The sequence below is a fragment of the Aethalodelphis obliquidens genome, unplaced genomic scaffold (assembly GCF_003676395.1).
Source record: "Aethalodelphis obliquidens isolate GAN/ISIS:26980383/991018 unplaced genomic scaffold, ASM367639v1 scaffold6, whole genome shotgun sequence".
NCBI lineage: Eukaryota > Metazoa > Chordata > Mammalia > Artiodactyla > Delphinidae > Aethalodelphis > Aethalodelphis obliquidens.
In genome coordinates, this window is record NW_020837950.1 from 75,443,069 (window position 1) to 75,511,773 (window position 68,705).

Genomic DNA, 68,705 nt, shown 5'->3' on the forward strand with positions numbered 1-68,705 from the left:
AGGAGCCGACCCTGCGTCCCACCCTCCCAGATGGGGTCCAGTTTCTAGTAAGGGGGAGGGGCAGGTGTGTCTGGAATCTGGCCGGGGGGCTTCCGGCCAGAACCTCGTCCCTGCCACGCCCCCGGCCACGAACCGAGCCCCTGGCTCACCTGGTGGGGGAGGGGTGCAGACCCTTGTGGCTCCCGAGAGACAGGTGGGTGAGTAGAGGGCAGGAGCCCCTGAGACTCGTCCAGTCAGCACAGGGCGGGGGGGCCAGGCTGGTGGCACTGCACCCACCGGACGCGTGGGACGTGGCCTGCGTGCCACCCCCAGGGTCCACGCCTGTTGGCCACGGACCTTGCCCTCTCTAGCCATCCTTCACTCCCTCTTTAAACGGGGGGCTGTTCCCCCGGAGGGCAGAAGGCCTCCTGTAGTTCCTGTGCAGGGTGTTTGGGGCAGCGGTGGCTGTAGGAGGTGGCTTGGTGGCCCTGAGGTCCCTGGGGCTACCTGCTGGCCTGCTCTGGGCTTAACCGTGACCCTCCCCTCCCCTGGCCTGAGCTTGTCCACCCTCCGGCGCACCCCCTGCTGCCCTGTGCGTCCAGGGGCTCTCCCGTCGGTGTCTTGAGCAATGAAGTCACTTACGGGGCCTCTGTTTGGCTTATTTGTAGAAACGAGGTGCAGCTTAGCGTTTTCACCCATGAGCGTCCCCAGCACGAGCCCAGAAGCTTCTTGCGACTATGGTCTTGCTGTTATTTCAAGCACAATTGGACGGTTGGATCCCTGTGTCTCAGCCACTGCTGGACGCTGCCGTCCTGCCCACAGGGCACTGGGGCCGGGGAGGGGAGAGCCAGACTCACCCTGTCTGTCTGCAGTGCCCACCAGAGGTCGCCTCCTGCCTGCACGTTGGGCCTGAGACCTGCCCAGGGCCCTGCGTCTGTGCAGGCTGGCCTCTGAGACCCGCCAGCTGCTCCGGGCAGGCACCCACCACCCCCATGGGGAAGCAGGGATGCATCTGACTCCTTCTAGCTGCTCAGCAGTGCCAAAGCAGAGCTTCCTTTTGAGACCATTTTCACAGAAGGATTGGTGGGCGGTGGACATGGGAGAGCCCAGGGGTCCAGGTTGTTTCACCAGGGCTGGGAAGACGCAGTGCTGGGCCGCACTTGAGGCCTGTGAGCCCCGGGCCCTCGGGGGACAGGGAACCGTCTTGGCCGTTGGCATGTAGCGGGCGTGTAGGGGCGCTGCTGGCTGGTGGGAGCGCGAGTGAGCCAGGGAAGGCCCGGCTGGGCACTGTCCTGCTTCCCAGTGCAGCTGGCCCTGGTTCCTTCAGGGTTTAGGGAGGGGACTGAAGAAGTCCTTGTGACCAGACGGCCGGCTGTGACTTCTCTGGGGTTTCCATCACCTGCACACACTGTCTCCCGTGTGGTTCCCGGGGACCCTCGGGTAGGAGGGCAAGGCGCCTAGGTCGGCCTGACTCGGCTGTGCGGGGCTGACTGCCGCGGTGCTTTGCCCGGTGCTGCCCCTGCAGTTTAGAGTGAGTTTGGGGCCGACTTTGGAAGAGACGATGGGATCAGTGGGGCCTGGGCTGCAGGTGTTTGAGGTCCTGGAGCTCGCTCTCCTGCCTCTGCAGCGGGGGTGCCCACTCGCAGTCGGCAGCACCCACCCCGGCTGCGGTGTGGTCGGTCAGCGGGAGCGAGGCTGGGGCCCCAGAGCCAGCGAGACCGCAAGCGAGGCCAGCGTCCTTGCCGCCCGGCCCGGCACCCCACCCCCGTCGCCGTTCCCGATCCCCTCCTGTGAGAATCAGGGTAGGAAGGTGAGGAGGGCCTGAGGACTGGCACGGAGGGTCCCTGAGGTGCTGGGGGTGTCGTCCTTTCCTGGGGCCGTGTCTGGGGTGTGGGGTGACACCTGCTGCCTTACGGCTCGCTGAGTACGGTTTCTACCGGAGGAAGTTAGATCAAAGGAGCCTCTGCTGTTTGCAAGTGGAAGCGTTACGATTCCTCGTGTTTGGTGATTCCGGAGAGGAGCGTGGCTGCATGGGGGTGGGGGGGGGCCCGGCGTGAGTTGCGGGAGCTCTGGTAGCGCGACCCCTTGGGCACGAGTCCCTTCGCGGCGGGGCTGCTGTCCACGCTGCGTGGCCCGGGAAGCAGAGCGGGTGCGGCGGGACGGGGACCTGGGCCGGGGCGTCGTGACCCCCGCCTGTGGGAGCGCGGGGGGCCTTGGCGCACGGGGCCGCACGGGGCTGAGAGGGGCCGAGGCCGCCTGGGAGCCGGTGGTGAGGTCCGTTCGGGTGCTAGACACCCACTGGGTGGCAGGCACTGAGGGCCACCGCTGGCCCGTGGCTGCAGGCTGCCCCCTAGCCCTGCCGCCCGTGTCCTGGGGTCGTGGGCTGTGTCTGGCTGGCCGGCTGGAGCTTTTCAGGAGCGGCTGGCCAGTCCCCGCAGCTGAGCCGGATCAGGGAGGGCTCGGGTGCGCCCGAGGTGTGGGTCACGACCAGGTCGTCCTGCCCGCCGGGAAGGGCTGGGCAGCTCTCTGGGGAGGACTGCACCTGAATCTGGCCCCGGTCCCGGGACCCCGCCTGGGGGGTCGGGGGTGCGGTACAGGAAGCGTCCAGGTCAGGGTCTGTGTCCCGGAGCCCTTTCCCCCAGCGGCCTGTGCCCCGTCACGGACCCAGGAAGCGATGGGCCCCGTGAGATAGGAGCTTGCGGAACTGGCCACAGACCCGCTTTCTGGGCCGTCCTGTCCCCAGGCCTCCCAGCTAGTGCACATGGTGGCATCCGGGCGGGCTCCCGGGTACGTGGCGGCGACCTTCGGGGTGAGCCTCTTGCCTCTGCGTCCAAGCCTTGGCCCCGCCGGTCACTCCCACGCAGGGCCGGGCCTGGTTCCAGGTAGGTCCCAGCCCGGCAGCCACGGGCTTGGGGTCAAGGTGCAGGGAAGCCCCTCCTCCATGGACCTGAGGTTCGTGAGTCTAGTTGACCCTCAGTGGTGTTTAACGTGTCTCTTGTGTTTAATTTTTAGTCAGACTTTGACCCGGCGTGGGCTTCAGTGGTCGCCGTGGACGGGAGCCTAGGAGCTTTGGTTCGAGACAATTAAAGACGTGGGATGAGGATCCAGTGACAGGACGCGGTTCTGCAGGGGGCTTCTGAAGATAGACGCTTTGAACAGTCGAATTCATGGTCGTGGAAGCCGAGCCCATATTAAGAGATGTCAGGTTGGTCGGGGCTCGGGAGAGTGAGGCCGCCGAGGCCGGTGTCCCCGCGGCCGTGGAGGAGGCGCTGCTCTGGGGCCCCCTGCGTGTGCTGGGGTTAGGACAGGGGCGTCCCGAGTGGGCGAGTCGCCCGGGCCAGCGAGGCCTCGGTCGGGCCTCACGTTTGCCGTGGGGTTTGCTTCTGTCGAGGGTGTCAAGGGAGGGGCGCCCGGCCAGGCTGCAGGTCGGCGCGGAGTTTCTCGGGGCGTTCCCGTGGACACGCTGCGGTTGGCAGCCCTCCCGGTCGCAGTGCCCTCCGTTGGGGCTTCCCGTCCTCTCTGACCGCTGGGCGCTTCAGACGAGGCTCTGCAGGCGCCTTTCAGCTAAGACACCTTCGCAGACCCGGAGGGCTCGGTTTCTTGCGGTCGCGTGGATCGATATTGGGCAAAGTTCCAGCTGAGTGAGGCTGGGAGCGAGTGTTTGTCAGGCGCTAAAATGAGTAACATCTTTAAGTGAGACGTCGCTGTTCTCCCAGTGGAGCTGGAGAGACCAGGGCACCGTCTGCACAGGACTCCCGCCGTCGCACCACAGACAGAGGGGGCCTGGACGCTCTGCTCGTGACGCGGGGGGAGGTGACCAGGGAGGTCCTGGCCTTTGGACCCCATGCCAGGAGCCCTCCCGGCGGTCTTGGCGCCTTTGCCGCCGGTCCTGACGGCCGTGCGCTCTCGTGGGTGGTGGGCGCTGGCGGGCCGCCGCGGAACCCGCACCCGGTTCTCGTCCTGCACCGCACGCGCCGGCTGCCACGTCCCAGGGCGAGCCTTGCGGGGCCATGGTGAGGGGGCGGGCTGGTGCGGCCCCCACTGTCTCGCGTGTCACCTGTGAAGCCCTACCGTCTCCACCTGGGCCTCGTGTGGAGGGAGTGAGTGTTTAATCATTCTTCGCTGTCTCATTTTGGGGAGGTGAGGGGTTCTGGCCTTCTTCCCGTGTCCTGACCCTGTTCTACCCTTACGCTGTTTCTTGCTCCTCAAACCTACAAGCAGAGGCGATGCTGGTGCTGGGTGGGTCCCTGCCGGGTTTTTGGGTGGCAACACCACAGCATCGAGTGCAAGAGAAACGTCGGGTGCGTCCCCGAGCCCATCGTTCCAACCTGCGTGTCTGGACGCCAGCTGGAGCGCGGGGCTGCCAGGGCCTCTGCATCCCTGAGGCCCTGATCCGTGGAGGGGGGCAGTCACCACCGTCGGTGTCCACTCAGGTGGCACTGAGCTGTGGCAAACATCAGTGTGTTTTCCTTCCTGGTTTTTAACTTATTTTTGACAAAGATCCTGGTGGCTGGACATGTAGAATTGGAAGTCCTTGGGGTGGGCTGAGGTTTCAGCGGGGGCTGTGCTGCCGCGGGAAGCTGAGCGTCCGGCCCTGTCGTTGCAGGCGTCCGACCTCCGATCATGAACGGGCCCCTGCACCCCCGGCCCCTGGTGGCACTGCTGGACGGCCGGGACTGCACGGTGGAGATGCCCATCCTGAAGGACGTGGCCACAGTGGCCTTCTGTGACGCACAGTCCACACAGGAGATCCACGAGAAGGTACCACGGGCGGGGGCGGGGAGGTGGGGAGCCGTGGCCTCGCCAGCGCTGAGGCAGGTGTCCCAGGGTTCCTGTCGGAGTGGGCAGGTGTGGCGCTGCCCTCACCACCTGGCCTGTCGGGAGGCGGGGGTGGGATGTCTCCATTATAACCAGTTCTTTCCCAGAAAGTGGCATCTGGGGACGTGGCTGCGGTGGACGGTGCTGGGGGCGGGCATGCTGCACCACCGTCACCTGACGACTCAGGCCGCGGCAGTCGCCGGGACGCCCTGAGCCTGTGCCACGCGGTTTGCAGCTCTCAGCTTCCCTGGGACAGGAAGTATGTTAACCTGGTTTCTGTTTGTAGTCACAGCCAACCGGGTACTTCAGAAGCACCTTTCCCCTGAGTCAGTGAGGAAGCTGGACCGAGGTTTATAAAACCAAGGTGCTTCGGAGACCAACAGGGTCAGGAGAGGCCCCGATGCCGCAGGGGTGGACAGGTCGTGCCCGCCGGGCCGGGGCGTCAGCTGTGCCGGAAGAGGCAGCTGAGAGGCCAGGGCGGCTCTGGCAGCCTCATGGGCTGGTGAGGTTGGAGCCCCGCTGGACCCTGGCTCTGGGCTGGACCCTTGGAGAAAGGACGAGCTGGAGCCAGATGCACCCTCACATGTCCCCCCACCGGCCCCGCACATCCACATCAAGCCTTGAACTTGGATCACAGGCGCCCCTGTGTCCTCCGCTCAGGTGGCTGGCAGAGACAAGGGGGAACGGCACTCTTTACGGGAAGAGCCCGTAGGCCTGGGCCCCCAGTTGTCTCTGCAGATCACCTCCTAGCACAATGTTCATCGCACAGTCGAAGATAACAAGATAGTAGGAGAAGAAAGAACTGAGCAAAAACCAGCAGAGACAAAGGACTAGAGGGACCCACGGGGCCGGTGGGGTGTCTGCTGCTACCACCACAGCGTGAAAACCAAGCCTGAGCACTTCAAGGGAGCCGAGAGCAGAAGACGTGATGACGGCAGAGGCTTCGGGGGAGTTTTTAGAAGATCTAGGAGCAGAAACAGCAAAGCTGGAAGTGAGAGCTCACTGGGCAGACTCGACAGCCACCTGGGTCAGCGGCAGGACGGAGGCTTGGGGTGCGGGGCCCGGTGGGGAGCCAGCCTCTGACACAAGTCTCAGGGACCGAGGGGAGGGGATGGGCCGCGGGCAGAATTGGATGAGGAAAAGGCTGACGATGGTCCAGAGCCGAGGGGAGGCAGCAGTAAGCGGGTGAGAAGTGCGGCGGCGTGCACACCCGGGCCGCCCCTCCGGGAACTCAGGCCGGCGGCTGCCCAAAGCTGAGCAGGTGCGGGCCACCTGCCTGGCCGCCCCAGTGCCGGCATTTCCCCCCGAGAAGCGGAGCACACGTCCACTCAAACACCTCCCGCGAGCCCCCCAGCAGCTTCGTTCCTCGGGGCCGGAACCAGAGGGAACCAGGTGGCCTTCCGCCTGGCACGGGTACCGAGGAGCCCCACTGGGCAGAGCAGGAAGGGTGAGCCACGGGCACCGGCGTCGGCCGGGCCAGAGCAGCCAGCTCTTCAGGGTCACGGGCGTCGTCACTCTGGCCAGCCACTGTGACGGGGACGGCAAAGGGGACCGAGGTGCCGGGTTCAGGTGCCGCTAACACGGGGGTGTCTCTGTGGCGACGGCAGTCCTGCTTTCTGTGTCCTGTTGTGAGGCGGCTGCTTGAACAGACCCACGGTGAAGTTCCACAGAACAGCACACAAGCAAGGACAAGACGGCCAAGGGCACCTGGCGCACAGATTACCTCCCGGGCGCAGGCTCGCTGCCCACCACGGGCTGGGCCAGGGGACGCGGGATCCCCCTCGTTGGCAGCCTCTTGTGAACCTTACACCGTTTCAAACTAAAAAGATACTTTTTAAAAAAACAGTAGTGGAATGAAAAAGAGATACACCGAGAGAAAGTTTAAAAACTGTAAGCAGTACTAAAACAAGTTTTGCCAGTAAATTTGAAAACTAAGACAAAACGTGTTTTTTTCAGAACTGTAACTTACCAAAACTATTTCAACAAGTTAATATAAAACCCAGGGCTTCCCTGGTGGCGCAGTGGTTGAGAGTCTGCCTGCCAATGCAGGGGACCCAGGTTCGAGCCCTGGTCCGGGAGGATCCCACATGCTGCGGAGCAACTGGGCCCGTGAGCCACAACTACTGAGCCTGCGCGTCTGGAGCCCGTGCTCCGCAACAAGAGAGGCCGCAACAGTGAGAGGCCCGCGCACCGTGATGAAGAGTGGCCCCCGCTCGCCGCAACTGGAGAAAGCCCTCGCACAGAAACGAAGACTCAACACAGCCATAAATAAATAAATAAAGGAATGAATGAATGTTGACAGACCCCTGGGGAGGGGCATAGGGCCCTCAGAGCCCCCCGCAACGGGCAGGCGGCGTCCCCCGCAAGCCCTACGCCTCCTGACACCCACGGGAAGCCACAGAAAGGCCTTGCCTGCCAGAGAAGAACAGGCAGAAAAAGTGTCCTGGGGACGGAATTTTATGCTCCTGACAGAAGAGACGTTAGGACTGTGTAATTGGGGTCCTTAGGCCTGAGGTAACTCCTGATTGTACACCAGGCAGGACGCAGTGAGAAAGGAACCACAGGAGAACTAGAGGGAGCTCCTGGAAACTAAAATGAGAGCGGAAAGTTTAAACCTCAATAGGAAGCTCACAAGACACAGTCAGGGGAAGCCCAGAGGAAAGATGCAAGCGATGAGGAGCGAGGAGAGATTCGCAGACTCCGCGGGGGTGCCGGGCCCAGCTGGCCAGTGCAGCCGCTCTTAGGAGCTTCCCGTTCCCCATCCCGGGCAAGCACTTCCTTCCCCCTCTTTGCTGCAGGGGTGGCCAGATGACTAAGTGCAGCCAGGGAGAGGACAGCAGCCTTTGTGTGCGGAGCCACCTTCCCTCTTTCTGCTGGCTGGAAACCAGATGTGATGGCTGGAGCCTGGGCAGCCACCCAGACCACAAAAGGAAGCCGTGTGGAGCCAGGGGAGCCTGGGAATGGCGGGGCAGCAAGACAGGAGCCCAGGACCCTGGTGGCTCTGGAGCTGACACGGGGTCCGTGGACCACCTGGCTGCAGGCTTTGGCCTAGAAGGGAAGTATCAGCCTGTCTTACGCGTCACGTCTGATCAGGGGTTTCTACCTCCTCACAGCTGGTTAGACGTCCGTCCGACGTTATTTGAGCGTTAAGGAGGAGAGGCTGACGTTTTCGCCACAACATGAGGAAAACTACCAAAGCTGAACAGAGGCTCCCGGGCTCCTGCCACGAACCCAGCATGAGTGTCGGGGGCCCGAGAGGCCCTGCCATTCAGGATCCAGATTTCACCAGCGCCAGGGGTGGGGGACAAGAACCGGAGCGGCCCCAGCTGGGCGCGTCAAAGCCCCTGAGAGGAGGGTTTTAGCCAGGCTCGCTCGCCCGCCCACACGCGGGGCCGGCGGAGGCGTTTCTCCCCTCCGCCGCTCTCTCCGAAGCTCCTCAGAGATGAGGTGCCCGTGAGGTGGAGGGGGCCGTGGAAAAGGAAGACCTGGGGTCCCGTTGAGGGGCCGGGCCAGGGTGGGAGTGACACGGGGACGCGCCTGGGGTTCCAGGGGCACCAGCGGGGGCCTCGTTGGAGTGAAGCGCCCAGTCCCAGGAGGGAGGCGCCGAGGCCGGGTAAGACGTGAAGTAAAATCCAGGGGAAACGCAGAAACAGGCATCGCAGCCAGCGGGGGTGGCTCCGGTCGGTGGGACCTGAGGGCCCTGGAGGCAGAGAGGGCTGGCCGGCGCCTTCGTGCGCGGCCGCCGTCACCAAGAGTGAGAGGGGCGTCTGAGGGGAGCGTGTTTGCCCCTGGTCAGGACAGGACCAAACGTGGGCAGTTCTGCAGAAAGCACAGCGTGGGAAGGAGGGGCATCCGCGTACAAGGCGGTCACAACAGTCTCCCTGCAAGGGAAATCACACACAACAGGAAGTGAGGGGGCGAAGGAGACGCGTCTGCAGTGCGTGTAACGGGGGGGGGGGAAGAGCTGAACTACTCAGACTCCTCAACCCACAGGAGAAAGATCCCAGTGGGAAGTGGGCACGGGAGGGGGGGTGTGGACAGAGCAGGTGACACTGCCCCCCCGCCCCCCCAGGGGCAGCCAGGCTGTCAGCTTGCAGGTCTGGGTGGCGCTCCAGCATCTTCAGCCCGCTGTCCCTCCACCTGGGCCTCCTGTCATCGGGAAAGCCCTCGAGCCGTCTGCGTGGCCTCTCACAGAACATGTCCATCTGGAAAGATGAGAAGTCGCTGAGGGTGTGTGTGTGTGTGAGTGTGTGTGTGTGAGAGAGAGTGATGCTGGGAGGGGAGACTCGGGCCGAGGAGGCGCCCTGAGTGTGTGTGTGAGTGTGTGAGATGCTGGGAGGGGAGACTCGGGCTGAGGAGGTGCCCTGAGTGTGTGTGTGTGTCTGTGTGTGTATCTGTGTGTGTGATGCTGGGAGGGGAAACTCGGGCCGAGGAGGCGCCCTGACCGGTGGCCTGCCTCTGGTGTGGTGCCCAGTGAGTACCCCTCAGGCCCTCTGCTCTGAGCGCCTGGCCAGGTGGGCTGCGTTTCCTCCTGTGGACCTGAGGACGCCAGGTCATTGACTAGCTGGTGACACAGCAGGTAGAGGCTGGCAGCAGTGGACGCTGGGAGGTCAGTGCCATACCGGGGGTGTCATGGCCACTTTGCAACCAGGAAAGGGGTCAGGAGCCAGCAGGAGCGTGGACCTGGAGTCTGGACGGGGCAGCGTGGTGCCCCTGCAGTGCTCTCTTCCTGTAGCTGGTACAGGGTGGGCGCTGCTCTGAGGGGAGCCCGGGCTCCCCTCTGAGAACACTTCTCCGGGTACCCTGGGATTCGAGAGACGCTCAGTAGAAGGACCAGGCGTGAAAAAAATAATTTACCCAGAAACGTACCTGGGTGACTGAGTCACACCCAGAAATGCAAGTGAAAGCTGAAATAACAGTTGCAGTTGGCGTGCGTCACACGGAGTATTTGGACGTTGGGAATGCCTGGTACTGGGCGGTCGGTGCTGATGGGCAGACTGTGCCCCGGGGGCAGCGGCAGCAAGACTGGAGCCTGAAGAGGGTCTGCAGGGATCCACTCACTTCTCACCTCGAGGAAACAAGCAAACGTGGGGTTTCGCTGCAGCACAGCCAGCGCTGGAAGCCAGTCGCTCCAGCTTTACAGACGTTCAGACCGTCGCGGGCCGCCCCTGCTTAAAAGTGCAGCCCGCGGGCTTCCCTGCTGGCGCAGTGGTTGAGAGTCCGCCTGCCGATGCAGGGGACGTGGGTTCGTGCCCCAGTCCGGGAAGATCCCACATGCCGTGGAGCGGCTGGGCCCGTGAGCCATGGCCGCTGAGCCTGCGCGTCCGGAGCCTGTGCTCCGCAGCGGGAGAGGCCACAACAGTGAGAGGCCCGCGCACCGCCAGAAAAAAAAACAAAAAAGTGCAGCCCAGGACACTTAAGGACCACAGCTGGGTGCAATGCTCAGGAAAAGCTGGCCCTGCACACGCGCCTGAGCCGCGAGGACCACCTGCCCCGCCCCGCCTGCCCACAGCCCATCCGCACGCCCGTTGTAGCCGAGGGCCCCACGGGCGTCCAGCTGATACATCTGCCCCTGTGTCCGGGGCAGCCCCTCCCAGTGCCGGCAGGGACATGTCCGTCTCTCTGGTTCTAGCATCCAGCCGTGCCGGACAACGCAGGCACCAACAGATCTCTGTCTGCATGCAGCCTGCCCCCCAGCTCCTGCCCACCTGCCCCAAGGGGGCCCTCCTCAGCAGCTCTTGTCCACACAGCACAGGGCGGCCAGAGGGGCCTTCGGGGGGAACCGCCAGCCGAGCCCTTCCCTCTCCCCTGCACCTGCCCGTGGCCTTAGCCATGTCCACTGCCCTGTATCTTCCTGCCCACTCTCCCCACGTGCCCCTGCTTAATGTCCTCTGCTGCTGCTCTGCTGTCACACGTCAGGCCTCACCCCGTCCACACCGGGTCCCGTCGAGTCACGGCACCGGAAGTCTGCGCCTGCGTCTGTGGCCCTCCCAGGAGGTCGGGGAAGCTGTCAGGACTCAGGCATGATCCAGCCGGTCCATTCACACGCCCGCTGGCAGCCCCCTGCTCCCGGAGCTGAGCTTCCTAGATCTTCTGAGCTGGGGCCAGAGTGGGGCTGGCAGCGCCCCGTCGCCTCCTTGCAGGGTCAGGGGCCCAGGACCCCCTGCCCTGCTTCCCAGCTGCCCTTACCTTGGTCCTTTCTGTGAGGTCCCCTGTGGCCGTGTCCTCCAGGCCACCGCAGGCAGCAGGAGGGGAACGGAGGCCAGGCCAGCCTCAGAGGAAACTGAGTTCCGGGTGATCACGTGTCCGGCTGGGACCAGGGCTCAGTCATCGTAGAAGGGGCGAGCCGGGGCCGTTAGCAGTCTCGCCGGGGCTGCAGTCCCCTGCCCTGCGTCCCACGCTCAGAGCCCGCTCCACCCCGCTTACTGCGTCAGCCACGGGCCAGCTGCTGCCTCAGCTCACATGTGGCCCCTTGAGGTCCAGCAGCCTCTGTCGCCCCGGGGGACCCAGGGTGAGCACTGGAAGCTCGGTCCAGAGGGGGGCCCGCAGACACATCATCATGGGTTCCCAGCGGACTCTGTTTCACTGAATTTGAGACGTCATTGATTATAACGTCCCGTTAGGGAGGAGTAAACCTCGTTCCCAAGTACGGCAGGATTTGGATTACATGATGCGTTGGAACGGGGTGGGCCTGCTCCGCAGACCCTGCCTTTGGGCCCAGAGATGGCAGACCATGCGTCCCTGGCCTTGGCCAGACTGCGTCCCGCTGCGGACCGGGCTCACGGTCCTGGGCTGTGGCCCCGCTTTCCTCGACCCGCGCTCCCCGCCCCCACCCCCCAGGAGCGAGGTGCGTCACACGTTGGTGGGCGCGGCCCCGGCAGAGCTCATGGACTTAAGCTGGCAGGTGGGTGGGGGGTCTCCTCGAGGGGGGTCGTGGGCGGGGCTCTGCACGGGGCGCGATGGTGGGCGGACGTCGCCCACGGGGAGGTCTGTGCGCTTGGCACCAACCTGCCCGCGTGGGCCTCGCCTGGAACAGACTCACCGAGACACGCGGGCCGCCCCCAGGTGTCCTGGAGCCCCGCACTTCGGGGCGACGGCCCCGGCCACGCTCCGACGGGTGCAGAGACAGAGCTGGCGGGCCCCTCCTGCGGGCTGCAGCTGGCTAGGCCCACCTTAGGCGCAGGCGCGCCCGGAGCGCGTACCCGACCTTGACGCCCCTCCCAGTGGTGGGCGGGGGCTGGGGGGAGGCGGCCCCCCAGGTCCGCGGCGCGGTGGATAGTGCGCAGGGGCTGCGGCTGCTCCCTGCTCCTTTCTGGGGGGTGACCCTCCAACCCTGGGCCGTGCAGGGCGGACCTGGAGGCCGGGCTCTGTGCACGGTGACGGCGGGGTCGGCACATCAGCCCTCTCCCCATTTGAAAGGGGTGCCCTGCTCACTGCGGCGCGTTCACTGTCCCCAGGGACTTATCCGACGCTCCGAGCGCATTGCGGCCTTGCGGCCGCTCCTGTTCTAGGAACGGTGTGTCCAAGTGGCCGCTGGCTTCTCATCCTATCGGCGGGGTCTGGAGGTCTCGGGTGCGCCGGGTCCTCCCAGCGCCAGGTGTTTGTCGTCTGTCGAGCGCCTGGTGCCCAAGGAGAGGGCAGCCCCCGCCCACCCCCCTGCGTCAGGCAGGCAGAGCGCCGTCCCCTGTGTCGACCGGGGCAGGGACCTTCGGTGTGCTTCGCGCGTTTGCTGATCCGTCACATTCGGGTCACTGCAGGCCGCTCACATGGGGATCGGGCACCTTCCCCTGAGAGGGCCTGCCACGCGCACCGGAGGGAAGGCCGCTCGGGTGGGAGCCTGCTGGAGCCCTGGGACTTGCCTAGCGGGGGCCGCGCTTGGGGGGAGTGCCCGCGTGGCTTCTCCCGCAGCGGCACCGGCTCACGTGCCCCCTTCGCTGCAGGTGCTGAACGAGGCCGTTGGGGCGCTGATGTATCACACCATCACGCTGACCAGGGAGGACCTGGAGAAGTTCAAGGCGCTGCGGATAATCGTCCGAATCGGCAGCGGCTTTGACAACATCGACATCAAGTCAGCTGGGGACTTAGGTAGGACGGGCTTGGGTTCTTCTCTTTGCAACTTTGCGCACTGCTCCCTTGGCGTGGCCTCATCACGTTTTGTCTCTTGGTTTTACTGGGAAGAGGAGAGTCCTGTTGCAGCCGACTGCCTGGTTGGAGGTGGCCTGGAGGCCGGCAGCGTGTGGGCCCCACGCCAGCTCCCCTCAGGCAGGGGCAGGGTGGCAGCAGCGTCCCTCAGAAAGCCCCCGGGCGTTGTGGGTGGCGTGTCCGCCGCCCTCCTGCACTGCCTCCTGGGGACCGCGGGGAAGGGACATCAGCCGGGGGGGGGGGGCGGCCAGCACATCTGTGTCAGGGTTTGCGCGGCTCTGTGCACGAGACTTGCTGGGAAAGGAGGTTTGTGTTGTGATTTAGGACACGTGGGAGCGTGTACACACAGGTGTGTGACACACTCACGGAAACATTGCAGTATGCTTCTCTGGGTGCAGTGTTCAGCCTCTTGTGACGTTCTGGTCTAGTCTCTCCTTATCCTCTGTGTTGGTCACGGCTTAAGGGCAGGTCAGGACGCGCCCTGCCACGGCCCGCGGTCACCGACGGCGGCCTCAGACTTGCAGCGTGAAAACGGCTCCCGCTGTCGGCTGCCACACGTCCCAGGGTTCATTCTGCTCTGCCAGCCCAGCTCTCTCACCCCGCTATCACCTGTCCCCAGGAAGGCACCGCAGTGTCAGGCTGCGGTCTGGGCACTTTTCAAGCTGGGCCGCCCTCCGGACCTCGTCCCCGTTCGCGGAGCGGGTCCTCGTTGCCTCGCGATTTCACGGGCTGGGGCTCCGTCCTTCGTCCAGGGACAGTCTGGGGCGTGCTGTGCGGTCATCCCTGCCAGACCTCCGCAGGGCCTGGTCCTCTGTCAGGCGGCAGCCTTGTTCCCGAGTGTGACGGGGTCTCCAGCTCTGTTGTCGCTCGGTCTCCCCTGCATGATCTCTTGACCCTGTCTTAACGTTTTGTCGCAAGCCGAGCTGGCGGGGGGCGTTGGGGGGGGGGGGGGGGGGGGGGGCAGGGCCCGGGGAGGTGTGGCCTGGCCAAGACCCCTTTCCAGAAGGTTCAGTGGCAAGTGGTCCAGGAGGAGCAGAAGCAGGTGTGGGCATCCGCCCAGGTGGCCTCTCTCTCTTCCTGTCCCCCACCCTGTCTGCCCACTGGACCCATGGGTGGCTTTCCCACGCGGCACGGGGCAGGTAACCTGCATCTGTCTCCTAGCATCCTGGGGCAGGGGCGTGAGGCCCAGGACCGTGCTAGTGACTGCCCCGCGTATCTCGTGTCCGCAGGCATCGCCGTCTGCAACGTGCCGGCCGCGTCCGTGGAGGAGACCGCCGACTCCACCCTGTGCCACATCCTGAACCTGTACCGCAGGACCACGTGGCTGCACCAGGCGCTCCGGGAAGGCACGCGGGTCCAGAGCGTCGAGCAGATCCGAGAGGTGGCTTCCGGAGCCGCCAGGATCCGCGGGGAGACCTTGGGCATCATCGGGCTAGGTGCGATGGCTCTCGCCCCCGTGCGCAGGCTCTGTGGACCCTGAGGCTGGGGCTGCGCTGTGCTGCTAATAGCACGTGGTCCCCAGCCAGGGGGCAGCGTGGGCTTGAGGGGTCTCTGCCCCAGAGACTGTGCTGGTCCTTCTCCACCCCGGGAACACCTAGTGGGGCCCACGCACACGACAGATGTTAACTAGGTGCTCTTGGGGTCACACGTGCTCGTGTGGTCACGCACACTCACGCACGCTCGCTCTGCCGTTCCCCTGCCCCGCGACTGAACACACGAGGCCTTCGGGTGGTGGCCGGGCAGGCTGCCCTGCGCCCTGCTCTGGGTGGACGGAGGCTGCTCCCTCCACTCACCCGCTCGATCGCGTGCCCTGCAGGCCGGTGTCCTGGGCCAGCCCTGGGCCCCTTGCGCTCAGACAGCAAACCAAGGAACGGAGACGCGGGCGGGGGTGCAGGCAGGATCCGGGGGGCAGAGGTGCCGGGGTGGGGCGGGCCTTAGGGGTTGGGGAAGCAGGGGAGGGCAGTGTGGCGGGAGGGGCCTGCCCGTCCACCTGGGCCACCCAGCATGGGCGGGACCGTAGCTCCTTGCGGCCCCATCAGCTGTTTCACAGGTTCTCCACGGCAAAGGCGCCGCCTCGTGCAGCTGTGGGGGAACTGCAGGGCAGAGACGCGCCTGCATTAGTGCAGGGGGTCAGGGTCACGGGCGTCCGTGGGGCACAGGGGTGTCCCTCCCCGACACGACTTGCTGTCCTGCTGGATGTGCACACACAGATGCCAGGGCTGGCCAGAGCCCCGTAGCCCTGTGAGTGCCCTGCACCCGGCACCTAGGCCCCCAGCGCCCTCGGCCTGTCTGAGGGCAGGGATGGCCCGGCCCACGCGATGTGATGCAGGCCGGGAGGAAGGAGCCAGGATGGGGAGCTGCTGTGCCTGGCCAGTGGGCTTGGGGCGGCCACCTCCAGGCAGTGTCTGTCAAGACACTCAGTGCGGTGGGGACGCCCCAGAGGCTGCATCTCAACCAGCGCCCGGCGGCCCTGGGGACCACGGCCCCTGGGCACCTGCTCTGGCCCTCCCCACGCCCCTCGGGACTCCGAGAGTCTCTGTTCTGGTTCCCCACCGCCCCAAGCAGAGTGGTCCCCTGAAACCTGTGGCCCGAGTGGCGTAAAGGGAAGAAGCAGCAGCCTTTGGACCCGTGTCGCTCGTGGAGGCCAAGGCCACAGCAGCTCCACACTGAGACACGGAGCGCGGTTCCCGGGGACAGGAGGGGCTCTGTAACGGCACCTGCCAGACACACTGAGCGCAATTTCGCTTTTGCCTTTTCTCATAAAAGTGAAAATCCTTCTCGGGTTTCTCTTGGTTCCTGGAACTGGGGACTGACGTCGTAGGGGAAGTGGCTTCAGGCGAGGCCAGCCGAGCGGGGGCTTCCGTGCCAGCGTCGCCCACCGGGCAGTGTGAGTGACTGCTCCGAGGCGCTGGCACCGTGGCGGGTCGGCAGGACCGCTGGGTGCCCGTCCTCCCCGGGCCCTCTGCGCTGGCGCCTTACCAGCCTCCACGGTGTCCCGTGGTCCCAAGCGCAGGGCCCTGGCGTGCCTGCCCCCCCCACCACCAGCTCCTGGCCTGCGCTGCTCCCCTGCTTTGTCTTCTCGGGAGCCGAGGACAGAGGGCTTCAGCCCCCGGGGCACTGGGGCCTATCCTGACACTGCAGCCCCTGCCTCGCCGCCCCGTGCATCCGCGGGGCCCCCGTCGGCGCTCCCCAGCCCCCCGGAGGCCCGCCCCTTCTCTGCAAAGCCTCGTCCCGCGCACGTCCTGCCGCTGGGCCTCTCGGGGCAGACGCCTCAGGCTCACCCCGGGCAGACGGGGAACCGAGGCGGGGCGGCCAGAGAGGTGCCGCGGTGACACCCTGTCGCCCCCCAGGTCGCGTGGGGCAGGCGGTGGCGCTGCGGGCCAAGGCCTTTGGCTTCAACGTGCTGTTCTACGACCCCTACCTGGCTGACGGCACGGAGCGGGCGCTGGGGCTGCAGCGGGTCAGCACGCTGCAGGACCTGCTCTTCCACAGCGACTGCGTGACCCTGCACTGCGGCCTCAACGAGCACAACCACCACCTCATCAACGACTTCACCGTCAAACAGGTGTGCGGCCCGGGGCCCCCGCCTGCCCGCCACGCCTGCCGGCCACCGGCCACCGCACGGGCCTGCCACGGGGCCTTCTCTTCCCCGAACCGCGGCACAGGGCCTTTCAAGTGCCCGCGTGCGCAGAGACCTGTGTTGCAGGCGTGCACGGTGTATGCACGTGGGGGCGGGTCAGCTTCGACGATGGTGCCCATCCCACGTGTGTGTGTGCACGTGGGCTTGTACACACGTGTGTGTACGTGTATTTAAGTGTGGGGTGGCCACTTACATTGATGTGTGCACGTAGGTGTGCGCGCACACGTGCACGTGTGGTTCCACGCGCGTCCGCGTGTGCACGTGTACGTGTGGGTGGGCGTGCGTGTACATTCAGTGTGCCCGCCTGGGGCCTCACCTGCTGTCCGCCCCAGGCTCCTGAAGCCCTGGAGAGGGTGAGGCCAGGCACCTTCGTTGGTTCTCACCCAGTGGGTCTGGGTCTCTGGGGGACAGGGCGTGGCCGGGGGCTGTGCGGTCCCCGAGGACTCAGTGGGGCCCGGACAGGCACGAGCTGCCCCGAGCTGGTGGACGGCCACCAGAGCCCCACGACGGGGTGGGCTTAGTTGGGGTGAGATAGGGGTCACAAGGAATCCCTCACCGGGGAGCAGGGAAGCCACTTCCTGACCCGGCGGGGGAGTGTCTTCAGGCCGCACTGTCGTGTCTTCCAGATGAGACAAGGGGCCTTCTTGGTGAACACGGCCCGGGGCGGCCTCGTGGACGAGAAGGCGCTGGCCCAGGCCCTGAAGGAGGGGCGGATCCGCGGTGCGGCCCTGGACGTGCACGAGTCAGAGCCATTCAGGTGCCTGCCGGGGGTGCCCTGGGGTCCCCGAGCCGGCGCTCACCCGCTTACGGCCCGCGCTTGCCTGCGTCCGACCCGGCGGCCACAGCGCCGCGAGGGAGTGGGGCCCCGACGCCCACCACAGCCTGCAGGCCCCGGCCTCGGGCACTGAGATCCCACGTGGGGCAGACCTTCCTCCCTGGCCGAGTCTCAGAGCGGGGGGAGGCCACCACTGTAGGCCAGGACGGCCCAGTCCCTTGCACGTGGTGGGAAGGGCTCAGACCAGGCAGCCTGTTGAGTGCCCGGGGGCACGAGGCGGCTGCCCCCACGTGGCCTCGTCAGACGCCTCCCGGCTGAAACGCCCGTCGGGGGCGGCCGGGCAGCTCCAGGCGGGTCTTCACCCTTCCAGGACGGAGCAGTGTCCGGAGGGCCTGGGGTCTGCAGCTCACAGCCACTTGCGGGAGGGGCGGGCAGCATCCCCACCCCCCGTGAAGGCCCCTCCCCACTGCGGTCAGGAGCCCGTGGGCAGGTTTGTCTTTCAGGGAGAGCCACCGAGTCTGGCGGAGGGTGGGGTGTGGCTCCGGGCCGGCGCAGGGCCTCTGACCTCCCGTGTGCCGTGCAGTTTTAGCCAGGGTCCCCTGAAGGACGCGCCCAACCTGATCTGCACCCCACACGCGGCCTGGTACAGCGAGCAGGCCTCCATCGAGATGCGTGAGGAGGCGGCCCGGGAGATCCGGAGAGCCGTCACAGGTGCGCCGGGCGGGGGCCCCGAGGCCGCGGCGTCTTCTGCGGGGTGGGGGGGGGGGGGGCTAGGGAGACGGCCGCCCGGGGCCGGGCGTGGCAGACCCCAAGCACGGAGGGGCCGAGCGCAGCCCAGGCCCTCGCGTCGCGTGTGTGGCGCTCGCTGGCTGTCCTGCTCAGGGTGCCAGCTCGTGGGGTGTTTCCCCCACCTTGTAAAAAGTCACTTACACGTGTAAGCCTTCCGGGCCTGGCCCTGTCAGCTTCTGACTGAAACCCCCGGGCCAAGCAGATGGGGTGGGGGGCACTGCTGAGCTGAGATCGGTTGCTTGGGGTTGGGGGTCCCCGAGCTTTGAGGGCAACACTGCCCAGACAGGACCCGGCTGTGCCTAAGGGGAGCAAGTCTGTGGAGACTGCCCGTGTCCCCGGTGGAGCCCCTGCCTCTGGGGTCCCCTTGGCAGCCGCCTGACGCAGGCGCCGTCCCTCCCGTTCTCCCCGACGTCCCCCAGGCCGGATCCCTGACAGTCTGAAGAACTGCGTGAACAAAGACCACCTGGCAGCCGCCACCCACTGGGCCAGTGTGGACCCGGCCGTGGTGCACCCCGAGCTCAACGGGGCCGCCTACAGGTGAGCGGGGGCGACCTTCAGGGCCCGGTGGACGTGAGACCGTCTGTCTGGGTGGTGGCCACACAGGGAGTGGGACGGCGTCCCCCAGCAGGCGGCCTTCAGGCTCAGCCTGGGGTCCTGCCCCGCTGGCCTCACCTGCCTCCTTCCTCTCCCAGCAGGTACCCCCCAGGCGTCGTGGGCGTGGCCCCCAGCGGCATCCCCGCCGCAGTCGAAGGCATCGTCCCCAGCGCCATGTCCCTGTCCCACGGCCTGCCCCCCGTGTCCCACCCACCCCACGCGCCTTCTCCCGGCCAAACCGTCAAGCCCGAGGCAGATAGAGACCATGCGAGCGACCAGTTGTAGCCCGGGCAGAGCTCCGCAGCCTGGGCACCGGCCAAGCCCTCGGACAGGTGTGTGCAGGGGCGGCGCCGCAGGCGGCCACGGCCTCCGGGACGGTCCGGGCGCCAGGGGTGAGAGGTGACGCCCTCTCCCCGCATCAGCTGTAGTTGTCCCGTCCCGAGGGCCGGCCGCTGCCGTGTCCTTCGCGTCCCCGCTCAGCAGCGGAAGAGTCAGTAGTCATTCTATCATGAGTGTCCCCGTCTGTGCACAGTCTTTAGAACGTCGCAAGGGTTTGTTTGCTTAGCTGTCGGCAGGAGAAGCCCGAGGCAGGGCTCCGCGGGTCTGCTTCAGACGTTCTCCCTTGTGTGTGGATCGCATCCCGAACCAAGCAGTTGGCAAACTTCTCAGGACAATGAATCCTCCCCGTTTTCTTTTTACGCCACTCAGTGCATTGTTTTTTCTACCTGCTTGTCTTATTTTTAGAATAATTTAGAAAAACAAAACAAAGGCTGTCTTTCCTGACTTTGGCATGAACCCCCCCGTTCCAAACGAAGACGGCGTCGCTAGCGGTGCGGAGGAGCGCGCGGGCCTCCGTCCCGGGCGGCGGGGCTGCGGCGCCTGGCCGCGCGGTGCCGTCCTGCTGATGTGGTAGGCTAGCAATATTTTGGTTAAAATCATGTTTGTGACCGTAACCATTTGTATGAATTATTTTAAAGAAATAAAAGTCCCAGAAAGAGCCGGCACGCCTAGCATCTGTTTCATCGGCTGCGTCTCACCGGGACACAGGCGGGGTCAGTCTTCCTCTCCTAGCGCTGGTGGCCTTGGGGCTGGATGGACGGCCCAGTGAGCCCCGCTGTCACCACAGGAGGGGCGCTGCGGCCTGAGTGCTGGCCTCTCCCGCCCTCTGCCCTCGGGCAGCCTTGGACCCGGGCCCCTGGGGGCGGCAGAGACCGCTGGCTCCGGGCTCGCAGGGACGTGCTCAGCGACACCACTTTGCCTCGTCACGCCGCCGCCTCCGGAAGCCCCGCCGCGCCCGTGGGTCCGGCCGCACCGCGTGGCTGGGATGCGTGGCTGCACTTAGACGGGGGCCTGAGGGCGGGGACGGGGCGCGTCCCTCCTGCCACCTGCCGCAGCAGGTCCCGGGCCCGCCAGCTCCGGCCCCTCGGCCTCTCGCCCCTGGACTCCTCCCTGGGTCCTGCGAGGGCAAACACTCGCTTACGGGAAACTTCTGGGAAAGCGCCTCGGTTTTGCCCACGTCCCCGCCTGGGTGTGGGCACGGAGCCCGGGGCGGGAGCCGTGTCGCACTCCACACTCGCCACCTGCCGCGCTCCCCGCGGCCACCGTCCCCACCACTCGCGTCCACGCCGGGTTAGGGTTCATCCCTGCTTCTGGAGCCGCTTACCCTCGAGTTGTTAACTTGACTGTGGAAGGTTCTCAGCTGTTGCGTCTTCAGCGGCCCCCTCGGGAGTCCTGAACAGCAGTGAAAGAACAACTTGCACAAACTGGGCAGCAGCTAACGTACCTGGGAGCGGGCGGAGCAGGGACTTAGAAGAAAAGTGAGAGGCGGTACGAATTTGAGAAAAGAATATAAAGGCTGGAATAAGGACGTATTTATATGTATCTTGGCAACTAGGAAAAACACCGAAAAAATCAACTTTTAAATTATAGATGGATGTACGTGATAAATATAAGATTGGAATTAATCGAATACAACGCAAATATATAGAAGAGTGTCAAGTTCACTGGTTGGTTCTCTAAATTAGTAAAATGACTAAATTCAGATAAAGGAATTTACCACCAGAACAGGACTGAAAAGGAGCCTGTTACAACAGTTGGCGATGTCAATAAATGACAGAGAATGTGATGACAACTTTCTGATGAGAATTTAGAAAGAAAGGAAAACACACTTTTGCTAAAACAGGCAAAGAGTAAAAGATCTGAATTGCTCTATGACTTAAGAAATCGAACTAAAAAAACAACTTCCTGAAAGAAAATTGCAAGTGGCATCAATGGTTAGTTCTAAAAAATATTTAAAGTAGAAAATACACGAGTTACCAACTGATTCCACAGGACAGAAAGAAAGGAGGTGCACCTTCCAGTCATTTTATGAGATTAACTCTGATTCAAATCTCCTAGGAGAAAAAGACACTCCAGCCTCATCTCCAGGAGTGAGTGCAGGTGGGGCGACTCCTACACCGTCAGCCCAGGAGGTGCACGGGGCCGCCTACGGGGACCAGGGCCCCCAGGCGTCCCCCAGGCTGAAGGGTGGCCGTATAGGGACAGGGCCCCCAGGTGTCCCCCAGGCTGAAGGGTGGCCATATAGGGACAGGGCCCCCAGGCGTCCCCCAGGCTGAAGGGTGGCCGTATAGGGACAGGGCCCCCAGGTGTCCCCCATAGAGGACAGTGTCGATGGTTGGCCCAGCCCCGAGCTCCCGTAGAGACACCAGCCCTCTGCCCGGGCATGTCCCCTCCGGGCCTTGTAGGGGCTGCTGAGAGCACTAGGTGTACGTCTGCTGTGTGTGGACACACACCCTTCGTCCCTTCCCTGGGCCCAGTTATCACCCAGTCCCTGCATCTCTACTCTTGGTATGGCCACAGAATTGCGACGTGCAGAGGCTGGGAGACGCGTCCAGGAATCTGACAGTGGCTTCATCACTTCATCACATCATCCGTCAGCCCCGGCCTGGGCAGGTCAGCGTGGGCCTCGCCCAGCGGGTCGGAGCCAGATGTCGGGTGTGCGCACGGAGCTCGGCGGGACAGCTGCTCACAGTGCACGTGTTGGTCGGGGGTCCGGTGACTGGGGGCGGCGAGGCTTCTGTCCTGGAGGCGTCCTCTCTCGGGGCCGCCCTGCCCCCTGGGACGCTTCCTACCAGCTTCTGCTCCCATGGCCTCAGCTCCGGGGATCTGCTCTCAGCTGGGATGCTGTTGTCAGCTGTCCCCCCAGATTTCAGGGTGGCGCTTTGCCCTGTGACCTCGGTTCTGGAATGGGTCCAGGAAACCCTGTTGATTTTTCCTTGTTGTAAGGACAGGGCTGACGCTTCTGAGCTCTTTCCATGTCAGAGCTGAAACTTGATATTTTAATTTGAGCCCTTTTTTGGTCTAACTGCCTTTGCAGAAGTGTGAGCTTCCGGAGGCCGGCCCTTCGTCCGTTTTGTTCTCTGCCCCGTGCCCAGCGTGTGAGGGTGGGAATGAATCAGTGAATCTGGGCCTTTCCTCAGATTGGAGACACAGGTCACCCTCAGAACTCCCCGTGTTGGCGGCCCTATTTCCCGAGCCCACGACTCCCTCTTCTTGGGTTTTCACACTCATTTTGCTGAAGCACATCCTTCAGTAGCTTCCTGACAGTGGGCTCAGGGGAGCTGATTTCGTAAAACCTCACGTGTCTGAGACACCCTCCTGTCACCCGCACGCTGACTGGTGGGGAGGCGGGGGTCAGGCCCAGCGTGCTGCTCCAGGGGCTCCGGGACCCCTCGCCGGGCACCCTTCCCAGCCGGGTGGGGCAGCACCTGGCGGGGAGGAGGCCTTGCAGACACGGCCGCTCTGCGGCAGGGAGGGCAAAGTTCTGGGCCCCAGCCCAACCCCACTGGGCGAGACCCTGGGCCAGTGCCCACCGCAGACCATCTTGCGAGGGTGACAGATAGGATGGCGCTGCCCCTCTGGGCCTGGCCTGCACCTGCTCTGTCCAGTGGCTGGTTCCGGGCCTGGAGGCTTCTCAGCGCTCACCCTGGGGCCTCTGATCACCCCCATCTTTAAGGAGAAACCTCTCCTGCCCCCTCCTGACCTGGTGCCTGGCCTCAGGGGACAGCACCCCACCCGGAGCTCCTGTCCCCAACTCCTTGGAGGTCACTGGCAGGTGTGGCCAGTGCCTGTGGTCTCGAGGCCGACCCCGCAGGTGGCCCCTGTGACACGTCACTGCCTCGTGGAGCAGCCCCCATCGGCTCCAGGGCCTAAGTCAGGAGCCCAAGAGCCGCCAGGACCCATGTCCTCAGGCCCTGCACCGCGTCCTGGGATCCCCTCCCACAGGCCTGCACCTGGAGCGGGGGTCCCTCACCTCATCACCAGCAGCCCCAGGAGCCCGTCCGGCCCTGCCTGGACGCCCAGGCTGCTGAGGGACCCGAGAGCCCGAAGGTGGCTGACCTCGTGGGAAAGGGGGTGGCTTCCAGACGTGCTTGGAGAAAACAGCCGCCGGCCTTGCCGGTTCGGGGTGTGGGCTAGCGAAGGGGGCGGTCCGGGTGACTCCAGGGTCTCGGGCACAGGCTGGAAGGGGCTGGGGGCTGCAGGGAGGGCGGCGGGGAGGCAAGGAGCTTCCCTCTGACCTCGGGCCCCCGTGGGCCCCAGGTGCCCCTCAGCGCCCAGGGCAGCCCCTCCGCACACCCTGTGACCTCAGCGGGTCCCACCCTGGCAGCCAGGGTTTCCCTCTGGGAATGGAGGTCGCAGGGCTGAGGCTGGGAGTCACAGCCACAGCTACGAGGCGGGAGCATGACGGAAGGGGTCGGGCTATGGGAAAGGAAGAGACAAGCCTGCCGACGTGTGCCAATAGGCATCGGCACAGAAATCCTGGCTCCACCAGGACCCGTCAGAAGACGGCAGGGCCGTTTCACACCAAGAGCTCTGCCGGCGGCTCACAAATGGCTTTGATGAACCCACGGAAAGACATGTGAGCAAACGTCCTTCAACACCCTCCCCGATCTTAAGATCCAGTGTGCGACACACTGCGCCGACTCCAGAAGAAAGAAGCTTGACGAGCGATTAGCAAAGGCCACCGGCCTCTGGGGAGGCGCTGACCCATCAGGACGCAACCACCGGTCTCTGTCGGTGGGTGGCGTCAGGGGGGTAGCACTGAAATACACCTTCTCTGCACAGGAGCACTGAGGTTCACTGCAGCCTGGTCAAAACGCCAGCTGTTTATCGTCAGCAGATTCTTATCTCCAAGTGTATACGGACTAACGGGTCTGTGAATTTGGGCTTATAAAACTCGAAGGCACGTTAAAAAGTAGACATAGCAACAGAGACAGAGATGGGGCCAAACGGAAGAGAACCCGGAGAGAGCTGGCTCGGGGTGTGTGTGCTTGTGTGCACTTGTGTATCTGTGCGTGGAACCTTGAGATGCCACGGGGACACGAGTCGATGGGAAAGGACACCCTTCTGTGGACGGCATCTCCCTGTGGCCGGAATCGGGGTGGAACGGCTCCTTAAACATCTGGACTGCAAAAGCGCAGCCCACGAGGGAGAAAACGGCTGGATCTGCGTGTCCCCGTCGTGGGCTCCATCCAAGGAGGGGCCGGGACCACAGGGGGGTCAGGGCACACCCCGCTGGCGGTCCTGCAATCTGCAGAGCAAAGCAGAACCTGGCGCAGGAGTGGGGGCCGAGGTCAGACTGCCCGCCCATCTGCAGGCCCGGCCATCTGGCCTCCCCTCCATCAGGGCTGCCCCCGCCGTGGTCCTTCGAGGAACCCAGTGGTGGCTGCCCTCCGGCCTCTGCCCTGGATCTGGGGCTCAGGGCCATGGGGACCGTGAGTGGGTGCCCATTGCCAGGGTCTGTGAATGCGCCGGGCCCTGGGCCAGAGCTTGGGACAGTTGTCCTGGGGGTGGCCTGAGTAGGACACGGGGCGGGGGGCAGGCTCTGTCCCTGCGCCCGCTGAGTCTCTGCCCGGCTGGCCCCCTCCTGCCCCGCCTCCCCGCTTTGGGCCCAGAAAGGGCCCAGAGGAGGCAGGAAGAGGCACTGGGTCCGCATCTGCCAGAGAACCAGCTGCTCCGCCCCCAGCTGCTCCGGGCCAGGGCCCAGCTGGATTTGCAGAATTGATTTTCCAGCAAAAAACAACATCAGGGAGAAGCATGGAGACGAGGGCCAGCTGCAGGCTTTTCCGGGCTCTCTGCCCCTGGCCGCCAGCGCTCCCCTCGTAAAGAGAACCATCTGGTCCTCTGGGCCGGCGCCCGGCACCCGGAGGAGGACCTCGGGCCCCCGTGACCATCCCTGCTCCCCGGGCTGCCCTGCCGGCCTCTCCTCTGGCGCACGGCATCCAGGCCTGCCCTGGTCATGGCACGGAGCCCAGTCCGCCTCGCCCAGTGGCCCTGGCAGGGACACCCTGCCCCCATCTGTGTTCCTGACCCTCTGGCCTCAGACCTGAAGCACCGGGGCCCAAGCACGAGTCCACCTCTGCTCCAGGCTCCCGGCCCCCGCAGGCTACTCCAACAGAAGCCAGAGGGGCTTCGTCATAGAATCAAGGGATGTCTCTGGCGGGCATCCCAGACGGCCTGGAACCATCTCCGAGAGGCGCAGAGAGACAGAAGGGAGGGGCACATGACCCCCAGCCCGGCAGCCGCCCCCCCCACCGGGGCACCCGTGCTCCCTGCGTCCCTCTCACACGGCCAGGGGTCTGGTGATGTCTGTATGGGACTCCAGCGTGGGGATGAGTCACTGTTTATTCCCCATCCACGTGCCTTCCCCTCTTTTGCTCTTACAAACAGCAGCTCAGCCTGGGGTTGTCCTCGGTCATTGTCCTGGGTGCTTCCTAGGAGTGGAATAGCCTCTGTGTAATCTGGGGAGATATTCCCCAACTGGCCAATTTACACTCCCAACTGCGTCTACGAGAGCTATTTCCCCACAGCCACCCAGACACTGGTTATCAGACTTCCCAATTCACGTCAATGTCACAGTGAGAAACGGCGCTTCTGTGTGTGCCTGTCTGCTGGTACTAGTGAAGTTGCACACTGTCCCGGGACGTGTCTTTGTTCGTTTTCTATTTGGGAAATTATGGCTGGCCTTTTTCTTATATTGTAAGAGCTCTTTATATATTAAGGAATTAGACTTATCTACAACAGGAGCTGTAAATACTTTCCCCGCCTGTTGTTTGTTTGCATACGCGTTTCCTGACTTTCCTTGGGAAGGTCAGCCCCGGGGGGGGGTGTCTTGGCTGCCCCGGCACCATGTCCTCTTCACCTGGAAGCCTGCCCTACCCAGACCTGGCTCAGGGGAGACTCTCCTTGCCCGGTGCCCTGGACTTTGCCAGGGGTGGAGGCCAGGGCAGGGCCCAGATCAAGAGGCTGGTGGGCCCCTCGGGGGTCAGGAGAGAAGTGCACCCCCAGGAGGCCCCCACTCGGGAGGACAGACTCCCTCCTCACTCTGATAAAGGCCTTCGGTCCAGGGCAGCTGGTGTCTGACGGTCCTAACTGGGTCCAGAAACTAAGATGTCCCACGAGGAGAACAGCCCCCAATCGACAGCAGGGTCAGAGCTGGCGTGTGGCGCCCAGAGCACAGAGCCCTCGGGCCTGGGGGGGGGGGGGCGGGGCAGACCCCCTCCTTCCCGTCCTTGAGGAGGAAATGCATGGTTTTCGGCAAATGTCCAGTCTCACAGGACACTGGAGGTCCCCACCTGCCTTGTGTCTCCTGGCTGTCCCAGGGCATTTCCTCCAAACCCACACCCACAGCCCCTGATCGTTCGAGAGCAGCCTGCCCCTGCCCCGCGGCCCTGCTCCAGGAAGTAGCTCTTCCCAGCCACTCTCCCTCGCCTGCCCCTGGCCCACAGCTGACCCCGGTGCGTCCCATCCGGTGTGAGCTGGGCCTGTCCCCTGGGTGTGGAGCTGCAGCTGGGTGGGGGGGCGGGCCCGGAGTTAGTCCTGTCCCCTCCCACCCAGGCACAGGCAGGAGGCCTGGGGCTGGGCGGGCAGAGGGCAGGCAGCGGAGGTCCCTCTGGTGAGGGCCAGGCTGGGCCCTTGGGGACGCGAGGCTGGGGAGAGAGGCCACCTCCGTCCTGCTCTCGGGACACGTGGATTTCCAGGAGCCAGACCCGCCCACGTCCACCCCCGCCTCCCGCGAGTCTCGGTGTCCCCATCTGAGCAGTGGGTGGTCACTGCTGCCTCAGGGCTGTGGCAGGCTGCCCAGTGCACCGTCCCCTGGGGGCCTGGTACCCGGGTGGGGGCAGGGCAGGGGTGGCAGCCCGAGCTCAGGGCTGGGGACCAGCTTTCCAATAAAAGCAGTGAGTGTTTTGACAGATGGAAGGTCCTGGAAGTTGCTGAGGAAAAAAACAGTCCTTGGGCCCATCTGGCTTGGCTGGGACGACCACGGAGGAGTAGCCGCCCTGGGCCCCCTGGACTCACAGGAGAAGAGGGGTGCGCGGGTGGCCGTGGGGAGGACGGGGCTGGCCCTTGCCCCTACCCCAGGCCACGCTGTGGACACTGGTTTTCTTTGGAATGGAACCCCTGGGCCCGGCAAGCTCAGACCCCGGGCGCCCCCAGCTGGAGCCGGGAGTGTGGCTGCTGCAGCCGTCCCCCCGGGGCCCCGTTCAGGGAGCCTGGGGTTAGCAGGTCTGTGCTGCTCCCTCAGCTGTGCCCGACACTCAGGGCCCACCTGCCCTGGGCCAGCAGTGATGACCCTACAGGCCTTCAGGGCCTCCCTCGGGCCCTCCCCCAGCTGACCTTGGCCAACAGTGCCCCTCCCTCCCTCCCCCCACCGCTCTCCACCAGTGGCCCAGCCACCTGCTCTCACCCCCACACGCAGGGCTGGGCGTCAGTTTGCGCACCCCCTGTGCTCCTGGCAGAGCTCCACCCACCCACCTCACGGGCTGCCCCAGCCCTTCTGCCCCATGGCCGAGAGCCCCCCAGGCCAGGCCTGCTCCCCGTCGAGGGACCCTCCCCTGCTCTCCGCAGAGTTAGGCCAAGCACTGGGCCCAGAGGCGGGGCTGCTGGGGGGCTCTTTCTATCCTGAGCTGCCGTGAACGCTGCTGGGGTCTGTCTCTGAAGGAGACCCCTCTTACTCCAGGACCCCTGTCGGCAACAGGTGCCCCCTCCCCCCGGAGGCCAGCGGCCCTGGCATCCTGGCTGAGCCAGTGGCCCTCCGCTGGGCAGACTGGTCCCCACCCGGGTGCAGGGCCAAGGTGCCTGCTGGGGGTCCCAGGCCTCAGGCCTCTCGTCACCTGCGGACCCTCATCGTTGGTCTCTGCCCCTGGGATGCGGTTCCCACCGAGGTCACCCTGGGTGGCAAGTGTGAATGGACGGATGGGGACGCCCAGCAGTCGGAGGGGTGGGTGGTGGCTGTGTGACACACTGGCCAGGGTCACACTCTAGCCAGGTGACCTTGGCTACTGGCCCCTCTGCCCTGGCAGAGCTGTGGCAGCTCCACGTGGGCCCATGGTCGGCCCAGGGGAGCTGGGGCCTGGCGTTGGTGGGCACGCTGCGGTCTGCGGCTGGGCCCTCCACGGGAGAAGCGGGTGGGCAGTGCCAGTCCACCCTGTGCTGGGCCCTTTTAGTTCCAGAGGCTGGGCTGGACCGGCCCTCAGGCAGGCACCCTGAGGGATGGCTGAGGTCGGGAGCTGCCCGCCGGCTGGCGTGGTGGGACACGGTGACACCAGAGAGGGACACCTCCCACTCAGGGCCTTGTGCCGGCCCTGGGCAGAGCAGGGTCGCCCTGGTGGCCCCCGGTCTAGGGACTGGGGCAGGAGGACTCTGGCGGGAGACGCCATCACCCGACGTCAAGACCACACGCTGGGGCCTGGCCGCCCCCCAGGCCGTCCCCCAGGCCGTCCCCACGCTGCGCTGCTCCCAGACCCTCCCTGGCCGGGGCGGACCTTCAAGTCCACCTGGTGCCCCGGGAAAGCTCAAGGTGGGGCCAGGGACCAGGCTGCTTCCTGCTACCCTGCCTCCTGGGGCCTGGGGACCCCACTCCTGCTGGCCGCTGAGCCCCGAGCCTCCCCAGCCTGTGAAAGGCTGCCTGGCTTCAGAGGTGGGAGCTGCCCCGCTGGACCCGTGGTGACAGGGGGAGGGGGCACCTCGAGGGGGCCTGGGTGGTGGGCAGCCTGGGGCTCTTACGGAGGAGGCATCTGGGTGAGTGAGGATCCCCACTGCGGCCACCCCACCCTCTCTGAGGCCACCATCCCTGCAGGTGAGCACCTCAGGCTGCCTGGCCGGGCAGGGTGAACCCGGCAGGTGCCGGCGGGGGCCCTGGGGTGGTGGGTGCTGGGCTGTGTCCTGGCTTCCCCAAGGGAGACTCAAGTTCCTCTTAGTGACCCAAATCCTGACACCCACCCAGTGCCCGCAAGTGCCAGGCACTCTCGGCAACAGCCACAGACAGCACGGACGACGGCACAGACGCAGAGACGCACAGACGCGCAGACAGACGCAGTTCTCCTCAGAACGAGGCCCCAGCCTGGCGGCCCCTCGCCAGTGATGACAGCTCGGGCCCAGGCCTCACCGGGCCTGGCCTCCAGAGCCCACCATGCCCCGTCCGCGTGTCCCCTAGACCACGCGCGCGCGCACGCACACAGGCCCCCCCCTGCAACTTCGTGCCGGCCCTGGAACAAGCAGGAACCACAGAAGCCACAGGTGAGTTCAGGAGGGCGGCTGTGCACAGAACCAGCGCTCAGAAAGCAGGGCAGCTTCCAGTTAGGAGAGATGATAAGGAGCGCACGGCGCTTACGCTGTCGATGGTCTAAGCTCAAACTTCGTGCCCAGTGGTTGAGAGTCCGCCTGCCGTTGCAGGGGACATGGGTTCGTGCCCCGGTCCAGGAGGATCCCACATGCCGCAGAGTGGCTGGGCCCGTGAGCCATGGCCACTGGGCCTGCGCGTCCAGAGCCTGTGCTCCGCAACGGGAGAGGCCACAGCGGTGAGAGGCCCGTGTACCGCAAAAAAAAAAACCATCGCGCCCGGTCTCCGTGGAAAAGCCCCAGAAGGCGGCCGGCCACCCTCCACCCGCACCCACACTGCCCGAGGTGGGGAGTCCCAGCATCCCCGAGATGACATTTCACCCTGAGCTCATCTGAAACGGGACTCGGGCCATTGAGGTCACCAAAGAACTTCTCAGTTGCTGGAAAGCAGAGTGAGATGAGAAGAATCTGGAGGGACCGGGCAGTGGGGACTCTGCCAGATGTTAACGCCCATTCCCGGCCCAGAGAGCAGGTGGACCTGATACACAAGGGACTCGGGCGGCGCGGCAGCTTCTCCACCCGGGGGGGGGGGGGCAGGCGACCCCCTTCCTGGGCTCTAACCCAGTCGACACCCCTAAAACGTGCCCTGCGCCCCCTTCGAGCTGGGCTCAAGAGGTCCTGTGACTATTTCTGGACAGAGGCAATGTTTGTCACCCCAGGGTGAGGCAGTTATAAACCGACGTGCTAACAACCTCCTACAAGTCAACAGTCAAACGATGAACAGCTGAGAGGGAGAGCGGGCGAAACACACATGCGCACGGGTTCCTGCTCATTGATACGAATGCCGACAAGCACGTGAAGAGATACTCAGCGTCTGTGGTCATCGAGGAAAGCAGATCTGCGAGTCAGGGCTTCACGCCCACCTGGAAGCGGCCTCTGGGGGCCCAGGTGGGCCCTTGAGAAGGTTAGACGGTCGCCACCCAGCCCACCAGTTCCACTCCCCGGCACAAACCCGAGAGAGTCTGAACACCTGTCCACACAAGCAGATGTGCACCCTAGTACACAGATGTTCACACGGGTGTTCACAGCAGCTGGAACGGGGAAACAGCCCAGCGGCGTCGATGGATGAAGCGATAAACAAGACATGTTCCATCCACACAGGGAGGACTGTTCAGCCCCCAGAAGGAAGCCAGTCCTCACACGCGTAGGAACAGGGATGAACCTTGAAGACGTGATGTGACGTCAAGGGGCGGCTCCTGAAGGCCACACCTGCAGGTTCCTTGCGTGCAGACGCCCAGCACAGACAGATTCCAAGAGGCAGAGGTGGACTCCGGGGGCAGCTGGAGGGAACGGGTGACTGCTAATGGGCACAGGGTTTCTCTGGGGAGTGGCGGAATGTTCTGGAATTAGAGGTGACGGTTGCACAACCTTGTGAAGAAACTAAAAACCACTGAATTGCACCCTTTAAAAGGGTGAATTTATGTCATGTGAATTATATCTCAGGAAAGGTCTCGTTTTTAGAAAATCCAGCGTGCTTCCTCCATCTGTCTTCGGGGGCAATGGCGGGGCCCGTGATGGGCCGGCAGGAAGCCGCGCTGCGTCCCGAGTGTGGCCCCCCTTCCGTGAGGACGGCGTGGAGGGTGGCTTCCCCCGAGGCTGTGTGAGCCCTCTGCCCTTCTGCCCGTCAGGGCGCCTCCTCTTTTCTTTTAGGGCCTCCGTCCTCCCTTGTGGTTTTGCGAGGTCATCCCATACTCTGCCTGGACTGTGGGGCCCAGGCCTGCTCCCCCCCGTACCTGGGCCCTGTCTGTCCTCCCCACAGGGCTGCCTGGAGCAGGGCAGTGGCGGGAGGGGCGTCCACACCCGGCCCGCAGCCGTGGGGCCCCGTGTTTCCTGCTGGGGGGGCTGTGGGGAGCAGCTGTCAGCCCCGGGCCCAGCAGGAAGCCCACTGCCCCGCAGTTAGCTCGTGGCTACACGTTCTCCGCAGACCAGTGAGATGTCTTGGGAGGGGCGGGTCCCGGGGTGCTGAGGCAGCGCGCCCCCCAGAGCCTCGCCCCCCAGAGCCTCGCCCTCCCAGAGCCTCGCCCTCCCAGAGCCTCGCCCCCCAGAGCCTCGCCCCCCAGAGCCTCGTCCTCCCCAGAGCCTCGTCCCCAGAGCCTCGTCCCCCCAGAGCTTCGTCCCCCCAGAGCCTCACCCCCCCAGAGCCTCGCCCCCCAGAGCCGCGCCCCCCAGAGCCTCGCCCCCCAGAGCCTCGTCCTCCGCGCCGGGGCTGGTTTTTCTGAGGCCACACCTCCTCCGGCGGCCCCTCATCGGGGCCCCTTCAGCACCCCAGCCGAGCCCCAGCCCTGTCACTGCAGGACCGCTCTGGGCTACTTCACCAAGAGGTTCTTTATGACTTGATCAAACCACCGTCTTCTGCACCGCCTGTCTATCCGGTTTTACTCACATATTCCAGAAGCCGATTCCGGGCTCTATTCTGGGCAGCAGACGACTTACTCTGCGTCTCACTAGCGCACGGACGGGGCTTCCGTGGTGGTAGGTATGTTCTGAGTCGTGCAAATACCGCCACCAAGACGAGCTGACCTTCGCCCAGCGCTTGGCAGGCGCCATGTGCTCTCGCGGGTCCCCACACTTCACGCGGAACAGCCCACCGCCACAGCCCCCTCGACAGCCTGGAGCCCGGGCTCTGGAGGCGCAGTGGCCGCCCAAGGTCCCTCGGCTGGATCTGGCCCAGGGCCGCTGCCCCTCGGCCTCCATCCCTCCATGTGTTCCACGTGTGCCCTCCACGGCGACTGTAAGTGTCCATCGCGGGAGAAGCTGGGATCCCACCGGGAGCGTGTGCACCTGCTGCGTGTGGGTTTCAGGGCCTCCGAGAGCCTGGAGCTCTTCCATCTGTTTAGGTCTTGCTTGCTCTGCACTCAGCGGGTGTGCCTCTGCTCCTGCCGTTTTGCTCTCGTGGGGGGACTGCTGCTTGCCACGCTGGGTGCCCCTCCGCGGCATCGTGCCCTCACCACGCACACGGCGAGGCTGCACCCGGGCCCCTGGCAGCCCGGCGAGGCCTGGCCGAGCAGTGACCACGCGAAGCAGACGGGCTGACGTGGACCTCGCAGATGTGGCCTCGGAAGAGGCGGCGGCTGCTTCCTCCCGCAGCCCGGAAGGCAGCCCCGGAGGCCAGTGCGGAGGCACGGCGGAGGGGCCGGTTCCTGGGCCTGCGCGAGCGGAGCGGCCATCGGGGTGAGCGCTGTGAGCGCCTTTGGCCGTTCCCGTCGCCTGTACTCTTGGGGCCGCTTGACCACGGCTGCCGCTTTGAACGGCACCTCTGCTGCCTTGGCTTCCAGGTGCTCGTCGCTCGAGAAGTTACCGGCTTTTGTGCGTTTCTCTGGTGTCGTCCTCTTGCTCATTTTTAATTTTTTAAGCTCGGGGATGCGGGGGGGCGTTGGGCTTATAAACGCGTCATCGCGCTAAACATTTCATCTATTGTTTCTAAGGCTGATGTCATTTATTTTTCTTCTCTTGTTGCATTTGCTAGAACCTCCGAGAAAATGTTGAATTACAACAGACAAGGGGGCACCGCTGCCTCTCCTGCATTTGAGGCAGTTTCGGGTTTTCCACGCAGCGTGGTCTTGCTTCTGTTGTGGGCAAAGCCTTCACTTTCTCCTTCTATTTTTATTAACGTTGTTGCTGCTAATAACTGCTGAATTTTGTCACATTTCAGCACTTATTGATTTGGTTTTATGAGTTTTCTGTGCTAATTTGTCCATTAAATTATTTAGGTGAATCACTGAGCCACCCTTGGAAGCCTGGCCTAGACCAGTCGTAGTACATAGCTCTGCAGACTTCTTACTGGGTTCTCTCTGCTACTCTCTTACTTAGATATTTCCCTCGTCTTCATTTGGAAGTAATATTTGTCTATAGTTTTCTTTTTCTGTACTACATAAGGTTTTTGTATTAAGTTATCCTGGTTTCATGAGGTGAATTACAGAGTTTTCCATCTTTTTATGTGTCTCGGAAAAGTGAAACTAACACTGGAATAACTTTGCTTGTAACCTGAGGTAGAGCTTACTCAGCTGGGAACATCTGTCCCGGGTGCGTCTCCCTGTTTGCTCCTTTTACATCACCTTCCCAGGCTCTTGCACTCGTCTGTTCATGTTTTCCCTATTTTAGGTCATTTTGGTGATTTGCATCCACTCGAAAATTACCAGTTTGCTTCAGGTTTCGGAACAGTTGTCCCAGATTTGAAAGTTGTGGTGTGTGTCATCCTTCCCACCTTTTCTGTCCCTGAGTCTCCTTCCTCGTTCCTAATTATAGGCGGGTTTCTAAATTTCATACGTAAATTCTAAATCGACTGCCATTCCTTCGTCGGGCTTTTGGGCAGGGCCAGGCAGCTCCATTTTATTTTCTTTTAGAGAAAAACACTTTTCTCATTTCTCTTTTTTTCTTATTTGTTGTCTACTCAACTAATTTCTGGTTTTACCTTCATAATTTCCTCGCTCTACTTCCTAAACTGTACCTTACTGCTCTCATTCTCATTTCCTAAGATGGGCGCGAAATCCCCGTTATTCTTTCCTTGGAGCGCCTGAGCTTTCCAGAGAGCCTGCGTGTTCAGATTTGACTTCCCACTTTTATAAGTGTTACCTAGGAATGTCTTTCTTAGTTTCTGAGTGGTCAAGATTGGGGCTATGTGCGTGACACCTTTTAAAATTTATTTTAAATTTTGTTGGATTATAATAAGATCATGTTTGTTAACCTAGTTTTTGCTCATTGAGGTTTCCTTTGTGGGTGAGCCCACGTCACGGCCTCATAGAAAGTACAGCGTTTTCTCTCTGAGGAACATGGAGATCCGTATCTACACCCACATCTGCTTGTTTTCCAGTTGCCACGAGACCTAACTGTGAAGAGGTCCAGGGAGAAGTCCCATGTCTGCATCCACAGTCCTTGTTTTACCTTTCAGTTGGCTTTATGTGTTTAGCTCCTGTGTTATCTGGCGCGTATGTTTACGGCTTCCTAACACCTGCTTGCTCATCGAACGCGTGTGTCAGCGCGTCCAATGCTTACGTCAGCCTCCGTGCCCAACCTGCTTCCTGTGCTCAGCCGCGTCTGGACAGCAGCTTGTACCCTCTATTCTGATCCATGGTCAGTGCTGATCTGTTTCTGGAACTCTCCTTGGGTGGGACGTGTGGATGCCACGCTCACAGCCACTACTTCTGGGCTAGTGTGCCACGCTGCGGGGTGTCCTCCTCCCTCTGAGACCCATGGATGACGTTTCACAGTCCTCCACTTCCAGGGCTGCCGATGAGAACTGCAGCCCTCCTTAGTATTTTCTCTCTTGAAGTAACATGTTCGTTCTGACAGCAGGCACGAAACCTTCCCCGCCTGCGAGGGTCTGGGAGGGTGAGGAGGGCGCCGGGGCTGCTGCGGCCACGATCACAGCAGCAGCTTCTGCGAGCCCCTGCCTGGCGCCCGCTGTGCTGCTGCCACACCCGCCTCCATGCTTTCAGTCGGCGACCCTGTTGGACACCTGCGGGTTTGCCCAGTACAGCGGCAGACGTGAGAGATCAAGACAGAGCCCCGCAGCCCTTCAGTGCCTTGCAGACCCTGTGCTCAGACGGGGAGAGGCAAGGCCCTGAGAGGCACAGAACCTCCCTGGAGGTGCATGGCTGGTGAGTAAAGGCTCCCCACGGCCTCCTGCGGGCGTGGCCCAATAGGGAAGTGGGAGAGGCCGCTCCTTCCCTGGGCACGTCCCCTGGGCTCCCTCTGGTTGCAGCTGCCAGGCCCACTGGGGGTGAAGGGGAAACGTCGGTGGGAGGGCGGGCAGCCTCCAGCCTCCACAAGCCTCCTAAGAGGCCAGGGTGCCAAGAACTCCCCGAATCGGCCCCTCTCACATCAGTCACAGGAGCCCAGCTCAGATCACCACGGCAAAGGGGAAACTTACTGCCTTAAGAGGGGAGTGGTGGACAGCCCCCGCCAGGCCCTGCGGGACCCAGGTGTACCCACTTCCCTGCACTGCGTCCCCCAGGGTGGGCTGCCCCCCAGACAGCTGACGAGGGGCCGAGCCAAAGCCCACACCGCTTGGCACCCTCCCAGGCCCACTGCGGTCAGGACGTCTAGGACATCAGGGGTCTGGTTGCCAGCCCCTCGCCCACAGAAGGCAGGACCCCCAGGACAGGGGGAGCCAGGAGAGCGGAGACAGGACAGGGTCGCTCTGCAGAGGACCTGGGGAAGGTTGGCCAGAGCCACCGTCTCCCCACAAATCCCATCTGCACCCGCAGGGCCTGTGCCTGGCTGGGGGCCTCACCCTAGCAGCTTGGGGCCCAGGTGCCGACCCCTGGGGACTCTCGCCCCGGCCTGAACACAGGGACCTACACATTAGCATCCCGACCTGACCCCTGAGGGGGACGACCGCCCTGCCGCCCCCACGGGACTGCTGCCCAAGCCAGCCTCCGACGCCTGATCACACCCTTCAAACCGCCCAGGACTCACGGGTCCACAGGGCAGCGCAGGGTCCGGGAGGGGGTCCTGCACGGAGGGACGCCAGCAGAAGGCTGCTGCCGTTTGGGCGGGTCTGCGGCTTGGCTAGCGACAGGTGTTAGCGTTAGCGTTCCTGTCCTGACCGCTCTCTGGGGCACTTGAAGCTTTAACGGTGGACGGGACAAGCAACTCGACTGTTCCAGCAACTTTTCTGTAAGCCGAAAGTCAGTTCAGAAACAAACGTTTTCTTCACAAGTGTCTCTGCAGTCGGGGTGGCGCGGGGCAAGGGCTCGTGGTCTGCCTGTGGAAGCCCGGGGAGCACGCTGGCTCAGCAGAGGCTGGACGTTCGTCCCCACCCCCGTCCCGTCACCCGACCGAGGCGGGCTCTGTGCACCCCCAGCCGATGAGCGGCTGCTGGTCTCCCGCCCATTCCTCTCCTTCTCTGTGGCTGGGGGGACAGCTGATGCTTTAAATCACTAAGAACAAGGCCCACTTTCCACATTTGCAAGATGTCCTCTGGGAAGTCCCAGAAGGAGGGGGGCATCGCACAAGGTGCGCGGGGTCCTCTGAGCCCCCCACTGCTCTGCTCTCTGCGGTCTGTAGGGGCCGCAGCAGGTGCCGCGCCAGGGGCGCCCTCCCCAGTTGGGGTGCTCCTCTCCCCGCGAGCAGAGCTCTTTGGAGGATCGGGGCCCTGTGGGCTGCTCAGGGGGGCCGAGCACTCTGGGAGGTGCTGCGGACCCCCTGCAGAGGCGGTAGGGGCACCCACGGGGCAGGCAGGCCCTGTCAGGTGCCCCTGGGGGAGGAGTGGGCCCCAGGGCGGGGTGCAGCACCTTCTTCTGGCAGCGGGCCAGCCTGACCCAGTCTGAGCAGCGGCAGCAGGAATGCACGGGGCAGGGGCCCCGCCGACAGCCAGGGCTGCGCCGCATGTGTTTCCTACCAGTGGCTCTGGCCCCCGGCCACGTGAGCTGACGCTGACCCACATTTCCACCGCGCCCGGCAGAAAGCAGGCCACCGCGAGGCTGGAGCCAGGGCGTCTGGCCGCAAGGCTGTGGGCTCAGAATTTCTAGGCTGGGAAGTGGGTCCCGAGGGGGAGGGAGGCCTCCCCCGGTCCTCGGGGTGCCGGCCTCGCCAGGCTTGTGGGGCGAAGCGGGGAGGCCGCCTGGGCAGGGGGAAAGGGGCAGAGCCCGGTGCTCTCGCACTCCGCCCTGGCGACCCCTCCCCAGCAGGGCTGGTCCGGGGGCCCCCATCCTGGGGCTGGCTCCTCCGGTGATGCCCCCCGTCTGAAGGCGGGCCCTTGACCGGGCTCCCTCTGGTTGAACCTGACACCCTGACTAGGCAGGACAGGTCTGGACGCTGCAACACAGACCCCCGGAGGGGCCGTTCCCCACCTTGAGGGAGGGGTGGATGGAGGCCGGGGGCACGGCTTGGGGAGGGTTCCTTGCCCTCCAGTAGCCCCGCCTGCTGTGCTCAAAGCCCAGGCGGTGTGTCTCCCCCACGATGGGGAGCCCTAGCTGTCGCTTCCCCCCAGGACCCCCCAGCAATGCTGAGGGCCACAGCGAGTGAGGCCACCAAGGGTGTCACAGCCTCACGTGCCGGCCCTGAGGCCAGGGCCGCTGGCACTGCAGGGGCTCTGGGGAGAAGGGCCAGGTCCCTGAGCTGCAGTGTGGTCTCTCCCCACTGGACAGACGGGTGGACCCATCTCAGGACAGCTACCCCAGCAAAGTGACAGGGGCGAGGGGGCGTGGGGCAGGTGCGTCCTCGAAAACAGCTGCAGGGTCAGCCTGGGACGCGGGCTGCGATCACGGGGGCGCAGGGCTGTGCGTGGGGTGTGTACGCGTGTGCCGCCCCGTGCCCCGGCGCGGGTGGAGAGAAGCAGAGCCCGGCAGCCCCTGTCCCGCCAGACACTGAGGCCTGCGGCCCGCGGATTCTTCACCCGCACACCTCGGCCCCCCGCCTCCCTCCCCCGGTGCTGGGCCGGCTCTGCTCCGCAGAAGAGCCCAGCCCGAGGGTTTGCCCGCCGTCTGCAGCCTCAGCCAGCCCCTTCCCCATGGCTCTGTCTCCTTGCTGACAGGATCAGGGGGTGGTGTGGACCAGGTGAGGCTGCGGCACAGGGAGCGCTGAGGCAGATGCCCTGGGGCTGGGGCACCCCGGACAGCGGGACACGCCCAGGCTTTCAGCAGCAACAGGCTGTGCCTCCCCCTCTACGCCCCACCCCTCCCCAGCCTGTAACCGACTGTGAGTCCTGTGAACCGGCAGACGAGGGGGGAGGCGTCGATGCAGGTGCTCTCTGCCCCAGGAGCGAGGCGTCTCCTGGGGCCCCCTGCTTGGCCAGAGAGCACCCCTCTGCTAGGAGCACCCCTCTGCTGGGAGCACCCCTCTGCTAGGAGCACCCCTCTGCTGAGAGCAACCCTCTGCTGGGAGCACCCCTCTGCTGAGAGCACCCCTCTGCTGGGAGCACCCCTCTGCTGAGAGCACCCCTCTGCTGGGAGCGTCCCTCTGTTGGGAGCACACCCTCTGCTGAGAGCACCCCTCTGCTGGGAGCACCCCTCTGCTGGGAGCACCCCTCTGCTGGGAGCACCCCTCTGCTGAGAGCACCCCTCTGCTGGGAGCACCCCTCTGCTGAGAGCACCCCTCTGCCGGGAGCACCCCTCTGCCGGGAGCACCCCTCTGCCGGGAACACCCCTCTGCCGGGAGCACCCCTCTGCTGAGAGCACCCCTCTGCTAGGAGCACCCCTCTGCTGAGAGCACACCCTCTGCTGGGAGCACCCCTCCGCTGGGAGCACCCCTCTGCTGGGAGCACCCCTCTGCTGGGAACACCCCTCTGCTGAGAGCACCCCTCTGCTGGGAGCACCCCTCTGCCGGGAGCACCCCTCTGCTGAGAGCACCCCTCTGCTGGGAGCACCCCTCCGCTGGCTCTCTCCAAAGCTGCCCCTCTCCCCACCACATGTCCTTCCAAGGAAAGATGCTTTTCCTGTGGAGACTCAGCTCCCTGAGCCCATCAGAACTCAGCTTCCAGGTTCAGATATAGCAGATGACTTCACAGCCCCGTGGACAGCAACAGAGGAAAATCCAGGGGAAGGAAGAAAATGTGAAAATTAAAGCGTAAATCCCCAAATTCCAAAACTCCCCAGGATCCACGGCCAGCCTGGCCACCAGGGAGGGCCTCTGACTCAGGGCTTGCACGGAGCTCCATTCCTGCACGGCCGCTGCACTGGCCTGTGGGGTCATGAGGACAGGGGTTGCCTCTGTGGGAAAGCACCGGGAGCCAGAGGGGCTGGAGGGCCATCAGGGAGCTGGTCACACCCCACACTCTGCAGAGACACCGAGGCAACTCTGGCTCGGGGATCCCTCAGCCCAGCTCACCCCCGGGCGCGGAGCGTCTGCCGCCCCGTCAGAGCCCAGAAGCCCAGGGCCACCACCCTGGTGCTGGGCGCCCAGGCCCAGAGGCAGGGGCTGCTGTCCTGGGGGCCTGCCCCCTCCACCTGCCCTGGCCCAAACCCCCTCGGGAGTGTGTGTTGGGGTCCTGCCCGTGGGTTCAGCATCCCCTCTGCACTGTACAGACATTCAAGCACCGTCCCCTGCTGCCCACTCCAGCCAGTGCACCCCTCCCCCGACCCCCAGGCTGTCCCTGCAGATCTCAGAGCCCTTCCCAAGGCCGAGCTCTGCTAGACAGGGTCCCAGAGAGGGTGTAAGAGGCAGCGGAGCACACAGCCCGGGAAGAGGCCATCGGGCCGGGTGTTGGGTGAGAGCAGTGAGGACCCTCCTGCCCCCGCCCCCCGGTCCTTCCCGTGTGCGACCATTCAGCACTGTCTGTCTGCACTCGTGGCCGAGACCCAGAGCAGACGGGGAAGCACAGCCTCAACCCGCCCCATATCCTGCTGGGTGGGAGCTCACACTGGGCACCCTTGTCGTGGGCTTGGGCATGGAGGGAGCATGGCGTGGGGTCCCAGCCCTCGTCTGTATCTCAGCCCCGCCCCCCCGGGTAAACGTCCTACAAGGCTCTCACCTGCTCTCTGAGCGCCCGACCTCTGGCTGCCCTGCAGCCGCTTCCCTGCTCGACGCTGCTCAGCTGGCGACTCAGCGTCACCTCTGGAGCCCACCTCTGATGGGTGGGTTGCATTGGGACCGGGGTCTGCAAGAAACCTGGGGCACTTGATCCTCTTCAGCACGCCACGCTTTGGCCCTTGGGTGCGTGACCCTGTAACTGGTGCGTCCCCGCAGGGACCTGGAAGCTCCCGAGAGCTGCGGCCACAGCAAGACCCAAGGGCAGCTCGTAGCCCCGAATGCCCACAAGCCCTCGGGCCACACGCCTTCTAGAACGGCGCCACTCCCCGTGAGAGGGGGCGTCCGCTGCCTGGCCCGTGACCCGGGGCTGTGGCTCCACGACGCACGAGGGCAGGTCGGGAACGGCCATGCAGCTTCCTCCTGGCTCGTGTGCCCAGGGCACCTGCCCGGGAAGCAGCCACCACGCCTAGAGGAAGCGCGGCGCACGCAGAAGCCACGTGCCGGGGCTCCAGGCCCCGCCAAGGTCCCAGCCCAGCACGAAACCCCTGGCAGTGAGCGCAAGGGCCTCTGGAGGACTTCCAGCCACCCAGTGACACCAAGAGGAGCAGGGACCAGCTGCCCACTGAGCCCTGTCCACGTGCAGGTTTGTGGGCAAAACAGGGCGGTGGTTTCCAGGCACTCGGTCCCCGGCTGGCCGGTTAAGCGCCGGCCGATAACCAGAGCAGACCCCACGCGGGGCCCTGGGTGCTGCCAGCCCTGCTGGCGCGGGGCTCCTTCCAGACCCTTCTGAGGCGCGTGGTCCCTGCAGCGCTGGTGGTCTGAGTGCTCACGGGAGCCCCCAAGGCTTCCTGCCCTGAATCCAAAGCCCCACGGCTGCGTCTTCCAGAACACTCTGCAGGGGCGGTGCAGGCAGTCGGGCCTTCCCCCAGGACTGTTGCTCGTGGGTCTATTGGGTTCCTTCTCCTCGGGGTCCACGTATCCACCAACCCCCCCACCCCTGAGATGTCCAGACTCTCGGTTACTCCCGGCGGTACCACTGTGTGAATCTGCCCGTCCGGAACTTCCTTCGCTGAAGGGGCGTTTTCTTCTACACTAAGTCCCCTACATACCGACCTTCAAGTTGTGAACTTTCAAAGATGCGAACGTGTGTTCCCATGTCCAATCACGCAAGTTAGTCATGTGTCTGCATACATTGTCGTGTGTGCAGTCTCTGCCAGTGGTTGTGTTTTGTGTACTTTACTGTACAGTACTGTACAGAGTACGGTAGTAAAGCATCTTTATTTCAGGGCCAGGATGTCCGGAAGCAAGAGTAAAAGCAGCAGTGATGTAGCTGGTACTGCTGTGCTTTTCAAGGTACTGTACCGTAAGGTTAAAAATGTTTTATTTTTCGTTTGTTTTTATGTATTATATGTGTGAAAAGTATAAACCTATCACAGTGCAGTACTATATAGCCGACTGTGTTAGTTGGGTACCTGGGCTAACTTTGCTGGACGTACGAATAAATTGGACTTATGAACACGCTCTTGGAACAGAACTTGTTCGTACGTAGGGAACTTACTATGCTGTATCTTTGAGACAAATTTCCCTGTGTCTTCTTCTCTCTGGAAATACCAGCAGTTTATTGTGAACCCGTGTGCGTGTCTGGTTTCCTCTCTGTTTTTTCTCCTTTGCATCTCATCTTGAATACCAGGCTCCACTCGGGCTGGCATCTTTGCTCTACCCCTTGACGTATCTGGTGCTGAGGACTGTGCCTGGCACACAGGAGTCACCGATTGTTTTGACTGTCTTTTCTTCTTTTTTTAAAAAAATAAATTTATTTATTTTATGTATTTGTTTTTGGCTACGTTGGGTCTTCGTTGCTGTGCGTGGGCTTTCTCTAGTTGCAGTGAGTGGGGGCTACTCTTCGTTGCCGTGTGCAGGCTTCTCATTGCAGTGGCTTCTCTTGTTGTGCAGCACGGGCTGTAGGCGCACGGGCTTCAGTAGTTGTGGCATGTGGGCTCAGTAGTTGTGGCGCACGGGCTTAGTTGCTCCTCGGCATGTGGGATCTTCCTGGACCAGGGCTCAAACCCGTGTCCCCTGCATTGGCAGGTGGATTCTTAACCACTGTGCCACCAGGGAAGTCCTTGACTGTCTTTTCTTGATGATGGTGTCTTTTGAAGAACAAAGGTTTTTCATTTTGATGAAGCATAATTTATTTTTCCTTTGTTTGTTTGTGCTTCAGGTGTCAAAGCTAAGACATCATTGCTTAAGTCCACGGTCACAAAATTTATACCTAAGATTCCTTTTATAGTTTTATAGTTTTAGTTTTACGTTTGGGTCTTTGATCTGTTTTGACCTAATTTTTGTATACGGTGTGAGGTGGGAACCAAGTTCTCTCTTCTGCATGTGGACGTCCATTTGTCTCGGCACCATCTGTGAAGACACTGTTCTTTCCTCTAGCACGTGGTTTTGGCAACCTTGTCAAACAAAGATCAATTGACCATAAATGTGAGGGTTCATTTCTGAACTATCAATAATGTTCCATTGGCTTCTATGTCTATTCTCATGCCAGTGACACACTGTCTTGATTCCTGTAGCTTTGTAATAATTTTTGAAATTGGTAAGTGTGAGTTCTCCCACTTAGTGCCTCTTTTATAAGGTTATTTTGGTTATCTGGGGCCCTATGCAAATCCATATGCGTTTTAAGATCAGCCTTTCCATTTCTGGAGGGGAAAAAAGAGAGGTTGGAATTTTGATAGGGATCGTAATGAATATGTAGATGAATTTGGGGAATGTTTCCATCTCAACAATACTAACTCTCCCAATCAACGAATGTGAGATGTCTGTACGTCTTCTTTAATTTCTTCCAACAATGTTCTGTAGTTTTCAGTGTACGACTCTTATACTTCTTTGCTTAAATTGATTCCTAAGGTTTTTATCCTTTTTGATGCTGTTGTGAATGGAATTGTTTTCTTCATTTCACTTTCAGGTCATTTCTTGCTAGCGTATAGAAATACAACTGATTTTTGTGTATTGATCTTATATCTGCAACCTTGCTAAGCTCATTTATTAGCTCCAATATTTTTTGTACGGATTTCTTTTGACTTTGTATACAAAATCATGTCATCCGCAAACAGAGATAGTTTTACTTCTACTTTGTCAACTGGTTGCCTTTTGTTTCATTTTCTTGCCTAATTTTCCTGGCTAGAACCTCCAACACAATGTTGAATAGAAGTAACAGGAGGGGGCAACCTTGTCTTGTTCCTAATTTTAGGGGGAAAGCTTTCCTTTTTCTTTTCTTGCAATGGCTTTACCTAGTTTTGGTATCAGGGTAATACTAGCCTTGTAGAATGAGTTGGGAAGTGTTCCCTCTTCTATTTTTTCGGAAGATTTAGAGAAGGATTGGTGTTAATTCTCCTTTAAATATTTTGTGAAACTCACCGGTGAAGCCATATGGTCCTGGACTTTTCTTTATGGTAAGTTATCTTTTATAACTTACCACAATCTCTTTATTATAGATCTATTCAGATTTTCTATTTCTTCTTCCGTCAGCATTGGTAGTTTGTGACTTTCTAGGAATTTATGCATTTCATGTAGGTTATATTCACGTACTTTTGTTCATAGGATTCTCTTATAATTCTTTTTTATGTCAGTAAGGTCATTAATAATGTCTCCTATTTCACTGATGATTTTAGTAATTTGAATCTCCTCTTTTTTTTTCTTGGTCTAGCTGGTCAATTTTCTTGATCGTTTCAAAGAACCATCTTTTGTTTTCATCGATTTCTCTCAATTTTTGAAATTCTCCGTTTCATGCATTTCTGCTCTAATATTTATTACTTCCTTCTCCTTGATTCGGAATTAGTTTGCTCTCCTTTTTCTAGTTTCTTTAGGTGGATGGTTAAGTTACTGCTTTGAGACCTTATTTATTTCCTTCTAAGTACTGCTTTGCTTCATCCCATAAGTTTCCATATATTGTGTTTTCATTTTCATTTATCTCAAAAGTATTTTCTAAATTATAATGTGATTTTTTTCTTTGACCCATTGGTTACTAAGGAGTACAAGGTTTAATTTCAATGTATTTTTTAATTTCCCAAATGTCCTCCTGTTACTGATTTTTAATTTCATTCCGTTGTGGTGAGAGAACATATCTTGCCTGATTTCCATCATTTTACGTTTGCTGAGACGTCTTGTCACGTGGTCTACTCTGGAGATGCTCCGTGCGCTGAAGAGCACGGCTGCTGGGCCGAGTCTACCCTGGGTCTGCAGAGTAGCTCACGTCCTCTGTTTCCTTTTGATCTGCTGTCTTGTTGCTTTATCCGTCATTGAAAACAGGCTGTTGAAAGTTGACAGTCCCCAGTGATTATTGTTGAACTGCCCATTTCACCCTTCATTTGTCTGGTTTGCTTCACGCGCTGTGGGACTCTATTGTGAGACGCATATACTTTATAACGGTTACATCTTCCTGACGGATTCGCCTGCCATCATTATCAAATGCTCTTCTCTGTCTCTTGTAACCGTATTTGTCCTGAAGCCTCTTTTGCCTCCTATGGTAGAGTCACTCTCACTTTTGTTTACCGTTTGGTTCATCTGGTTCATCCTTTTATGGGGGGGCTCCGCACCAAGTCAAATACAGACAGCCTTGCAAGCGGGGGTCTTCCAGGAAACCACCGGACAGGTCAAATAATGACAAGTTTCTGGGGACACTCGGCTCCATTCTGATCCCTCCAGTGGCGCTGGGTTGTTGGTTTTCACCATGAATCTGGGCTGTCAATTTTCAACGCTACTACGGAGCTGGAGGGTGGGGCATGGGCCTAGGGCAAATTAAAACACCTAATAGCTTGGAGAGGATGCCGGGAACCTGGAACCCTTGTGCACTGTTAACAGGAATGTGAAATGGTGCAGCAGCTGTGGAAAACAATGTGGCTGTCCCTCAAAACATTAAAAACGGAGCTACCAACTATACTTCAACAAAAAAAAATTTAAAAAAAGAATTTCCATATGATTCAGCAATTCTACTTCTACCCAAAAGACTTGAAAGCAGGGTCCTGAAGAGATATTTGTGCCAGCTTGTTCGGCAGCTAAGATGTGGAGGTGCCCATCGTCAGATGAATGAATAAGCAAAGTGTGGTACATACGTACAGTGGACTATTATTCAGCCTTGAAAAGGAAGGGAATCCTATGAAGGAAGTCAAACACCAACCGGCCACTATGTGACTATTTGCATCAAGCATAACAAGAGGCAAAAATAACTGATAAAGTTGGAAATTAGGACAGTGCTCACTTTGGGGGTGGTAGTGACTGGAAGGTAACAGAAGAGGGGGCTTCACGTGTTCTTAAATTTCTACTCCTTGATCCAACTACTGATTACATGAATGCCTTCCATTTCTGAGAATCCACTGGGCTACAGTCAAGGAAAAATATAATTTTCTTTATGTCCGTTACACTTTGTAAACATTGACTTACAAGAAAAAAAAATTACGGGGACATCAAAAGACACCTGCTACAACATGGACGAACCCAAGAACATTATGCTGAGTAAATAAGCCAGATAGAAAAGGACACACACTGTATGACTGCACTCAGATCATGTCCCTAGAGTCGTCAAAACGACAGAGACGAAAAGTAGCGTGAGGGTTTCCGGGGCTGAGAGGAGGGGCCGGGGAGCCATTGCTGGAAAGGGACAGAGTTTCAGATTCAGAAGATGCCAAGTTCTGTGGACGGAGGGTGGTGACGGCGGCACAACAATGCGAACGTGCTTAATGCCCCTGAGCCGCCACTGAAAAACGGTTGGGATGGGAAAAAGCAAAAGCCTCACAGCTGCTCTTACCAAGAGTCAGCTAGTTTTCTCGACTGAAAAACAGAAAACAAAAAACTGCTCTCCAAGGACTGCTGCAAGCTGCTGGTTAATTTCCGGAGTACAGAAAAAGTCGGTTCTGACCGCTTTTGCCTATTTTCTCCTTGCTATTACAACGGACAGTGTTTCCAGAGGTCCTCACTCTGCCATTTTTGCTGAGGTCCTGGCATCTTAACTGGGATGGAGACACAGCAAATTCTGCTGCACAGACAGTCCTGTGTTTCTGGAAGCCGGCTGCTGAGCAGAGGAGGGAACGCTCATGTTTACAGCCAGACGGAAGCATATCTCCTCCCAGGCCTGCGGTCAGCGGCCACGGGGGCCTCCTCCGTGCAGGTGAGGCTTGGCGAGAGCCCCGGCTCCCCTGGCCCTTCTGCAAGCCAGGCTTGCTCGCAGGGGTGACACCCACAGAGGCCAAGCCAGCGGCGAGGCCCCCACTGGGCCTCCCTGCACGAGCACGGGGACCCGGGTGCTGTGGGGGGGCTCAGCTCGCCCAGCACCCATCCTGGTGCCTCCCGGACCCAGGGTTCCCTGACCTGACTCAGGCCTCACCAATCGGAAGTGCTAAGAGACCTGAACCCAGGATGGAGTGAGGTGAGAAGGAGGGAGGGAGCGAGGTCTCCGGGCAGGTGGGCAGCTGCTCACAGCTGCCTTCCTCAGACTCTGGGCTGCAGGACTCCCAGGGCAAATCCCTGTCTGCTCGGGCAGACTTACTTCTCTGGAGGAGCCAAGACTGCAAACAAGGCAGGGCCGACCAGGCCTTCCGGGGCCCTGTCAGGAGGGGCTCTCCCTGGGACCTGAGACGGGAAGAGGCCAGCCGGGAAAGAGCTGTCCAGATAGAGGGAGCCGCAGTGCAAAGGCCCTGGGGCACACGGGGAGGAGGTGCTGGGACAGGAGGGTGGGCGGGCAAGGGGCCAGCAGGGTGCTGGGAGGGCTCAGCCTCGGGGATGGGAAGCCCGTGTGCGGGCTGTGGCGTCTGGCAGGAACTTGGCCCTCGGTCAACGTCTGGTGAGGGGACAGACCAGCAACAAGCGCGTGCCTGTCAGCCGGCCCCTGAGGAGCCAGATTGCACGCCAGGTCTGGGTGCTCCCAAGGAGATGGGCGTCCCCACACCCAGGGCCCCACCTGAAAGAGCCCTTGTTACCCCGGCCTCAAGAGCCCCTTGGCCAGGATACAAATGGAAGGTCCCGCCGGAGCCCAATGCCCTTCAGGCCCCTTGGGTCCTGGGCCGTGGCAGGGCCCCAGCCCGGGGCACGGACATGACCACTGCGTCCCCAGCATCCCGTGTGCCTGGCCCAGCCTCAGCGGCTCACACAGGGACTCCTGCTAACTCCACGCCCCACCGGGGCCAGTTGGGGCGGCCCAGACCCCGCCCCAAGTCCACCACAGGCAACAATCAGCTAGACGACACCTTTGAGAACCGCCAGCCCCTGGGAGGACAGTGTCAGCGGCTCGCCCTGCGCTGTGCACTCATTTGAGCTACAGTGGCCCTGGGGGGGGTGGTCTGGGGTCAGGGTGCCCGGTGCAGCCATCGGAGTCGTGGGTGGGCGGGGGATGTAGGCAGGCCTGGGAAGCGGGGCTTGGACAGGGCTCTGCCACTGGGGCAAGTGGGGAGGGGCAGCAGTCAGCGAGTGTGGAGTCTGCAGAGGCCTGGCCACAGCACAGCCCTGAGCCTCGGTCCCCCGAAGCCACCTCGGGGTGACTGACCATAGACTGACTTACGGGAGGGGACCCTGGCCTCAGTGTCGGCCAAAGAACCATGCAGTCACCGAAGAACAGAATTCCACCCACAGATGCACCCAGGTCCCCAGCCCCACAGCCTTGGGGAGCAGGGCTTCTGTCCGTTGGGGTCACTCCCGTGTGCCCGGCGCTGAGACCCGGGAGGTGCCGGACATGCGTTTGCAAAGGGATGACTTTACCCGGCGGGGGGCACCTGTGTGCAGAGGAGCCTGCCGTCAAGTGCTGCTCAGATGCCGCCTCACCTGGTGCCTGTGACGGACGGGGCACCGCATCCTGGCTGGTGGAGGAGCCCGGGGCTCAGAGTGTAAGCTGACCCCGACTGGCCAGGCTGCCCCGCCGGAGACCCAGCCCAGGCCAAGGGGCCACAGGCTGCCGGTTCCCAAGGCTCCGTCTGCATCCCTCTCTGAGCAGGGCACCCCGTGCCCCGCTGCGTCCCAAGGACTCCTCAGGCATGCTCTCAGGGTCACTCCAACACCAAAGCAAGTACCTCCCTGTTCACCCTCCCCCGGGCCCCTCCCAGGGGAGCCCTGAGCAAACAGAAGGGCCAGCCTTCAGTCCGCACTGGCCGCACGTCGAGGTGGGGCCCCGGGAGGGCAGAGCTGTGGGTGTGAGGCGTAGGAGGGGAGCCTCCTGTAAAATGGGGCGAGCCCTGAGGCCCCCGCAGCCACTGGACGGCGGGCCAGGGCTGCGCAAGCACGTCCTCGCTTCCTGGCACGAAACGGCCCAGGCCCACCTCCCACTTTCTCTCCCCAAACCCGGATCAGCCACTTCTCCAAGGACACGGTGTGAGCAAAGACACCCCTGCCTGTTCTGCTGGCGCTCGCGAGGGTGTGGGGACGTCCCCAGAGGCCACGTGGCACATCCACGTGTGACGAGCCTTCCGAGCTCCAGCTGCGTCCCTGCACGGCTGGCCTTTCTGCGCGGATGCCAACTAGCATGACACGCACCTCGGAGCGACTGCGGGGTGGCGGTGACCGTCCCACGTCTCCCAGGAAGCCAGACAGAAAAAGATCTGCACTCCCCGCTCTTTTCACAAAGGTTTTCTTTTTGAAAAAGAGTTGTTTTTCATAAAGCATTGCTATTTATGTTCATGTGCAGTAGGTTTAGTTTTGTTATTTCTAAGTGAATTGATAAGTATTCCAAGCATTTCCATTAGGATCTCAAACACGGTGAGATCGATGGATGTCACCCACACAAACAGAAGCTCCTTGTGGGTCTCAGTGACTGTTCAGAGTGTAAGCGGTCCCGAGATCACAGTGTGTGAGAACCGCTGCGTTGGGCTCTGCCGGGAGCCTGAGGACCCGCAGTCTGGACGCGGTGCTCACGGCCGCTTCCCGGCCGTCGTGTTGTTTACTTGGAATGCGGTTCGCTCACTTGCTTTGTCTGCGTTCTATTCTTGTGGGTTCTGTTTATTTTTCTCTCTTTTTTGGAATGTGTAAAACATTAACGCGGTTTCAAAACTCCGAATGCTTCCTTTTAAGCTTTAAAGCTCCCTGGGCGGTTCTTACAAGCCAGACCACCCCACTGTCCTTGTCCTTCCCGGCTCCCAGGCCCCGTGATGAGGGTTCTGGAAATGTTCTCCTGACAGGGAGCAGAGATAAGAATCCGCTGGCATCTTCTTCCGTATGCCAGGCATCCTTGGAGCTCTTCCCCATGCAGGGAAGTTGGGGGGCCCGGGGTCACCTCCTGGCCCTTGGGGAAGGCGGCCTCATGGCTTGGACTCCCCTCGGGGGGACGGTCCAGATGCCCTGGCCACGGCGTGGACAGCGTGGCTCCCCCATGCAGCTCTGCACGCGGGAAGAAGGCAGCTGTGTCCGCTGAACCCAGGACCCCTGCTTCCCCGCCCGCCCCCAGCACTCGGACAGACGGACAGATGTCAGGCCTGACTGTGGCCCCCACGTCCCAACCTGCCCTGCAGGCAGTGCACGCTGGCGGCCCTGGCCCAGCTCTCTTCCCAGCTGCTGGCTTTGGCACCCCCTCCGGGGAGACACCAGGGAGGGCCTGATGGGAAAGGAGAGAACTGGGGGGAGAGGGGGGGCGGGAGGAAAAGACAAAGGAAGGGGTGCGGCGAGTGGCCGGCGCCCGAGGGAGGAGTGACCTCAGCGCTGAAGCAGCATCTGCTCGCGTCAGAGCAGGCGGGCGGCCAGGCCAGCTCCAGCACTGAGGTCCCTTTCTCTCCCTCTCCCCGCGTCCTATCTGCCGCTCCTCTCCGGCGGCCACGGTGGCGGACCTGGGGCCTCATTGGCCGGCCGGGTGCCGCGTCTGCAGCATAAATTGGAGCTCTGGGCTCTTGCTGGGACTCTTGCTCGGCTGCCCACAGCCTCCAGTCGCTCTTGCTGGGTGAGTACTGCGTGCGCTGGCCTCGGCCCCGCAGCCGCACTGGCCTCCTGGCGCTGCCCCCGCCCAGAAACCCGCAGCACCCCAAGAGGGGCAGCACCCCAAGAGGGAGGCCCATCTAGTCCGGGGCACGGCGACCCTCCTGGTTCCCGGGGTTCCCTCAGACGGCAGCGCCAGAGGTGTTTCCCCCAGGAAAGCCGCAGGGCGCTGAGCTGGCTGTGAGCTCCGTGCCAGGTGTAACCGGCCAGGCACCTTGGGTTCCTGTAACCCAACACGGCTTGGCTTTCCAGCCACGGGGTGAGGCCCAGCTGGAGCCTGGAGAGGGAACGTGGAGGGAGGTGCCCGGCGTCCTCGGGGACCTGTAACCAGGGGCCGTGCGCAGGGCATCGGGGACCAGCGGTGCAGCATGTGGCCCCCCTTCTCGTAGGTGATGGGAACCCCGAGTCCGGCTGCCCCCTGGGGCGGAGCCCTCTGGGCCCTCCTCCTGGCCACACTTGGCTGCTCGGCCGGCCAGCCGCTGGGGGGAGAGTCCATGTGCACGGCCCAGCCCCTGGCCAAGTACAGCATCACCTTCACGGGCAAGTGGAGCCAGGCATCCTTCCCCAAGCAGTACCCGCTGTTCCGCCCACCCGCGCAGTGGTCATCCCTGCTGGGTGAGTGCAGTCCCTGCCGTCCCGTGCCCGGCGGGCCTGGCGGTGACCCCCACTGCTCGGGAGGGTACGGTCATCTGACCGTGGCCCCGCACTTCACAGCGTGGAGGGGACCTCACCCAATTCGCTTCAGTGCAGGAGGTCCTGGCTGAGTGCCTACTGTGTGCCAGCAGCAGTGTCCTGGGCTTCGGGGACGTGGCGGGGCAGGGTGGCCTGGGTCACGGGAAGGGCCGGCCGGCTGCCCGTCCTACCCGCGAGGCGCCGGGCAGTGTGAGGCCACCTGCGGGACATCCCGCCCGGCCCCACGAGGGGCGGGACGGTGCCCAGGGGTGATGCTTACACGGGTGGGTGGTGGTGGTGCGCAGGGGCAGCGCACAGCCCCGACTACAGCCTGTGGAGGAAGGGCCAGTATGTGAGCAATGGGCTGAGGGACTTCGCGGAGCGCAGCGAGGCCTGGGCACTGATGCGGGAGATGGAAGCTGCCGGGGAGAAGCTGCAGAGCGTGCATGGCGTGTTCTCGGCCCCAGCCGTGCCCAGCGGCACCGGGCAGACGTCCGCGGAGTTTGAGGCCCACTCCAGGCACTCGCTCGTGAGTGGGGCGGCGTGGACGGTGGGCGGGCGGGCAGGAGGGGGGCGCGGGGGCTGCCGCTGAGCCCTCGGCCCCCAGGTGTCCTTCGTGGTCCGCATCGTCCCCAGCCCCGACTGGTTCGTGGGCATCGACAGCCTGGACCTGTGTGACGGGGGCCGCTGGAGGGAGCAGGTGGTGGTGGACCTCCACCCTTACGATGCCGGGACCGACAGCGGCTTCACCTTCTCATCCCCCAAGTTCGCGACCGTCCCGCAGGACACGGTGACCGAGGTGAGGGGATGGCAGCTCTCTGGGCGGCGCTCCCCGGGAGGACAGTGAGGGGGCGGGGCTGGCCCTTCCTGACCCATCTCCGGGCCGGGCCCCTCCTGCAGATCACGGCCTCCTCTCCCAGCCACCCCGCGAACTCCTTCTACTACCCGCGGCTTAAGTCTTTGCCTCCCATCGCTACGGTGACCCTGGCGCGGCTCCCGCACAGCCCCAGGGCCTTCCCGCCCGCCCCGGGCTTCGGGGGCGGGGGCAACGAGGTCGCCGACAGCCTGCCAGGTGAGCCCAGCTCCCACCCCTCCGTAGCGCCCACGGCCACCCCCCAGCCCCGCTTCACATGCGTGCTCCTGGGTTGCAGGCGCTCGGGCTGGCGGGCAGCCGCGACATTCACCACTGGCTGCGCCGGAGCAGGAGCAGCACTTGGGTTTGGGGGTCAGTCGGGACTTGCTCGGACATCACCTGGCCCTGAGCTCCCGCTCCAGCTCTTACCTCTCACCCTAAATAACCCTCGAAGGCCAGTGCCCGCCCCAGGGGGAACGCCTGTGAAGTGACACCCGCTGCTTTCACAGGGGCAGCCCCGCCCCCGCGTGCGCCCCGCCCCCAGGGCCCTTGGTCCAGGGCTCAGCCCTGCGCCGCCGGCCCGCCCCACGCAGAGCACCCGTCGCCAGGCCACAGAGCTGGGTTGCGTGGCCGCGTGGAGTGTGAGGACGGGTCAAACCGGGAGAGGCTGCCGGTGCTCAGAGGGCGGGGCAGCGCCGCCGGGGCTGCGTGAACCCGCGTCTCCGAGCGCCTTCAAAAGCAGGATGGGAGCATTTGGTTGGGGACGCTGGTTCTGAGAGATTTGGGATTTGGTTCATTCGACTCCAAACTGCAGAGTTAACTCGTGCCCAGCACTTTCAACTGAAAGCCTTTCACACTTCCACAGCCCAGAGTGAGTCGGAGAGGCCCCAGGCCCCGCCCGGTGTCCCCGCTGACCCCTGTGTGCCCTCCTGGCAGCGGGTCGGTGGGGCCGGTGCCGCCCGCGGGGGAGGGGCGAGCGGTGCGCAGGTGCCGGGCGAGCGAGGGGGGCCGCGGCCCCAGTGTGGCCAGCCTCCCGAAGGGTCCGCACCTGGAACAGCAGCGCAGCGGTGGAGACCCTGCCGGTCTGTGCCCACGTCAGAGAACGTTTCACGACAGGATCTCCGCTCTCCCCCAGCCCCACGCCCCGCACCCCGGAGAGCGGGGATCCAGCCGGCATCGGGCTCTCAGGGCGGAAACCTTCACCCAGTCGCTCGGGGGTGGCTTTTCGGGGGTGTGCTTGGTGGCGTGGCCCTGGAGGTGGCTGGAAAGCGCAATGATAAAATCAGGAGTTTCCTGGCCAAGTTCGGAGGCGGTGTCGGGCGAGGACCCCCTTCCTCTCCCGCAGCCCCGCCTCGCTCACCGTCCTCCTTGCGCCCCCAGCTCCGGAGACGCCGCTGGACTGCGAGGTGTCGCTGTGGTCGTCCTGGGGGCTGTGCGCAGGCCCGTGCGGGCGGCCCGGGGCCAAGAGCAGGACGCGCTACGTCCGTGCGCGGCCCGCCAACCACGGGGCGCCCTGCCCGGGGCTGGAGGAGGAGGCCCCGTGCGTCCCCGACAACTGCGTCTGACGCCGGGGCCTCCGAGCCCCCTGAGCCCCGCCGCCGGCGACCTCCGCGCAGAGACTGGCACCTGGCCCGGCGGCCGCGCTGCACGAGAGGCACACCCCGGCCGTGAAATACCTCAGACCTGGTCGCCAGGCAGCCGCCCGGGGCCGCCGGCTCGCCGGCGCGAGACCAACACCTGCCTCCTCGCGTTCCCATCCCAGCTCTTGAATAAAGACCAGCAGGAGACCTGACACCCGGTGCTGTGGTCTGTGTGTCCTGGGCAGGCGCCGGGTGAAGGCGGGGCCGGCAGATGGGCCACCAGACTTCCCTGATGAGCAGGTGTCACCCTGCGGGGAGGAGCCAGTGGACCACCAGGCGCGCACACACACGCGGCGCGCACACACACGGCACATGGGGAACTCAGAGGACCAGCATTACCGCCCCCCCCGGGCCTCTGACCATCGAGGCCCCTGGCCTCGCAGGGGGGGCCCTGAGGCCTCACTCCCGACCTGCCCTAGCCCTTGTCTGAGGTCGGGGTTCACGACCTCGTCCTGCTGGTGTGGATCCCGGCTGGTCCCTCAGGGGACTGCCTGCTCCCTTGACGCCCCCAGACCACTCTTTCTCCTGCTTGGCCTCCTTAGACGCAGAGCCCTCGGCCGCCCACCGCCCAGCGCCACGCCCTCTGCCCTCCTCAGCCTGCTCCGGCCGGTTCTCGGCTCTCGGGCCCTTTCTCTCCCTCGTGGAGATCCGATCGCCCACCCTCTCCATTCCCTTAGGGTCACCTGTCCACCTGAAGGTTGCTCTGGGCGGCCCCCCGGGCTCCCCACGGCCTCGGTCCTCACTCGAGTCAGCATAGCTGACCCTCCGTGTCCCGTCCAAGCGGCTTCCTCAGGCCCTCCCCCGAGCTCCGCGCACCTGCCGCGGGGTCTCCGTCACCGGTCTCCCCTCTGTGCCCCTTGTCCCTCTGCCCCAGCAGACGTGCTCCCCCTTCCACCCAAGGACACGGTTCTCTTGGGCCCGCCCCCGCCGGCTTGCAGACACGCCTGGAAAGGGCTCTCGAGTTTCCCACCAGCGCCTACCCGTCCTCGCAGCCGCCCCCCTCTCCCTGCCGTCCAGGGCCCTGTCTGCCCATCCCTGCACCTGGGGGCCCGTGACTTTGCTCCTGTTCCTTGCCCCGCATGTGCCCTTGACCCCCAGGCTCCCGCCCCAACCCCCCACTGGCCTGTCTCCTCTGATGGCGCCCCTCTCCTCCCTGACACCCCTCCCCACGAGCTCGACCTCGGACCCCCCCAACTCATCCTCTCCACAACAGATTTCTATCCCCCACGGTCATCTTGACCCTTGACCTCAGGGAGGAAGGAGTGGAAGCAGTCGCTCCCAGTCAGGGGTTGGAAGCCCAGCGGAGCCCTGCTCGACAGACGGCACGGGTGCTAGGAGGGAGCTCGTGTGCCCGAGGTTCCCAGCAGACGCGCTCCATGCACTTACGGGCACAGTGCTCCCCAGAGGGGGTGCCAGCCCGCACCCCACCAGGCGCCGCACCCGCATCCCGCATCCCTGGCTCCCTGCACGTCACTGGAGCGCCACCCTGTCCAGATCCCTGGGAGTCCAGGGGCACAGACGTTCCTGCCCCGCAGGCACCCAGCAAGCGGCCCTGGGGTGCAGGGCAGGGGCAGCGGGACTTCAAGTGATTGAGAAGCCTGATTTGCTTCATGTATTTGGCAGGAGCCCTGACACTGAGTACCAGACAGAGGAGCTGGCTGGTTTGGCAGAGGGCGGCCACTGGTGAGCAGTGGCGCAGCAGCCAGACTCCACCCTGAACAGCCCCTCTGACCTCTGAACCCTCTGCCTGGTGTCTGACACGCTCGCAGCGGCAGCCCCAGCATGGGAGCAGCGCACAGCCGGCCCTGCGAGAGCACAGCCTCCGGCACGGGGCTCTGCACAGAGAACACGATTCCCGAACGCACCCCGACGCTCGCCGGGCTTGCGGTCTGAGACCACAGCAAAGGTCTGAAAACCCCAACTAACATCCCGAGGCACTGAGGAGAAATAAGCATAGGCGCCCCCTGCAGACCGCACTGCGGACTCGGACTCAGAATCCACACCTTGACGCGCGCTCAACTCAAACCCCCCGAACACGGGAAAGCGGCGCCCCTCACCTGCAGGAGACACCAAGCTCCAAAATCAGACCACAAAGCCATTGACCTCGGGATGATCCCGTGTGAGACGCAGCCATTGACCTCGGGATGATCCCGTGTGAGACGCGGCCATTGACCTCGGGATGATCCCGTGTGAGACGCGGTGAAGCGGGCTGACTGTGTCATCCACACCTGGGCTCAAAACTCAAGGGTACCACTGAACCGAGCATGTAACACAATTACAGATTGAACCCTGAGTCAATGGGCTAAACGCTCTGGTCAAATGAGAGACTGTAGGCTGGACTCACAAAGCACGCGCCATTTACAGGACAGGGGCCACCCTGTGAGAACACTGAAAGGCCGGGGAAAGATAGTGGGGGGCACCCCCGGGACACCCATGTCCACCCCCTCCTTCTGGAGCGCAGGCTTGGGTGGGGCCAGAACATCTCCTGGCCGCGTGGGAGCGCGAGTCGACGTGGAGGCGCCTGTGCAGAAGGCCGGCACCCGGAGGACAGCACCCTGGACAGGGCCCAGGGCTGAGAGCGGGTCGGAAACAAGTTTGCCGTGTTCCGGAACGAGACTTGAAGGAAGCACGTGCTGAAAGGAAACTGTAAAGGAATCCTGCACTAGGTGACGCTCAGGCTCTGACGAAGAGGGGCTGGGGCGCTGCTGCCACTGGCGCTGGTGATGTGGGTGTGGGGCTGGCGCTGCTGGTGCCGGTGCTGGTGGTGATGTGGGTGTGGGGCTGGCGGTGCCACTGGTGCTGGTGATGGTGTTGGTACTGGTGGTGGTGGCGGAGGTGATGTTGATGGTGGTAGTGGTGGTGGTGATGCAGGTGGCGATGCTGTTGGTACAAGACGCTCTTTCAGGAGGGTGGTTGGGGACGCCCTCCTGACAGGCCCCTCCAAGCAGAGCTCTGAAGGAGGGAGGGAAAGCCTTGCAGAGATATGGCAATGAGTGTCCGGGCAGAGGAACAGCGAGAGGCAGAGGACACAGCCAGGGGGCCTGTGTGGCCAGCACAGAGGGCAGGGGTAGCCCGGCAGGAGGCCGGGGCAGACAGGCTGTGAGCTTCTGCTCCTGAAGAGGTGAAGAGTGGATGGGGCGTCACAGGAAGGCTTTGAGTAGAGAAATCACTCATCAGTGCGCGTTCTAAATGGCTGTCTGGTCATTTTGAGAGCAGAGTGTAGGGGGGCAAAGGCAGAAAAAGAGAGAGTTAGGGGCCACTGCACTAACCCAGAGAAGAGGGAGGTTTGGGCCACAAGGATATGGTGGAAGGGGTTGGAAGTTAATGAATTCCAGGCTTACTTTGATGTAAAGGCAGGAACGGTACTCACAGACTGGAGGCTAACGGTACGTCCCCCAGCTGGCTGCGTCGGCCCAGCCCACCTCAGAGCACTAAGTTCAGCAGGGTCCTGGCTTGAATGGGTCGGCCCGGGTAGGGGGGACCAGCGCGGACAGGCTCCCTCCTGAGGGAGTGCACCACATGTCAAATAGATGAGGGACACCGGGCCAAGCAAAGTGATCCCAGCATCTATGCTGATGCCTGAAGGCCCCGCACATGGGCTAGAAAGGCGTCTGCTGGGATTTCAGGGGGCTGCTGGCTGGGCCAGACAGCCAGCAGCCCTCTGTGTGGGTGGCCGGACACAGAGCCAGCCCATTGCAAAGGAGGCAGAAGTGGTGAGAATGTCCACTGCTGGAGAAGGAAGGGGAGATCATGAAAGCAAGCAGGTCACGGGGATGGGGTGAGCAGTGGGTGGCACTGGGGGGACGGAGGCAGAGGGTAGGACATTGAGGAGTGACAAGAGGGGGCTTCCTGGCAGAGATGGTGGGCTGCAAACCCTATTCCCACCCAAACCCCACTGTTTAGATGGCATAACCCAGATGCCTGCCTGGGGTGCTAGGTCTGCTCGTACACCCTGAGGAGGCTTCTTCCACCACCACTGCACGACTAGACCCCACACTCTGGATGGAAACGCCACTTGAGACGCTGCCCTTTTCCTAAGAGATAGGGGAGAACTGTCACCTCCTCGTCCACTTCTACAAATAAGCAAACAAAAAACTGAACGGGGCCTGGAGCAAAGAGGAGCCGGGGTTAAGCCACATAAGTAAGCGCGTGAGCTGCGGGGTGAGGGCTGAGCTGGGGCTGAGCTTAGGTCAGCGGCAGGACGGGGAAGACGACCAGTCTTCTGCACCAAGTTCAGCCCTCAAGGTCAGCAGCAGCCCCTTGCGTAAGGGAAGAGCAGAAAGTAATCTCTCTGTAGAAAGCTTTCCCAGCTCCCACCCATCAAAACCAAGCAGTGAGTGCCACACAGAAATCACCAATTAAACAAGTCACTAAAATTGAAGGTCAGCAGAAAAAGCCCCAAGATCACAGGTAATGAAATTGTCAGAAATAAAATATAGAACAATGGCAACAAAAAATGACCAATAACACGGGATAATTAGAAACAAACAGATAAATCTGGAAAGGAAAAACTGTGCAGAATGACAAGTCCTCAGTCAGTTGAAGAGCTGAGCTAGGCGTAGCTGGAGAAAGAATTAGTGAACTGGAAGATATATGACCCAGAATGCAGCACACAGAGACAAAGAGATGGAAATATTCAAAAAGATATGGGATATAAAGTTATAAAATGTTTTAAGTTAAACACTCTGAAGGATATAATAGGGATAATGGAGAAGAGATAATATTTAAAGAAAAAACAGTACAAAAGTTACAGAACTGGCTAAAATAAAAAACACCTTTTAGACCACATGCTTTCGTATTTAAGAACCAGTGTTATTCTGTCCAACGGACACGGGAACCAAGAGACAGGGAAGATGGCAGAGTAGGAGGCACCTGTGAGGTGAGACTCCGTCTCCCACCTGGACAGCAACTGCAGGGGAAGAACCCTCTGATGTAACCGTCTGGGAACTCTGGAGTCTGCTGATGGCTTCCAGGGGAAGCCTTGGATGGTAAACCGCAGTTCATTTTGGTCAGTTTCAGCTCTTGGTACCACAGAAGCTACCCACCCCACCTCCCCCAGACAGGAGGCCCGAGGCCAGGAGGCCACGCACCTGTTTCTGGAGCAGCCTGCCCACAGCCTGCAGGAACTGGTGGGGCAAAAAAGACCCTGTACAGATATTGGGGGCCTCTGCTCTGATCACTGATTGCTGCTTCTGATCACAGAGGTGCAGATGAACAGGCCCGCAGCCACTGTTGTTGCACCTCCCCCATTATTGCAAGACCCTCCCCCTCCAGCTGAAGTGACTTCCAGGGGACTTAAAAGGGTTGGCAACCTTCCCCACCCCTTCATTTTTTACTTTTTCTCCCTTTTGGGAACCAAACATTAAAGACAGGGACATTCAAAAACAACTGCAAACGCAGGGAAAATTATTGATAGAAACTGACCATGCATGCCCAGAAATGACCTGAGAAGACCTTAGGTTTACACCTTAGGCTGGTCCTCAGCACAGAGACAGCCTACAACTACGAACAACAGTAATAACACCAAACAGCAAACTCTGGGGAAGGGGGAGAATCTGATTTCCAGAATTACCACATTATGAGATCCGACTGTCCAGTGTTCAACAAAAAAGAATGATCACAAGGCCCACAAATAAACAGGAAATGTACGGCCTACACACCTACACAGAGGAAAACATAAATCAACAGAAACTGCTCCTGAGAAGAGATCTAACGGCAAACACGCTGGACAAAGGCTTTAAAACAACTGCCTTAAAGGTGCTCAAAGAAGTAAAGGAAGATATGGAGAAAATCAAGAAAACAAAACGGAAATACCAGTAAAGAGATGGAAGACCCATAAAGAAACCAAAAAGAAATTCTGGAGCTGAAAAGCATAATAACTGAAATTTAAAATCCACCAGAGGGATTCAAAGGCAGACTTTAGCAGGTAGAAGAATCAGTAAACTTAAAGCTAAGACAATGGAAATTATCAAGTTTGAAAAATAGAATGAAAACGATGAAAGAAGAGTGAACAGAGCCTAAGGGATGTGCAGGGCACCATCAAGCAGGGCAATGTGCATGCTTGGGAGTCGCAGAAGGAGAAGAGGAAGGAAAGGGCAGAGAGAACATCTGCACAAATAACGGCTGGAAACCGCTGGAATCTGATAAAAGACATCAAGACAAAAAGCCCAATGAACTCCAAGTAAAATGAACTCAAAGAGACCCCCACTAATACATATTATAATCGAACTTTCAAAAGACGAAGAATCTTGAGAGCAGCAAGAGAAGCAAACTGTCACATACAAGGGACCCTTAACAAGACTGTGGGGGCCAGAAGACTCATGTATTAAAAGTGCCAAAAGGAAAAAAAAGCTATCAACCAAGAATCCAGTATCTGGCAAAACTGTCCTTCAAAAGTGAGGGAGAAATGAAGACCTTCCCAGAAAAACAAAAGCTGAGGGGGTTCATGACTACTAGACCTGCCCTGCAAGAAATATCCTTCAGGTGAAATGAAAGGACATCTAAGCTGTATGGAGAAATAAATACCCCAGTAAAGGTAAATACATGAGCAATTATAAAAGCTAGTATCATTATAACAATGGTTTGCAACTGCAACTTCATTTTCTACGTGATTTAAGAGACGAATACGTTTAAAGAAAAATATTGTTAGTGTAAAATCTAGTAATACTATAACTTTGGTTTGTAACAACGAATCTTGTTTTCTACATAATAGAAATAAGAGACTAATGCATTTAAGATAATTATGAGTTTGTGTTTCGGGGCATACAATGCATAAAAGTGTAATTTTGTGGGACCTCCCTGGCAGTCCAGTGGTTAAGACTCTGTGCTTCCACTGCACGGGGCACAGGTTTGATCCCTGGTCAGGGAACTTAGATCCCGCATGCTGCATGGCATGGCCAAAAATGATAATAATAAAAATAAAATTTCAAAATGTAATTTTGTGACATCAGAAACTGAAAGGGATGGGAAGAGTGCTGTAAAGGAGCAGAGTTTTTGTATGTTTTTGAAGTTAAGCTGGTATAAATTCAAATTAAGAGTGTTATAACTTTAGGATTTAAATGTAATCCCTGTGATAACCACAAAGAAAATAGATATAAAATACACACAAAAAGAAATGAGAAAGGAATGTAAACACTCCTCAACAGAAAAATCAACTAAACACACAGAAAAGACCGTAATGCAGGACATCGGGGCCAAAACAACCCTCTAAGGCTTATAGAAAACAAACAGCAAAGTGACAGTAGTCCCTCCCTATCAGTAGTGACTTTACATTTAAATGAATTAATTTTTCTCATCGAAAGACGCAGATTGGCAGAATGGATAAAAACACATGATCCAACTTTATGCTGTTTGCAAGAGACCCACTTTAAATCCAAAGACACAAATAGAGTGAAACTGAAAGGATGGAAAGAGACGACATTCCTTCCTGATTTCCTGCATTACTGTCTTTTCTGTGTGTTTAGTTGATTTTTCTGTAGAGGAGTGTTTACATTCCTTCCTCATTTCTTTTTCTGTGTACTTTATATCTATCTTCTTTGTGGTTATCACAGGGATTACATTTGAATCCTAAAGAGAGCAGGGGTGGCTATACTAATATCATATAAAGCAAATTTTAAATCAAAAATAGTTGCAAGAAACTAAGACGGACATTATACATTAATAAAATTTTCAATACAACAAGGAAATATAGGGACCTCCCTGGTGGTCCAGTGGTTAAGACTCTGTGCTTCCACTGAAGGGGGAGTGGGTTCGATCCCTGCTCAGGGAACTTAGATCCCGCATGCCATGCGGTGCAGCCAAAAAATCTTTTTTAAAAAAAAAGAATAAAAAAAAGGAAAATATAACAATTATAAACATTTACACACTTAATGACAGAATATCAAAATATATGAAGAAAAACTGACAAATTTGAAGGGAGAAATAGACGGTTTTACAATAATAGTTGGAGACCTCAATACCCCACTCACAATAATGGATAGAACAACCAGACAGAAGATAAGTAAGGAAACAGAGGACTTAACCAACACCATAAACCAACTAGATCTAACAGACATGCACAGAACACTCTACCCAATGACAACAGTATACACAATCTTCTCAAGCGCACATGGGACACTTTACAGAATAGATCATATGTCAGGCCACATATTAAGTCTCAATGGATTTTAAAAGGTGATATATCAAATATCTTCTCCAACCACAACAGGATGAAGTTAGAAATCAACAGCAGAAGTAAAACTGGAACATTCACAACTTTGTGGAAATTAAACAACACACTCTTAAACCAATGGATTAAAGAGGAAATCACAAGGAAATTAGAAAATACTTAGAAAGGAATGAAAACAAAAACACAACATACCAAAACGCATGGGATGCAGTGAAAATAGTGCTGGGGGGTGGGGGTGGGGGGTTATAGCTATAAACACATTAAAAAACAGGAAAGAGCTCAAGTCGTCAATCTACCTTTAAAATCTAAGGAACTAGAAGAAGAAGAAAAAACTACACCCAAGCTAGCAGAAGGAAGGAAATAATAAAGATTAGAGATAAACAAAATACAGAATAGAAAAACAACAGAGAAAAGTCAATGAAACCAAAAGCTTGTTCTTTGAAAATACCAAAAAAATTGACAAACCTTTATCTATATGGACCAAGAAAAGAAGAGAGAAGACTCAACTTACTAAATCAGAAATGAAAGTAGGAACATTAAAATCAATACTACAGAATAAAAAGGATTACAAGAATACTATGAATAACTGTACACCAATAAATTAGATAATTTAGCTGAAATGGACAAATTCCTGGAAATACAAAACCTACCAGGACTGGATCATAGAGAAATAGAAAATCTGAATAAAACTATAACTAGTAAGGAGATTGAATCAGTTGTAATAATAATAAAAAATCTCTTGACAAGGAAGCTGGACCTGATGGCTTCACTGGTGAAGTCTACCAAACATTTAATGAGGAACTAATACCAATCTTCTCAAACTTTCCAAAAAAATTTAAGAGGAGGGGACACTTCCTAACTCATTCTTTGAGGCCATTATCACCCTGAGCCAAAGCCAAACAAAGACACTACAAGAAAACTACAGACCAATATCCTTTATGAACACCGATGCAAAAACCATCAATAAAATATTTGCAAACTGAATTCAGCAGCATATTAAAAGGATTACACACCACAACAAAGCGGGATTTATTCCTGGAATGCAAGGATGGTTCAACATATGGAAATCAATCAATGTATTGAATATTATGACACATCAATAGAATGAAGGCAAAAGAAAACAACACATGATCATCTCAAGTGATACAGAAAAACCATTTGACAAATTTCAAATTGATGCAGAAAAACATCTGACAAAATTTCATGATAAAAACATTCAAAAAACTGGAACTAGAAGGAAATTACCTCAACATAATAAAAGTCATTTATGAAAAACTCACCACAAGCATCATACTCAATGGTGAAAGAAAAAAGCATTTCCTCTAAGATCAGGAACAAAGCAAGGATGCCCACTTTCATCACTTCTATTCAACATAGTACCGGAGGTTCCAGCCAGAGCAATTAGATAAGAAAAAGAAATAAAAGGCAACTAAATTGGAAAGGAAGAGGTAAAATTGTCTCTGTTTGCATATGTTCTTAAACGTAAGAAATCCTAAACATCCCACCAAAAATCTGTCAGACCTAATAAATGAATTCAGCAAAGTACCAGGGCACAAAGTCAACACACAAAAATCAGTTGCATTTCTATTCATGAACGATGAAAAGTCTGAAAAGAAACTTACAAAAACAATTACATTTATAGCAGCCTCAAAAAGAAGAAAATACTTAGGAATCAATTTAACCAAGGAGATGAAAGACTTGTACAGTGAAAACTATAAAATATTGCCAAAAAAAAAAAAACTATTGCCAAAGAAATTAAAGAAGACATAAATAAATGGAAACACATTCTATGTTCATGGATTGAAAGACTTAAAGTTGTGAGAATGCCAAAACGACCCAAAGCAAGCTAAAGATTCAATGCAATCCCTATCAAAATCTCAATGATGTTTTTTCAGAAATAGAAAAAACCATGCTAAAATTCATATGGAATCTCAAGGAAACTCAAATAGTCCAAACAATCTTTAAAAAGAAGACCAAAACTGGAGGACTTAAACTTCGGGATTTCAAAACTTACTACAAAGCTACAGTAATCAAAACAATTTGGTATTGGCATAAAGGCAGGGATATAGACGAATGGAATAGAATAGAGGGCCCCAAAATAAACTCTCGCATATATGGTGAAATGATTTTGACAAGGGTGCCAAGACCATTCAATGGGGAAAGGACAGTCTTTTCAACAAATGATTCTGAGAAAATTGGATCTCCATATGTAAAGGAATGGTGTTGGACCCTTATCTATACCACGTACAAAAATTAACTCAAAATGTATCAAGAATCTAAATATAAGACCTAAAACAATAAAACTCTTAGATGAAAACAGTAGAAAAGCTTCATGACATTGGATTTGGCAATGATCTCTTGAATATGATACCAAAGGCAGAGGCAACAACAAGAAAAAACAGACAAATTGAACTTCATGAAAATTTAAAACTTTTATGCATCAAAGACACTCGCAACAGAATAAAAATCCATATATCTGATAAGGGATTAATATCCTGAATATATAGAGAACTCCTAAAACTCAACAACAACAAAAACAAACAACACGATTCAAAAATGGGTAAATGACTTGAATAGACATTTGTACGAAGAAGATATCAAATGGACAATAAGCACATGAAAAGATGCTCAATGTAACTAATTATTAGGGAAACGCAAATCAAAAGTACAACGAGATACCACTTCACACCCAATAGGAGAGCTACTATCAAAAAACAGGAAGAAATGAGTGTTGGCCAGGATGGAGAGAAGTTGGGACCCTTGTGCATTGTTGGCGGGAATGTAAAATGGTGCAGCCACTGTGGAAAACAGTATGGCAGTTCCTCGAAATGTTAAAAGTAGAACTACCCTAGGATCCAGCAATTCCACTGCTGGGTATATACCCAAAAGAATTCAAAGCAGCCTCAAAGAGATATCTGTACACCCATGTTCGTAGCAACATTATTCACAATAGCTAAGATGTGGAAGCAACCCAAGTGTCCACTGATGCACGAATGGATTAACAAAATGTGCTACGTCCATGAAACGGCGTAAGAAGGAAAGAAATTCCGTGACATGCTACAGCGTGGATGAATAAACCAGTCACAAAAAGACAGACACAGCATGACTCCACTTAGCTGAGCTACTCACAGCAGTCAGAATCATAGAGACAGAAAGCAGAAGAGTGGTTGCTAGGGGCTGGGCAGAGCGGGGAAAGGAGAGCTACTGTTCAACAGGCTTCAGCTCCATGAGATGAAGAGGATTATGGAGATGCAAAGTGGTGATGGTTTCACAACAGTGTAAATGTCTTTAATACCGCTGAACTGTACACTTAATATTGGTTAAGAAAGTAAATTTTGTTATGTGTAATTTACCACACACACAATAAAAGGACATAGGAGCCAAACTGAAGGGACTGCCACTGGCCAAATGTGGGGTCATGTGCGCATCTAGAAGAATAACGACTACAATATGTGGGGAAAGCATTAAATACGTAACAACTCATGAGTTCATGATGATACAAGACGGAAGCCCCACTGGTCACCACAGGAGGTTACTGAGGCACCGGTGTCTCACTTTGGAAGTTGATAATTACAGGGAAAGAATCAAGCATGCAGCCTGCCTCTGCTGTGCGGACTGTACTTCAGGGTAACCCACCAGCTGATGAGGGACCGCTAAGGAGCTTGTCCGAGGTCACACAGGGGTACGTGAGGAGGCATTCCAGACGGGCCCACGTCTGGGCTGTGAACACCACCCCGTAGCCCTTCTCAAAGGGAAAGCATGGTGGTTGCTATGGTCTAAATGTCCCATCAAAATTCGTATGCTGGAACCCTAACGCCCAACATGATGGTGTTAGGAGGTCGGCTCTGGGATGTGATTAGGTCACGGATGGGACCAGTGCCTCACAGGAGGCCCCACAGAGCCCCCTCGCCCATTCTGTCACATGAGGACACAGTGTGAGTGTGGCCCTCTGCAGCCCGGAAGCAGGCCCTCACCAGAACCCAACCAACCTCCAGAACCGTGAGAAACAAACGTCTATTGTCTGTGCACTGCGCGGTCTGTGGTGTTTGGTCGTAGCAGCCCAAACAGACTACGCGGGTGGTCAGGGAGGGACATGGCGTGGAGGACACGGGTCAACAGGAAGGGAAAGGCTGAAGCCCCCGACAGAGCAAGGTCCCTGACGACAAGGAGGAGGGCTCCAGTGCCAGGAGGGCTGGGGGCGCGGTCACAGGTGGAGACAGAGACAGAGGACCTGTGCCTGGTGGCCACTGCCTCCCACTAGGAATGCACCCAGCAGCCGCCCCACCCAGTGCCAGAAAGGCCACCGTGCACATCTTGTACTGAAGGCCTACTGTGTGCCTGGCACAGAGCTAGGACCTCCTACTACCGGCCTCACCTAGGCCCAGCCACATTGCTGTGAGGTCAGTGCTACCACTAGCTCCCTGCTTCACAGATGACAACCCTGGGGTCTGCTGGCCTGCCTGTGTTCTCACAGCTAAAAAGCAGGTCAGTGAAACAACCCAGCCACGGGAGCCTGACCTCTTAATCCGGAAGCAATGCTGCATTTTCCCCGTTTTTCTACTTGTTTCAAGAGCATTCATAATTACTTGCTGAAGCATCCTTTTGACGGCACACTCACATTTTTAAAAAATGGCGGGAGGTGGGGGGAGGAGGGAGTGAAGGCTGCTTCGCGGGGGAGAGAAACGCAAGTCTGCCGGGCCCGGGAAGGGGTGAGAGCTGGAGTCTAACAGAGTCCTCACCCCAAACTCTCTGAGTCTCATTAAAAAATGAGTGTGCAAATGCTGATGAAATCCGTGTGAGGTCTGTAGTCTAGTTAGCTGCACTCTGCCAATGTCAAAGTCCTGGTTTCCTTGACGGCTGTGCAGTCAGCTGGTCACGTAAGATGTTACCGCTGTGGGGATCTGGGCGATGGGTACGATTTCTGCAACTTTTTCTGAGTCTATAAATATTTCAAAATAAAAGGTTTAAAAAGAAAACATTGCGTGCCAGAGCTGAAAGAACATCATAAATCACACTGGGCGACTTTAACTGTTTTGTTTTTTAATGAGAAAACGGAGACTCAGCGAGTTTGGGGTGAGGACTCTGTTAGACTCCAGCTCTCACCCCTTCCCAGGCCCGGGGGACTTGCGTTTCTCTCCCCCCCGAAGCAGCCTTCACTCCCTCCTCCCCCCACCTCCCGCCAAGCAGTGGAAGCGACCAGAGAATGGCCATTTGCGTTTGGTCACTCCCGCACAGCTCAGGCCATCTCTGGGCCTCTGCCGGGTGCGGCGCTTCGGGGTGTCCATGGCTTGTCCCTTGGCCTCACTTTGTCTTTCATTCCATTGGAACATTTCAAAATCCTTAAAAGGAACCGATCCAAAGGAATTCTGATGTCATCACGCTTGGCAAGGTCCCGGGGTTCAGGTGTCTTTTATCTTGTTCTCTGGGACCTGCTGCAATCACCTGCCCAAGTGTAGCCACCATATGTCACTTCTCACAAAAATCAATTTACAAAGCTGTCCAATGAAATGTAAGCACTCGGTAAGCAGTATCACCTGCAACGGATCCATTTCAGAAGAAGCAGAACCAGAGGCGGCAAAAGCAACAGAAATGCAAATGTTCACATTTCTTTTGAGTTTTTGTTTTTCACTTTCAACGGCTTTTTATTTCCACGTAGGGGAAAGAGAGGAGAAATGCATAATAGAAGACATTCCAAGTGACACCTGGATAACAGGTGGGTTAGATGAGCTCTGCTGAACGTTGCACTCGAGATGTCATCTTGCGGTGGTGTCACGCTAACCTCCGGTGGTGTCGCGCTAACCTCTTCTGTTTCTAACATCTTTATTGGACGTGCTATCCTTTTGACGTGCATGCTCTTTGGCAGAGAGCTTCAAGCTGTGCGCTCTTCTCTCGAGACACATTAGCAAATTATGCAGAACTGGCTTGAAAACAGCCGTAAGAGGGAATTGCATAATTCGTAAAACAGGAAACCCAAACACAAGACCACAGGATCCAAGCTTGATTTGTTTTTCCAGTTGTCAGGTTACCTTAAGTCAAACAATCTCTGATGCCGTTAATCATGCTAATTGTGGTTGAATTCTCAAAGGATAAGTGAGGTCTGTAGACGGGTCCAGGAACACGAGACAGAGCAGCAGAGGTCAGTGTGTCTTCTGAACTTCAGCTTCCAGAGGCTGAGTTAATCAGCAGCCTGCTACTCACATGTGCCAAATGCTATAATAGCGTCCCCTCGACACAGTTCTTAAACATCTTCTTTAAAAGTCCTTTTTGTAAAAAATTTCATTGCACATTTACTCTCTGCTTTCTGTTCACTGTGTGCTGCAAGCCCCTAAGTGCACAGCCAGGACCTTAGCTCAGCCCATCTGCTCTGAGCGTGAACACATTCCCGACCGCTGTGGGCTCTCCGCGCTTAGGCTGCCCGCACCCCAAATAACTGTTTCCACTCCTGTCTCACTGAACTATCCCTGAACCTTCGCTGCCTGTCAAATCCCTGACTCTCACTTAGTGATACTTGATCATAAATGCACGTGTCAAACCCTGCCTGGTTAAGAAGCGTCAATCCAGAATATGCTAGATTTAACGTTTAGATCACCACTAAAATGGAAAAACAAATGTTAAAATTTCTGTGGATCTGTGGGGACCTGAGGCCATGCCTGGTGGCCCAAGTCTAGGAAGAGCACATGGCAGCTATGCCTTTTCTCTTCACATCTCTGAGTTCCTATGAAGTCCGATGAAACACACCGTCTCGAACGTCCAAGAGAGATGACCTCAGAGCCAGTCATTTAGTCAAATCTACCTAAAAGCGTGATTTTGTTCCTCGGGACTAAAAGTAGGCTGCCGCCTTCCCCAGGCGGAGGCCGCGCAGGGCACCGCAGGAGGACAGAGGTGTGCCGGCCATCGCCGTCATTGCCAGCAGCTTGGTGGCGACTTTGAGCCTCGTCCCCTTATCCATGAGCTGGAGGCAGCACCTGCCTGGAGCACCTGGCCCCCGACCAGCTGCAGGCGTGCGTCCCACTTTCTCCCAGCCTCTTGGACTCTGTTTCCAACCTGTCAACTCGGCCTCCCAGGGTCTGTCCGAAGGTACCAGAGAAGCAGGTGTGGCCCTGATTCTGGCTCCAACCCCTCCCTGAAAGGAAGGAAATTCCTGAGAAGCAGAGGAGAGCCTGGAATCCCTCTGCTGGAGGCTGAAAGGGAGACAAACCCACCTGCGCACCTGTGAACCGTGCCAGTGCAGGGCACTGCAGCCAAGCGCAGGACTAGAAATCCTTGCTCTATAAATTTGCTTGGAAACTTCAAAGTCAAATATGTTGTGTACTTTTATACTGTTTCTCTTAGCTCCTCTTAGTAATGCTCTTTAATGATAAATTCCAGGTTGTTTTGAATGAACACAGGGGGCGAGGTTTTTAGGAGGAGAGGGACGAGAGGGACAAGGGAGCTCTGGGGGGCTGTGGGGTAAGTGACCGCCGCTGGCCCGACGAGCTTTACAACCACCTACTTGCTGATCCTTGGAAACACTTTTTTAAAATATAAATTCATCTATTTTTCCTTTATTTATTTTTTGCTGCATTGGGTCTTCATTGCTGTGCACAGGCTTCCTCTAGTTG

General features: G+C 59.3%; 2 protein-coding genes across 9 annotated transcripts; both read left to right on the forward strand.

Annotated features, from left to right (window-relative positions):
• Positions 1 to 2,991: 2,991 nt before the first annotated feature.
• Positions 2,992 to 19,737, forward strand: CTBP1 (C-terminal binding protein 1). Of its 8 annotated transcripts, none has more exons than XM_027103977.1 (10): positions 2,992 to 3,184; positions 4,586 to 4,740; positions 12,738 to 12,882; positions 14,169 to 14,375; positions 16,290 to 16,504; positions 17,206 to 17,336; positions 17,725 to 17,844; positions 17,938 to 18,065; positions 18,563 to 18,680; positions 18,836 to 19,737. In XM_027103977.1, the coding sequence occupies exons 1-10, from the start codon at positions 3,178 to 3,180 to the stop codon at positions 19,020 to 19,022; spliced, it is 1,413 nt and encodes a 470-aa protein (XP_026959778.1). In that variant the 5' UTR covers positions 2,992 to 3,177; the 3' UTR covers positions 19,023 to 19,737. The 8 variants fall into 8 exon arrangements, with proteins under 8 accessions (XP_026959778.1, XP_026959779.1, XP_026959780.1 ...); XM_027103978.1 differs by having other exon boundaries at positions 18,839 to 19,737; XM_027103982.1 differs by lacking the exon at positions 2,992 to 3,184 and adding an exon at positions 7,911 to 8,094 and having other exon boundaries at positions 4,626 to 4,740.
• A 27,535-nt stretch (positions 19,738 to 47,272) lies between these two features.
• Positions 47,273 to 53,087, forward strand: SPON2 (spondin 2). Its single transcript, XM_027103985.1, has 6 exons — positions 47,273 to 49,737; positions 50,162 to 50,387; positions 50,750 to 50,973; positions 51,052 to 51,243; positions 51,345 to 51,516; positions 52,678 to 53,087. The coding sequence occupies exons 2-6, from the start codon at positions 50,165 to 50,167 to the stop codon at positions 52,860 to 52,862; spliced, it is 996 nt and encodes a 331-aa protein (XP_026959786.1). The 5' UTR covers positions 47,273 to 49,737; positions 50,162 to 50,164; the 3' UTR covers positions 52,863 to 53,087.
• The last annotated feature ends 15,618 nt before the right edge of the window (positions 53,088 to 68,705 follow it).

Coding starts and splice junctions, on each gene's coding strand:
- SPON2 (XM_027103985.1), top strand. CDS start 50,165: ATGGGAACCCCGAGTCCGGCTGCCCCCTGGGGCGGAGCCCTCTGGGCC. Junction 50,974..51,051: donor CCCACTCCAGGCACTCGCTC/GTGAGTGGGGCG, acceptor CTCGGCCCCCAG/GTGTCCTTCGTGGTCCGCAT. Junction 51,517..52,677: donor GGTCGCCGACAGCCTGCCAG/GTGAGCCCAGCT, acceptor TTGCGCCCCCAG/CTCCGGAGACGCCGCTGGAC.
- CTBP1 (XM_027103977.1), top strand. Junction 12,883..14,168: donor CAAGTCAGCTGGGGACTTAG/GTAGGACGGGCT, acceptor TCGTGTCCGCAG/GCATCGCCGTCTGCAACGTG. Junction 17,845..17,937: donor GGTCAGGAGCCCGTGGGCAG/GTTTGTCTTTCA, acceptor TGTGCCGTGCAG/TTTTAGCCAGGGTCCCCTGA.